Source organism: Thunnus thynnus, chromosome 9, assembly GCF_963924715.1.
Source record: "Thunnus thynnus chromosome 9, fThuThy2.1, whole genome shotgun sequence".
Classification (NCBI taxonomy): Eukaryota; Metazoa; Chordata; class Actinopteri; order Scombriformes; family Scombridae; genus Thunnus; species Thunnus thynnus.
The window spans coordinates 15008918-15081006 of NC_089525.1; the positions used below are offsets into that span (position 1 = coordinate 15008918).

At 39.7% G+C, this 72089-nt stretch overlaps 4 protein-coding genes across 4 annotated transcripts; 1 reads left to right on the forward strand and 3 right to left on the reverse strand.

The window, feature by feature from the left end:
- Nucleotides 1-7259: 7259 nt before the first annotated feature.
- cnot6a (CCR4-NOT transcription complex, subunit 6a) lies at nucleotides 7260-20404 on the reverse strand. The gene is made up of 12 exons (XM_067599086.1): nucleotides 20254-20404; nucleotides 19014-19135; nucleotides 17788-17974; nucleotides 17363-17448; nucleotides 17163-17267; nucleotides 16801-16869; nucleotides 16218-16375; nucleotides 15595-15749; nucleotides 13877-14031; nucleotides 13369-13602; nucleotides 12455-12657; nucleotides 7260-12256 (listed from the first exon to the last, which is right to left on the reverse strand). The coding sequence occupies exons 2-12, from the start codon at nucleotides 19123-19125 to the stop codon at nucleotides 12041-12043; spliced, it is 1680 nt and encodes a 559-aa protein (XP_067455187.1). The 5' UTR covers nucleotides 19126-19135; nucleotides 20254-20404; the 3' UTR covers nucleotides 7260-12040.
- Nucleotides 20405-20670: 266 nt separating this feature from the next.
- On the reverse strand, nucleotides 20671-33082 carry simc1 (SUMO interacting motifs containing 1). The gene is made up of 10 exons (XM_067599085.1): nucleotides 32454-33082; nucleotides 26974-28374; nucleotides 26629-26876; nucleotides 26208-26277; nucleotides 25912-26072; nucleotides 24648-24740; nucleotides 24380-24511; nucleotides 22504-22660; nucleotides 22149-22233; nucleotides 20671-21255 (listed from the first exon to the last, which is right to left on the reverse strand). Exons 1-10 carry the CDS (start codon nucleotides 32607-32609, stop codon nucleotides 21044-21046), a joined length of 2715 nt encoding a protein of 904 aa, XP_067455186.1. The 5' UTR covers nucleotides 32610-33082; the 3' UTR covers nucleotides 20671-21043.
- An 11988-nt stretch (nucleotides 33083-45070) lies between these two features.
- adra2db (adrenergic, alpha-2D-, receptor b) lies at nucleotides 45071-46978 on the forward strand. The gene has a single exon (XM_067599087.1). The coding sequence runs from the start codon at nucleotides 45516-45518 to the stop codon at nucleotides 46785-46787; it is 1272 nt and encodes a 423-aa protein (XP_067455188.1). The 5' UTR covers nucleotides 45071-45515; the 3' UTR covers nucleotides 46788-46978.
- Nucleotides 46979-56720: 9742 nt separating this feature from the next.
- Nucleotides 56721-58752, reverse strand: LOC137188896 (uncharacterized). Its single transcript, XM_067598484.1, has 5 exons — nucleotides 58700-58752; nucleotides 58391-58419; nucleotides 58049-58274; nucleotides 57027-57140; nucleotides 56721-56931 (listed from the first exon to the last, which is right to left on the reverse strand). Exons 1-5 carry the CDS (start codon nucleotides 58750-58752, stop codon nucleotides 56721-56723), a joined length of 633 nt encoding a protein of 210 aa, XP_067454585.1.
- Between the last annotated feature and the right edge of the window lie 13337 nt (nucleotides 58753-72089).

Below are 72089 nucleotides of genomic sequence, written 5' to 3' on the forward strand. Positions count from 1 at the left end.
GAAAACGTGTCAGCCGTAGTTCCAAACTATGCCGATAACATCCGCACTCCACATGTGTGTGTATTTGAGTGGATCTGGGATGAATTATTTTTCAGGCTTTACTGAATGAGCTCTCCGTATTCCTCTGTGTGGGATTGGATCAGAAATCTGTGTTTACATGCAAGTGCAGGCAGACGGGGACACAACACAGACAGCAGTCGGATCTGTAAATTCAGCATACCTGCCTGCCACTGTCTGCATTCTCCTGATGCAGCTGCAAACCAGCTACACCACAAAAACAGAACATAAAATACCAAGAATATGAAGCATTTTACTAGCTAAATTCTGACACTGAGACGTACACAAACACACAGAAAGGGCGCTTGAAAGTTCAGCACCATACATCATTAACAGCAGCCTGTTAGCAGGGCACTGATATGTGGGTGCACTCGTGATGAATGTAAGTTGCTTCTGTGTTTAAATTGGTTAGTATTTGGAGGGAGGTGTTCAGGGGCCCTCACTATCTGAGCGAAAAACACTGAACTTTTGAACCAGAAGCCTGGATTAACAACTGACCTGGGAGCAGCAGAGTCTGGGAAACTATAATTAAGGTTGATTAAAGAACATTCCTGGGGTCTGTTTCTGCATGTTGAGTGAGCTGCAGAGGTTTCAGGAGACCTGGGCCCCTATCAAATACGCAATTTCATAGCTGAGAATGAAATATGTTCCTTCATCAGGAAAAATGACACCCCAAGGCGCCTCCCCAAAGTGATCACACACGTATATTTGCAGGCAGTTAGGGAAACACACATGTGCATGCACGTAGGCACACAGAAACATACACACGCAAACAAAAAATTCCCTGATTGTGTCCCATAGCAGAATGAACAGAGAGGAAAACAGCACTGAGTGCTTTGGAAAGCCAACCAGTCATTACTGCAATCATCCCTATGGTGTCCACAGTATAATTAGCTGAAACAGGCAGCACTGTACCTATAAATACCAGAGACTAAACAACAGTAAACAACAGGACAACCGCAGCCAGCAACCTCTCACATTAGACTTCAGCTCTTTGCCACAAGCTCAGACAGCAGCAGCATCAACAATAACTGTAGTGGCAGCAGCGACAGCAGCAGCAGCTTAACTCAGCGATTGGATGCTCACAATGAAACTTTCCTCAAGTTATTTATCATTACAGACGCAGCTACAGAGGAACGGTCGCTTTGTCGAGGTCATCCTTACATCACCACCAAGAGCTTCTACTCCTCTTCTCTCTCTCTCCCTCTTCCTGTCTTCTCTTCTCATCCATCTCCTCCCCAGTGTCACATAAATCCATGTCAGTGTCATTCAGTTTGGTTTGACCAGAGTGTTAAAACGAGGCTGGAGTTAAAATCCATCGTTATACTTCTGAGGCCTCTGGTATGACTTTTGGGAGTCAGGCCCGGGTTCTGAGGAAGCAGGAGCATTGTGTCATGAGCAATATGGGACTTACCGGAGCTACAGCTATAAAGCACAGGTGTTTATGCAGCCTGTCTCCAGCCTATGAAGATACTAAAGCCATATTCACATGATAGTGGAATTACAAGACTCTGTTTCTCTGTTTTCCTCTGTTTCTCAGCTCAGAATTCTTGGGGGGAGATGGGGAGCCTGTGTACGGTAGTACATTGGCAAGCAGCAATTTGCTAACTTTGCTTTATTGCAAGTTTTATAACCTATTGTGGTATATCGTGATTATCAACTGAGTAATATCATTAAAGAAACTTAAACAGTGTTTTCTAACCAAGTAGCTTAATATGTAGACTGATATTTTTTGCCCAGCAGATGTTTCTTATTTTGGTCTCAATATGATACATTCAGCACACACAACCTATTAATTTATCCTCCATCTTTAATTACAACTCAAGCAGTAGACACTGGTTGCGCCCACAAAGGTCAGCACAGCTTGGGTCAAAGGTCAACTAATTTAAATGTTGGGCACATCGCACCACATACATCAATGCAGGACTGTCGCATGGGAAAAACAAAACACAATAATGTGTATATTAAGTTGTTTTCTGCAGAAATATGACCATGGCTTAGCAGACTGCAGTGCATCTCGACAGAGGGCTTTTCTCTGTCATTCACAGAACTGGACAAGTAAAAGACACCTTGACAGACAGAATGATGCTGCCTCTGACTAATACCGATTGTTTTGCCCTTTCTCAAATTTGCATTTTCTTTTCTTTCTTACAACACATCATCACGTCCACCTGAACCGACGCTTCAGCCATCAGAGTCTATCCTGCCACTGATTAAATTTAAGACACACACACAAACAGGAGTTGTCACACTCTGCTTCAGCCTTTGCTGGAGCCTGTGACCCACAGATCCGAGTGTACGGGCCCTGAGTGACAGACGAATGCTCCCCAGCTCTGAGAACAATTAGCACAGCTAGCGCTGGAGACAGAGAAAGAGAGACAGAGAGAGAGAGAGGGAGACTGTCATATGGAGGCAGCTCACTGGAGAGAAACGAGGGGTTGCGACCCTTCTCCAACACACTGTGTCCAGTTGCTAGATGCTCCACACTACAAGACTTATTGACAATGACCGCAAGAGGCAGAGACAGTGACAAAAACAGAGCTGGGTCCAATTCTCACTTCTAATTTCGTGGTATCCGTGGGGAAGACTCAGGCTTCCTCTCACGCTCGACAGCAGATAGGCTAATCCAATTGAGTGGGAAGGCCGAATCAGACCACACAACCATGTCACTCATACTGTAACTTCGGTCCATTAGACACAGACTGAGCCAGTCACCCGCCTCATTGTATATTTGCAAAAACACCCTTGAAGTAGTGCAACGTCATTACCAGTTACCAAACACAGACAGCAACAGATCATTGCAAGTTTGACCTCTCACACCTCAACCACAAATAAACTCAGGAAACACGGTACATTGCATTGTTTTGAGAAAAATCAGAGCGTGTGTGTTTTTTTTTCTCTCTCTCGCTCTCTCTTTGACCAAATACGTGCTGTGAATTCCTGGCATGACTTCACAGGCAAACGGCCTTGTTTTTCTGTGCTCTTTGTGGATAATATATGTTGGCAGTGGCAAGGGTGCTGGCGGTGAAGGGATTGTTCATGTGTGCATTTGCGAGCAGGTGTGCTCGTTAGCTGGCGTATCCTCCATCTAAACTAGGTTTATATGTCTGTTGTATCTCTTCTGTCATCAACATGTTGAGAGAGATTTTTTTTATTCAATATTTCTCCAACCAAGGCCATACAAAGTATGTTATGTAATTCAAGGTTGCATTACTTTCCTTTGCTCATATGAGCCTAGTAATTTAAAAATTTCTAGCTAACTTTCAGATAATAAATTTAATCAGGAGGAGACACAGCAGAGCTTAAATTAGTGCGTTCAGCAGGACAGTATAATTTATGTGAGAGTTGACAGCTGAAAACATTCATTTCACAAATACTGTGCACCAAAGCAAGTCTACAGGAAACGTACATAAGTTTGTCTTCCTTGTGCAGACATTTTATGGTGTTTTTATGGCCTTTGACATAAACAGCACATGACATCTTAAAATATGCTTAAGGTTGCTCGTCCCAAATCAGAACAATAAAACTCAGCAATGGGAAACAGCATTTGGATGACTCAAAATAAAGGAACTCAAAAAGGAAAATGGAACAGAACATTAAAAAAAGACTTCATAATATTTTCCTTATTATTCACATATGGACCCAACAGTGTGTTACTTTAGATATCCAAAGCAAACGTTAGATATCCAAAGCAAATAAGCAATAAGTGTATTTAAACTCTGTAGAAACAAGAGCTAGATGCCATCAAAACAAACAACTAAAAGTGTGTTCAGTGGTGCACCAGTGACTTTCACTTCTCTGGTTAGGTGTGATTAAAGGGGACATATCATACTTTTTGGGATTTTCATTTTTTTATATGATGTGGGATGTCTATGTTAAACATGGTCAAAGTTCCGAAACTTGAGGTAAACATATGTAGAAATGCTCCCTGCAAGTTAAAAGCCAGGGCAATCAGAACAGACTGGGCTCTTTGGGAGGGGGGCCTTAAAGAGACAGGAGCTAAACAGTCTGTTTCAGACAGAGGCTGAACTGAGGAGCTGCATAAAGGGTCAGTATAAGATAAATAAGGAGTTTTTTAAACTGTAAATCATGCAAAGATATTCCCGTAGAGCCCCAGACTAAAAATATAGACCTGAAAATGCACATTATATGTCCCCTTTAAGCTCACTGCATCCTGGCAACAGGTGACTCCAGTTAATACACTCAACATCTGGTCAGGATGCCACTTGACCACCCTGCTCTTACAGGAAAAAAACCCTAAAACACACACACGTCCTCCATCCAAAGCTGCTGCTGTCCATTACACATAACTCCAGGCTCTCACCTTCCTCTCTAATGGGACAAAACCACACCCCGTTGGTTTAACAAGAGTAATAAAACACACACACACACACACACATGCGCCAGCAGAAACGTGCTGTTATACAGACCACCAAATGCTGAGGTGTCATTCATCATCATTTTGGTTAAAAAGATTTGCTCCAAATTATATCACTGTCTTTTGTCACTGTTGAGCAAAGGCCAGGATCTGTTCTGAGATGATTTTCATTCAGTGAGTATTCTGGGGGCCCGGCCTGCTGTGTTGGCTCCGTGTGTCTGGTCTGGCAGGTCCAGCCTCAGTCAGACACACACACACACCCAACTATATTTCATGTGCTCATTTCTGGATCTTTACAACTTGAATCTACAACCTAAAAAAGTATTCAGATATCGTGTTAGGAGGAGTTGGCTGAACATCACACACAAGGCAACTGGCCTAGTAGTCATGCTCACGCACACACACACACACAGACAGACACAAGTGGGAATTTCAGAGGAAAAGGATTAAAAAAAAAAAGGATGGTCAAGTGGGGGGAGGAGGAATAAAGCAGGATATAGAGAAGGAAGAAAACAAGCAGGAACAAGAGAGGAGAGATAGAGAGTCTCTACATCTGCAAAGGACTTTACAGGCTTTGCAATCATGCTGCCACGTCAACACAAGACATAGTCGGCCAACATTGGGGTGAAGCAGAGAGGAATCTCTCTTTTCTCTCTTTCTCTCTATGCGAACGCATACAAAAAAAACTACCTTGTTCTCTCCAACATCCTCTCACACATTTGGCCAGCTGTTCCTGCGAGAAATTCCATTTAAAACAAGAAGCAGTTCATGACCTCGAGAGGGAAAATCGCTTCTTGGACCGCCTTTGATATTCTCTTCCAATTTCTTAACTCTTCTCATTTTAAGCAGATTAACTCCACTGAATTAAGGCAGCTATGTTGAAAAAGCTCCTGGTTTCCATCTAAGCACAGTCAGGTGAGAGGTGTGTTTACTGTCACAATTCATTTCAGTGTAATTATTATGACGCCTTTGGGCTCATTGTGTACAACTTCTCTTGCATGAATGTGATTTGTTCACTCTAAGTACAGAGGTTTGTTTGCGTGTGCTAAAAACTGAATGTGAATGAACTGATAATTATCATTTTGTGCTGCAGAACTTCACATCATTTTACTTTTATTTTGTGGTGCCGACTTTCCTGTGGGAAGCTTAGTTGCATTTGTCCACAAGTCTCTCAGGTTTCTCCTACAACCACTTCACCATGTGCCACTCATTTATGAAGGGGAGCTGGTGGTTTACATCCCTGCAGGTCTTTTAACTGGTACTAATTTCATGGACACAGCTGCAGTGATTTAGTGTGGAAGTCCACTATTATCTGAGAAAGGTCTCTTCCTAGTACCGGCATACAAGTGAGAAGAAATTGTTTAGAATTTTGCACAATCAACAAACACATCCGATAGACTTCAGTGAATACCACATTGATTAAAGGGCAGTTGCGCATCAGCAATGTGCGCTGGTTCATGGCCGGCCAAGCACAATGAAAAATGACAAGTGAACCAGGTGTTAGTTGAGAAAAACCTTCTTCTTCTAGTCAGATCACCAACCAACACCAAGTAATCTGTTGAACAGGAAAACTTTTTCCAGAACCCAAAGTAATGTCTTCAAATTGCTAGTTTGTTGACAATTGAGAATCCCCCAAAATATTCAACTACTCTATTACTATATATTCAACTAATCAATTAATCACCTAATCGTTCCTGGAAAAGTCTTAATACTGCTTAGTTAAGAATTAACTTTCTGATTTTTATTTGTTAGTTCTCACAAACAGGTTGTAAACATCATTCTGTATACATAAACATACTCCTGTCATCAGCAACTTTTAATTGGTATATCAACAATAAAAATACATTTTATTTATACCTCTCAGAACAGATGTTACAAACTGTTATGTCCTACACACTCTAGTGGCATTTGATAAATCCTTAGAATACAATTACACTGTGCATCACTATTCAGCTTCCTGTTCTCACTAAATTCACTCCAGCTGATGTTATGAGCCCTCTGTGACTCGTTCAAACCTGACATCATGCATCCTTCAGTGGGCGACCTGGATGGATCAGTTTTCAGCACTCGTTTGAAGGTGATTCTTTGGCTCCACCATGTGTCTACAACTGATAATACACAAACTGTCATCCCCAGGCTGTTTTAGGTATTAAATGTTAATGTTAAACTTTATTGATCCCCAAAGGGAAATTCTCTTTTCATTTGCCATCCTGGAGGAAAATCAAAGGTCAGGCTCAGCTCAGTGTCTCTTCAGGGGGTGAGTGTACTTGCTGACACAGAGATTCAACCAGGCCAACCTCCCTCTAACGCACTGGTCTGGAAAGCAGTGTCACGGAGCGCAGAGGGGTTTTAATTTTAACCAAATGCCCACTGATATTCACATCATTTGATGAAGCTGCTGTAGAATTTGGTTGAAACAAAGACATGCAAAGCCACATCCTCCTGGGCCTCATGATCCAGCCTCCGCTAGCTGTTTGACACACTTGCATGTTCAACATCAACCACCACACAATGCTCCTAACTGCGGTTTGAATAGCTACATGCTGCTGTTTACAATGGGAGGGAGGAGACATGTGAGCTTTGTGAACCAGTGATCCGTCTGCTTTCACAGCATGTTTGCTGCATTAAATGGCTGATAAGGTCACTGGAGTGAGGAAGAGAACCATCTATAGTCACTTTATATTGTGTCAGCTGTTAAATCAAGTCTGAAGAAGATTGGAAATAATTAAAAAAATGAAAACAGAAGCAAAAGGAGGCAAGACAAGGAGAACAGATATAGAATTTATTTTCAATATCCATTGCAAAGAATAAGAGGTGACACAGCTTGAAACAGATAATATAGAATTTATTTTCAACCAGAAGTAGGAAAATACATAGGTAGGTGTAAAGGAAACAAGCAGAACCTGTAGTCAACGGAAAAAAAAAAATAATTAAAAGAACAAAACTAGTCCAAAGAGAATCGAGAGGACGGCTAAGGGGTACAACAGAAAGCATTGTTTACCATTCAGTTTCTTTTTAAAACAGTATGTGTTGATTTGAAAACAGCTGCCTTGATTTCTCATCTGGGTTAATGGACATTCTACAACATTGTGCAAGTGTTTTGTCATTATTCTTTTTTTTTTTTTTTTTTTTTTTTGCTGGTATTTCATGAATGGTAAACAATAGTTGGTCCAGTGCATAAACACAGTGACACAGATCAATACATGTACTCAGCTGACTACAGATAAGACAATCCTGATCATTGAACAACTACCACTAGATCGGCAGGGAAAAGGAGATGGAGCAAATATACAAGATGGATGATAAATGGAAGAGGACAAAAAAAGCATAAAAAAAGGAGGTCAGGTAACGCAAAGGTCAGGAAGGTCGGGATGAAGATGGAAAGTTTAAAAGCAAAAAACGACCACAGTTTTTGAAAGATGAAATAGCTACATTTTTCCAGATAAAATATTAAAAAACCCCTTCTGACTGTGTCCAGGTATTATTGCCAAGTTGGTTTTTTTTTTTTTTTTTTGGAAAAAGGATGCATTTAAAAGGAGCCGATGGATTGAGAAACCAAACTCCCAACAACAGCGACGAGTATGAGCATGGATGCGAGGTGTTCATGTAATTCAAGGAAAAGGACCAAAGTACCTTGCTTTCCTTACAGCCCTACGTTTCATGAAGACTATGATTTGGATAAGAAAAAAAAAAATGTTGGTGAAAAGAACTCGCTCTACAACAAAGAACTGAACTACAAGCAGCTTTGGTGTGCACCGTTACAAAAAGAGATGCAGCCTGGGAAAAAAAAAAAAACAAAAAAAGAAAAAAATCACTTGACGCTTAACAAGCAAACTATGAAACACAATGCAACAGTGGAAAAGTACAAAGCCAACAATGTGATCACTCGCTGAAGCTTGCAGGGTGACATAACTCTGCTCTGTGATTAGCCAGATGCCATAGTCTGATTTAACAAGAGTGATGAAGGGAAGGGTTATGGGGGCATCAAAAAAATGAAAAGACTTAAGAGTCAAATCAGTGACTATTGATAGAAGCTAGCTAGTGTAATAGATTTAACCACTGTGATGCACAAAAACAGAGTGAGATGGACTAGAAGTACTCAAAAATCATCACAGGACCAGTCTAGCGACCAGCGGCACATCGTTAGCTTAGTCTTACAGACACGTTTTACACCAGTCAGAACAGTGTTTTCTAGCCACGAGTAAGACAGCTCTGCTGCCCTAACCTACAGACACTAGCACTCTCCAGCTAGTGCCACGCAACATCCAAAATAAAGCTGAAAAAAAACAAACAAAAAAAGGTTCAATATCCCTGTGCTGAAAGTTTTAACTGATACCAACGATGCAGGTATTTTTCCCGCCCCAATAAGCACGCAATCCTTCATTCTACGAGGCAACATTCAACTTCTCGAGTCGACTCATCAAGACAACATCTCATCATGATTTCTACAAAGGATTTGGTTTGTGATGGGAGAAGAGTATATGGGGGGAGAGAAAAAAAAAAGTAATGAGTAAAAGTAAAAACAATGTAGCAAACATAACACCATCATAGAATTCATGATTTATACATCAACAACACAATTCAATATCTTTTTAGAAAGGAAACATGAGATACATCTTTTATTCACACTTTACAAAAAAAGCTAGCCTTTAAATCTACTACAATACTAATGCCATTCAGGAAAAAAAAAAATTTGGAAAATCATTGGAAAACAAAAAAAAAAAGTTTAAAAAAAAACAAACATGGGGGTGGGGGGCAAACAAATGGGACAAGAAACCTTGATATGAGGACTAAATTCATACTTCCTATTTACTTGCTTCCCTCTTGCTTTAAAAATGTTATTTAAACATGTACATTAAAAATCTTTATTCACTAATGTGATGGGACAGGGAGTGAGGGGAGCTGCATCTGAATCTAGTAAGTGCTCATCATCGGTTGTATCTGTGTAAAAGCCTTGAAAGTAATCGTCCCGCTTGTTGGTCTGGGATGTGACAAATTTGATTCATAGCAACGTGTTTGCCTGGCCTTCAGAGAGAAACAGCTGAGCTCACTGCCCCTCATCCCTTGTTCATCCAAAAGTAGAGCAAAAGTGGGATTACCACCTTTTTCCGATACAGAGGTAGGGGGGACGGGGGGGAGGGTCCACAGATGGCACTATAGCTGCAGTGACGAGCGTAAGGAACTATACAAAGTGGTTGAGCAAAGGGATTTAAAAAGACACAGCTCAAGTAATATAGAGGGCAGGTTAAGTCTGAGGTCGGGCGGTTGAGGGTGGGAGGAGTATTAGGGTGATGGACAAGCTTGGGTGGAGATTTTAAAATCATATCTAGGGTTATATGGCCGGGGAAAGGAGCTGTTGGTGTGTTTTGGGGGGGCCTGGGCATGGAGCTGTGCTAAAGTACAAAGAGGGTGCAAAACAATCCAAGAGAGCAGATTTATAAAGACATCCTACTCATGTTCCTTAAAGAGAGGGGGAAAGGGTCAGTGGAGAAAACATACCTGATTACTAGAGAGCTCAATGAATAGGAAGGATATACACATCATCATAACATTGTCACAGCTCATAAAAAAGGAAATCAACATTAACAAAAACCAAAAAAAGGACATAAAATCTTCACAAATGTCTCAACAGTATTAAAAAATAAAAGGAGAAAAGGTTGTTCAGGCGTTCGTCAAATGTAAAATAGTGCAAGACAACGACAACTGCTACAGTGAGGCACGATGTTTTGTTGTACATGTGGGGTTCATATAGGTCGTATCAGTCACACGCCACAGGTGTGTGTGTGTGTGTATGTGTGTGAGATATATAGATGAACGGATGTGGTGTCACTGGTGGGCTGTGACTCATCTTTGCGTGTCCTTTTTAGTCTGAACTGATGGCAGCAGTGTGGATCAATGGCTTTGTTAATGGGCAAGAAGCAACAGGCAGAGTTTACTCAGTGTCTATTTACAATCGCAGCAATATGCCGGCAAATCAAATCAACAGCAGAGAGAGAGAATGGGGGCGGGGGGGGGGGAGGAGGGAAAGAAATAAAACAATACTGATACATTAATTACAGTTTATCTCGAGGGAGTGCAAAGTAGTGACTGCGAACGCCTTGAACAACCTCTTCTTAGTCTTTTGTACAAGCTGGTAATATCAATTCATCTTAACATTAACTGGATAAAAATTTAGCCATAGTTTACAATACAATCTTTTTTTTTCAAATCTGATCATAATTTACTCTTAGTACAAAAAACGCCAGAAAACAGGTCTTTTGTGGTTCATATACAATCATGTAAAGACTGAGTCTAGATTTTCTATTCTGTACAAACACTTGTGAAAAAAACCACTGCTTTTTGTGTATGGAATTTATGGCTGGGGAAAGTCACTACTGGCCTCGGAGACAGTGCTACAGATCTGCCTGCAAATTATGTGTGTGTATGTTTTGCATGTATGGAGCTGGATGGCAACTCCAGACAGTGAGAGGAATGCTGGTTTTACTCCTGTGTATCATCCATTACTCGCTCTCTCTGCCTAAAAGCAATCGAGACAAAGAAAAGATTTGTGAAAGCCCCCCCCCCAAATCATTTTGCCCATCAGCCTAAATCCCTTGCCCCTTTGCCCCAAAAAAGGTGGTACGTGGGCCATATGAGCTCCTAAGCACAAGACTAGCCTAACAACTATACAAGCTGGGGTGAAAACAGTCTGCAAAATAGGATGGTAGCTGCTCTCAGTTTCTCACAACATCCTTCCTTCACAGATTAACACTGCCAATGTAAAAATCAGGCGATGTCGTTCTCGGACGTCTGGTTCTCGAGGCATGTGTGGGTTTTGGTAGCTAATGCACCAGGGCCGGGGTCAAGAGGTGTAGACTATCTTGTAGCACCACGGGAGGCCGTGACCACACGAGAAGGCCTCAGCACCACAGAATGACAGCAGGAAATCTCACCTCATACGAGCTGCCCTACATCCACCTCCAGGGACGCATAACTACCAGCTAAAGCTGCTCTAACCCAACCACATCTGACTCAACACGTGTTCATCCTACAATGACTGAGGAAGTACGCTGGCTGCCCAGAGTACAGGGGAAAACGAGCACAAGCCAATGATGGGAGGTATGAGACTGACATGTCTGCTGTCTTTGCTGGTTTCAGATTTTTACAGGACAGACAGACAGACCATCAGCTATGAAGCTTTTCGTGTGAATGTCGTCCCCGCAGCCGCTTTCTCTTAAACCAAAACAGTGTCCCATGTGACAAATCTGAATGAGCTACCATCCCCTCTAGTTTGAAAGATAGAAGCAGAAGTGGGTGGGTGGGTGGATTTTGAGGAGGAAAGGGAGTCCAAAACACAAAATATGATACACGAACTGGACTGAATCGAGCAGTTAAAAAAAGAACAAAAAAGAAAAACGGAGAAAGAAAAAAAGAAAAATATAGAATATCTATAACATTATACGAAATCCCTGTCGGCCAGACCTCACTGTACGAATATTTTACAGGTTGTGTTTTTGTCTTCCTCCTCCGGTGTGGTGGAGGGAAGAGCTGGTAGTGGGAGGGAGGAGGGTTGAAAAGGGAGAGGCTGCGGTTTACAGCTCCCCCTGGTGGTGTGGCAGGGACTCACTACCTGCGTGCAGGCAGATGGAGCCCATTGACCTGGGGGGGCAAGTTGGGCAGGAGCAGCTCCAGCTGGCTGAAGAGAGAGAAGTGGTCGGAGGGGATGTGGGGATGTGGGCAGCCGCTGACATTGTTCTCTACGAGCCAGTGGGGGTCCAGTGGGCCCAAGATACCCAGCACGTTCAGGTGAGGCTTGGAGTAGAAAATATAGTCGATGACACCCTGGAGGGAGAAAAAAGGAAGGAGTCACCTCTACAGCAATGTTTCTAAGAGCAGATTAATACATCTTTGATACTATGATGCTTGTTTAAACTTATTCATCCCACTTTGTACATTTTCACTTTTGTCTAAACAGACTTGATGCTAAATGTTGCTGCCTATTTCAACAAAGACACATCTGTATGCTGCAAACCCAGTCACCTTGAAGTCAAAGGTGTAGTTGGTGTAAGGCATCAGGCCGTTCTCATAAGCGCTCTTCAGCTTGAAGCCGTGGGTAATCCTGCCGTTGGACGTGCTGTTCTTGCCATTGCAGTTGAATTTGGTCAGGCTGTCGCTATAGCGAAGCTCCTTGAAGTCCTTGTGGGTGCAGTCCACTCCGCCAGTACTCAGGTACTCCACTACGCCTGAACAGACAGACAGAGAGAGAGGGGAGAAGCTGCCTAATCAGAATCAAGAAAATGTCAGGAGGCACTTGTAGGTCCCAACTGGCCAAGCCAAGTGTGTTCCAACTCTAACAGTGGGCAATGTTAAAGGTACATTTAGGCAATTTTGGTAGCGTTTTGAACTAAAAAAGAAATAGATAGATAGAAGTTTGACACATTTACCGAATCAAAATGCTAAAACAAAATCAGTCTAATAGCAATCCAGTCCTGGTTTACGGCTGTCATCTTGTGGGCTAAAATGGATGGGATTTTAGAAGTCGCTTTATCCAATGCCAGTGACCTCCAAAAACGTAAAGGTCAGTCATTCATGCAAATTAGATCCCAGATAAACATACCTTGCAAATAGGGCTACACATGTATACATAACTTTTTTCAAGCTAAAATTGTAATCTGGGTCTATCATCTGGGTTATGTTTATTGTATTCCCATAATTAATTTGATGGAGGCGCCATACAAGACATCAACCTGCTCATCAGGAGATGCTTATAGCTAACAGTTTCGCTTAAAGACACCACAGCATATTATTAGATGACAGGAAACAAACCAACAATCGTACAATTACCCATTAATGTAATAATGCTATGGTTGTTTTATCTTCAATGAATGTATAGTTTTATATAAAAACTCTCTGTGGTCAGATACAGCACAGCTCTATCAGCCTTGCTTACTTACCAGAGTCAGGCAAGGAGTTGAGGTCAGCGCACAGCACCAGTGGAATGGCATTGGTCTCACCGGAGACAGAGGACAACTTGAGGCTGCGTGTGGCCTTGTCCACTATGTTCTTCACCTCTGACAGGAACATCATGGTCTGGACCAGCTTAACATCAGAGTACTCTGGGTCCCAGTGCATGTGGGCATTGGCTACCAGGAGGAGCTGCTTCTCCATGCCGTGCAGCGACTTTCCAGCTGAAAGGGGGAAAGAAAGAATGTGAGCAGCAAGAAAAGAGGAATTAAGACAAATTAAATACACTACCCAAATGGAAAATGTATCTGAACAGATAAGATAGCCACCGAGGACATGTGTAACACCACCCACAATCCTCTGTATTGTACATCCAGCTTCTTAGTAAGTTTCAGATAAAAGTCAATTCAGGATTAGCAGAACAGAAACATGTACAGTAAATCTGTAATGTCAGACAAGTAAAAAATGCCAAAGATCAGAAAAGGGGTGTCTACTCACAGGAGGCCTCCATCATCTCTTTGCGGACCTCAAGCAGTACAGCTACCCCGATGTTGTCCTTGGTCATCACCCTGTTCAGCATAGCCTCTGAGCCCTCGGAGTTAGCCATAGCCAGCTGGTTGAACTCCACAGTATGCTTCTGCACTGCACTGAACCTGAAGGAAAACAGAAAGAGATGAAGGAAGAGACACATTTCAGAGGCAGTGGTTGGAACACATGTATGAAGAGAAGCACAGAAATGTCTCACTCCAGATTAGCCTTCAGGACCTCTGGCATGGCAAACCTCAGTGTTTGAGTTTAACTCAGAGGTACAACCCTTAGGCTCAAAATGCTTGTAGCTGTGTTGCACAATGGCTCATGCATGGTACATTTCAATTGTATAATCTATCTTATGTTTTATTACTTTGAGGCCTATAGAACTGACCTATACTGGCTGCTTGTCACAGCTAAGAATAGAAGTACGACAAATTATTATTTTATCAAAGCACCAACTTTGCTCCCCAGACTTGGCCTCATTTTGTTAAAATCATCTAAATAAAAACTGTATGCCTCACAATACCAGAGACGACGGGACACTGTGAAAGATTATGATTTAAATGCTTCTACAGGGTACAAATAAGACATTTTACCACTTGTCCCTACAATTTTGCATCTCAGTCATCACTATAACATTAATGATATTACTGTTCATTAAAATGGCAGCAAAGATTTAGAATTTCAAATCATTTAATTTCTTGCACTAACGACCAATTGATGTACAGATGCAGCTTCAGCTTTCTATGTTTTTTAACAGGCTCCTTCCTCTAATTTAATAAAAGCTTATAATAGTCATAGAAATGCTATCATTTTTAGTGAAAAGCTAATGCTAACACACACCAACAGTGTCAGCAACAGATCAACGCTACATTATGTTCGCCACTTTAAAAAAAAACATTAATTACACTACAATTGGGAAAGCAAAAATATTAATATAAAAAGAAGCTCTAATATTTCTTCTTGTCTTTTTATGTAACATAATGTAACATGTTATTAGAGTATGTAGCTCTAAAATGTCTTGGATGGGATGAGTTGTTTTATCCCATACAACAAACAGTCATACTTAAAAGAATACTTCACCAGAAAATTGTATTTTTTATATTGTGTAACACCTATCAATATTTTTGCATAAAATGGTATGTTGAAAAGTGGATAAAGGATTATTAGTGATGGTGATCTTATAAGAATACTTACCATGAAAGAAGCTGAACATTTGTAATTTTCACCAAATGCATGTGCTATGGTACCAATCCCCACTTCAGATTGCTATGAACATCAACTTAAATACAGTTCTCCGCCTACATTACACCATTGGCTTTAGCAATACTAAGATGAGCACATAAAATGTTGTCACCATTTGTACGCTACAGTTAATTATTGTTTGTTGATCCTTGAAGAGCTTTTCATTTGCAGAAAAATCAAACTAGTTAGTTAAGAAAAGCTGTGAAAGCTCTACTCAGCTGAACTACTCCTTTTGATGAACAGAGTGGAGGGACTGAAACCACTCATTTCAAAGATTTTTTTTGTGGTTTCAGCTGTCTTAAAACAGTTACAAGTTGCTGATTTTGGCATTTACACAAAAAAAAGAAATGAAAATTAAGAAAAATATTTCTTCAGTCCTATTAATGCCAGTCAACAAAAGATGTGTAAAGGACAAGAAATGCAAAACTGCAGTTACATACTTTTCTGTCTTGAAGAAAATTGCACATCCGTCCACATGTTTGCGGTCCGACTCCGACATGGTCCTAGCTCGTGACTTTGGACTGAAGAACCCGTCATAGCCCTGCTCCTTCAGCTCAGGCAAAAAGAAATTGTAGTACTGCTCTGTCTCAACTTCCTGTAATTAACAAAAAGCATGTGTCAGAAAGAACAGGACAGGCTGACAGACATGTAAGCATAACAAACCTCCCTTTAAAAATAAAAAAAGAACAAAACATAATGCTATATTGTATATTTTAATACAAGACTAAGGCAGCAAGAGGTGGTGTGAGATACTAACATTTAAAGAAAAAAAACTATTTGAGTAAGAAAAATGTCAACAACTGAAAACGAATGCAGGAGGAGTATTTGCATTTATAAATACAAAGCAGCATTTGTGTGCAAGAAATCATTTATAGATTTGTTTTCTTCCTCAAGCTACACATTAACCCTGCTTCATGTGATATGGGCACGTGTGAAACAAAGTATTATTAGAGACACTCCCTATTTTAGTTGGAATACTTTGGTTATTAAATATACGTTTTTAGGAACTTTCATGTTAATTCATGCGAAAACCTAAACATGTGCTTTGATGTCCATCTCTCACCTGCAAACTGATGATGTCTGCATTGCAGCCCATGATCTCCTGCATGATGGACTTCTTCCTGTACTCCCAGTTTAGAGCCCAAGAGGGGCAGTAGCCATACAGCTGTCGTGTAGCGTACTTATCACACAGCACGTTGTAGCACATCACAGAGAACAGTGCTGACAAAAGGAAAACAGAAGGCATATCTCAGACACACTAAGGAAACTGCTCTTTTCATTAAAATGTTACACAGGCTAGTTGCTCAGGTTGAACCACTGAAACTGTGCATGGTCTGTTACACTACAAGTGTCAAAAGTGTTGTCTTTGGGTTGAGCTCAGTAGTACTTCCCACACAAAATGAAAGGTTTGAACCTAATAAAAGAACCACATTTTTACACATGCTGCTCACCTGTGAATAAAAAATAAGTCTATATGTGGGAATCTCTACAACAACAGAGGTGGACATTTATGTAAGGAGCATTTTTAGTGTTGGGATGAGACTTAAAGTCTTCATTTTCACAAATAAACAGCAGTGTACAACAAAGAAGGTTATAGAGGCCGTGCGTATCTATTCAAAGTCATGTTTCATGTATGTGGTTCTTACCCGAAGCCCGTGTTCTGTCTGGTTCCTGAAGAGAGATCCATGACCGGGCTGGAGGCTGCTCTGTTGGTACTGAACAGAGATAGAAAACGGTTCAATATTGGTGACAACAGGAACACAGATAACAGCTACTAGACTTGAGCTACACTTCTAACAAGGTGATTTGATATTCCTGCCTAAGAGAGCTTACAAAGCATATGGCACACAACTTCATCTAATGAATTCCACCAAATTAGAGGGACAGTTGTTAAAACTGTTGGGCAGATAATTGTGTTTTGATTCACAATGGCCCCATCTATATATTCTGATGAGCCTTATCTTTTCCTGTTCCAGTCTCAAAACGGCCAGAGAGAGGGGAGACTCACTGCGCTTGATAGCCCCTGCCAGATTGTCTAACAAGTAGCTGAGCAGTCTCCGCGTGCCATCAGGTTCCTGGTAGAGGCTCATAATTTCTTGTGCAAGTGGGTTTCCTGGTGAAGGAAAGGCAAAGTGGGCTGAATCATCTAAGAGAACAATGGGATTTCAAGGCTAGAATGGCTACAAAAAACATTGATAAGCCACTCACCTTTCAACCCCAGTGTTTGTAACTGAAACAGTTTCCCCAATTCAAATGGCAGAACCCGCAACTGGTTGTTATTTAAAAGCAGTTCCCTGTGGAGGACATAGAGGAATTTGATCGTCAGAAACCAGCCCTCCTGAGAAACAACCTTTCAAAAACATTATCAATCACCCTGCTGACATCATAAAAATGTCTATGTAAGACCTGTCACCTTTAGATTCACTGGTTAATGTGGACTTCTTTCTTTTTTCCAATAGACAGACTTCATATAATTAACTGAAGAACTGACCGTGCCAATTTTATAGGCACAAATACATGTATTCAGCATGAGTGCCAAAATCAAATTCAGGATCAACCATCTAACAGCTACTGCTTTCCACTGAACAATATGCCTGAATTAAGAGATAAACATACAGCCTGAAATCACTCACCTGAGAGACACCATGTTGCCGAGCTCTGCCGGCAGGCTCCTGATCTTATTGGATGAGAGATCCAGGTACACCAAGTTGTGTAGTTTGGCAATGTCTGGCGGGATGCGTGACAATGAGTTGTCACTGAGGTGCAGGGCAGTGAGGTGGGTGAGAGACCACAGGGCCGTGCTGAGACTCCTTACTCGGCCTGCAGGGACACACACACACACACACGAGAATTACATTCCAGTGCCAAACTAGTATGCCTTTCGCAACGAAAGAAAAACCAGAGAACTTGTTTCCCATTGGTGTGAATGAGCCAATATGACTTCACTGATTTGATCTGAAACCCAGCTCACCAACAAGGTTTCCTGCTGGTCCAAACATGTCTCGCTTATATATGAAATGGTGAACAGTAGTTTATCATAGTGAGTCACTATGTTTAGTAAAGGGTTACTAAGTTACATCCCCAGTGTAAAACAACATAATAGTGACCTCTTTTAAAACCAGAGAAACCCTGTTTGGAACTAAAACTGGAACAATAGTCAATTAATCAATTAGTCAATCAAATTAACTGGCCACAATTTAGATAAAGAAGTTAATCATTATTCATTTTTGAAAGAAAAATGCCCCAAATTCACTGCTTTCAGCTTCTGTACTGGTTTAAATGTGAAAAGTTGCTTGTTGTCTTAGTGATCTATGATATTAAATTGAGTATCTTTGGGTTTTGGACTGTTGGCCCACAAAACAAACAATTTAAAGATGTCAATATGGGCTCTGAAACGAATGGAGATTTTACACAATTGTCTGACATTTTATAAAACATATGGTTAATCAAGGAAATAATTGGCAGATTAATTGATAATGAAAATAATCATTTGTTTCAACCACACATGAGATTGACATGTGCAGAGCCACCATGGTGGACCCAGGTCTTATCTGAACAGTGGAGATCCAGAAATTACCTGTGCTTGATGCTGTGATTTAAATAGTTGATATACAAATAATGATTACTTTTAATATAATATGAGACAACAGTGTGACGCAATTAAATTCTATGCCATCGTTGAAAGATGTGTGTGATTTCTGAATATGTTGTGGTTAACATTTTTATACAACCAGTACTTTCAAGCAAGACCTTCAACAGAAGAAATAGCATATCCATGGGGGAAAAAATAGCAAAGAGACCTTTTTCACAGTAAAACCAATAAATTTCCTACACAACCAGGAACTCTGACAATACTCACCGCTGATTTCCAGCTCAGCCCAGTATGACTTCTTCCCGTTGGCTGCTTCCTCGCTGGACATAATTGTGTACATCCGCCTGGGATCTGGCGGGTCATATTTTTCCTTGGGCATTCCTATAACACTACAGAGATAAAAATTGATTTTAAGTGTAAAATGTCATTCCTAATACAAAGTGAAAGTTCCCCATATATGCCATCAATTGTAAATTTAGCCCTTAAACTAAAGCTGAAATACTCTAAATAAGGTTAGCAGTGATGCATCTGACTAATCGAGTAACCCCATCTTCTTTGACATTTAAGCTCCCACATGAGCACATGTTGACAAAAATATATCAGGTGTGACCTTTAATTAAAGTTTTTTTTTTTTTTTTTTTTTTTTTTTTAAATCAAGCTATGGTTGAAGAAATAGTTTGCTATCGATCTTCTACAATGCAGTGTAACGTTAATTGAAATTTTAACAGGTTCCTTTGAAGGCTGTGATTTCACTGGAGTTACATAAGTTAATAATCAACATTAAAATTAACGTACTACATTATTTTTTAATGCAAAACTTGGCACACCAGGCTGTTGACAACTAGGTAAAGCTTATATTATCAAAAGACCTGAAAATTAAACTGCATTTTAAAATCAAGTACATTGCTACTTATGGTTATACGGTGTGCTTCTCGTTGTCGCTAACTGATTAGCCTAGCTTAACCTAAATAGGTAGCCATTAAACTATACATAACAAACGCTAAATAGCTAACGCTAGCTCAATTGCTAACTAGCAACATGGAAAACGGACACTCGAAGTTACTGAAATTGAACAATTAGCGTAAGCGGACTTTAACACTCCGCCCCGTTGAGTTAATAACAGAGACACAAATTTATATTAAAAGATACTGTACAATTGTTGTTTACATAACAGCAAAGCACTGACTTGCGCATTAACACTAGGCCACGAAACAGCGCATTAGTTAGCTACCGCTAGCTAGCCTCTAACAGCAAGAATCACTATCACTGAGATAAACAGTGAGCAAAAGAGCTCACAAAGCTGGATTTACAAGTAATTGTGAGCTATTTAGCTTAGCTTCTGTTAGCCAGCTAGCTAGAAGCTAACAAACCCCAATTATTCGAAGCTGACCGACTTCCTATTCAAATAAGTCCGACTTCAGAAAATCATCACGGTGGTTTCAGCATCTGATTGAGATTGTGGTGAAATCAGTGAAAATAGTTCAGTATAATCAGAATTCATTTTTACCTGCAAGAGCATACCAAATCGCGAGGACGACTGCGTGTTCTCTTTTGTTTTCTAGCTACTTCTCACCCGTTTCCGCTGCTGTATCATGGCGACTGTAAGGTTTTTTTTTTCTCTGCCGATAACAGCGCTTCATCCTATTGGTCAGCGTGAAGACGGTCCAACCAGCTGTTGAACCAGAGTAAATAAAATCCTGGACTGATGAATGATGGACCATGAGATGGATGGATAGGATACCACAGATCAATTTAATGTGGCTTATTTAGAAAGGTTGCATATTTAGCACACTGATCAATTTATCAATAGCTGTATAGTCAGAACAATGGTCTATTGGTTGCATCTGCAAGAAGAGTATGCTTAATGACAATAAATGTCTTGTTGGCATAAAGACATGATAATTATAAAAAGAGAAGACAGACATAAACACAAGGCTTTTATTTAAAATACAAAAATGTTACCAAATTGGGAAAAACAGAAAAAGTGGTTAAATCTTTTGACAGGTAACACAGGCACAAAACAAAACTCAACTCTACAAGAGAAAACAAACAAACAAACAAAAAAACATTCATGTACGTTCACATACACACACAGACTCCTGCAAACATATCTTCCTTTAGAGGCACACATACAAGTGGAAACACACTAACACAAACACAAAACATTGTAACTCTTTTTTCCTCTTGCATAGTAAAATTTTTTTTAAAAACAAACAAAAAATATATAAATATTAAATAAATACACATTTCTTTATGATTTCTCGGGGAAAATGAGCATAATTAAGTTTTTTTTCCATTCAACACTGAGAGACATCTAGCAGGTGGTCCTGTAGATAAGTGAGAGACTCCTCCATGTGGAAAGGTAAGGCTTGGCCGATGTCAGCCTGGGATCTCGACAAGAAGGCCTCCACAGCTTCACGAATGGCTGGCTTTGTTACTATATCATCCGGCTTGTAAACCAAGGTGCCAACGCTGCCTCTCTGTTCAGTGACTGAGCTGCACAGGTAGCCTGTGGATAGCAGATGCCAAGACGTTAGGAGTAAACCAAAGTCAGCTCTGGAGATAGAAGCAATTTTACTTACTGTTGAAATCCTTTAATATTTAAGGACATGGTGCATCGGATATCAGAAAGTTAATATAACCTATGCCTTCGAGGCATTCTGCAGCAGAGATATCTTTTGAAATGTTTAAATGCCACCCTATCAAGAATGTACTTTCCATTTTATGACATTACAAAAATCTTAAGACAAAATCAACACTTAAAACAAAGCACCAAGAACAGGAACATAAAAATATGTAAAAAAAAAAAAAAAAAACTTCAATACTGTCATATTTTTGTAACTCAAATACATCCACAATAGTTAACAAGTCAGAGATACACAAGTTGGAAAATGAATGACAGATGATTAATGGTTTGTAGAGAGGAAAGTAAAAGACATCCAGCTCTTATTTGATCTTTTTAGCCAAAGTAAAGACTTTAGCTTCACCCTCTTTTCTTTCTCTGTTGTACAAACAAGATTAAGATAAAACACTTCAGGAAAATCCCATTTGGTATCACACCACATATCACACATTTACTGGAGTCTGAGGTTCCCAACAGGCTCCAAAGACTGTCTGGGCTTCCTGGCAGCAGGACACTGGCAAGCTGGTGCAGTCAGTAAAGATGCTGGTTTTGATTCTGATAAGACCATCCAACTCCCTGTAGTTTTTTTTAAATTAGCTGAATAGCATGAGGCCGATCATTGTGTAAATAACAGACATTTATTTAATGTTTCTCAGACTTCCATTGTCACTACCAAAAATGATATTCTCTTAAAGGTTACAGAATTTAAAGGGAGACATTTTTCTCATCATATCTACACACACTGTTGAGCAGTGTGTTGGTATTTACCAACATCTCACCTTTCATTGCTTTGTTGTAACTGAGTAACAACATCCAGAGAAGATGGACCAACTCCTCCCACTTCTGCCACTTTTCAGTACCGTCCTAAAGAACACAGTCATGGATCAGTTGCACTGAACAGTCACTTGCTGTGGCTTACTGTTAATTGTTAGATTTACCAAAAATAAGCATCCTAAATTCTTCTTCCATATTACCCAAATCTTTTTCTGATATATTTATTCATACATAATACATCAAATATCTTACCGCTACATCTGTGAAGGGAAAATGCAGTCTTATAAGATAAAGATAAAAAACAAGATATGAGAAATATTTAGAAGTATATTTATACTTTATGCCATTTATAATATTCACCGTCGGGTCTGGTGTCAGAGTGCAGTTCTTCAGAAAGTGAAGCAGCAGACTGAGCGACATGGGCACAGAGATTTTCAGCGGGCATGCATAGTCCAACAGATGTTCCAACAGCTTACATCTCAGCAGCTTGCTCTGCAGGCTCTCCAGCAACAGCATCCTGGGTGTCAGAAACAGATTAGTCAAAGATAAAAACTGGGGAAAAGTGGAAGATTGTGCAATTGGAATAATCATGCAATTTCTTTGTGTGGTGAATTATGAGTTACCTAATTGATGCATTTAAAACAATGTGTTAAATTATTAAATGTGTTTCCATTTAAACAATACAATTAAAAACTGTTACGGCCGATTTAGAGCAAAGATTTGTGACGAGGTGAGATGAAAAATGCAACTACTTGAAATGCGCAGGTCTGCAACGATCTGAAACCTGCCAGTTTACACCAATGGGACTAGACAAGGCGGTGTATCATTTCCATAGCAACAGCTCTCTGTACTTCTTCCTGGCTTTTCAGGCTTTTTTGTAGCTGGATACTTTGTAGTGTAATATGAATAAACATAGTGATAGTGAGTTACTTGCTGCGGTTGCAGTTCTAGTATTGATGAAACAGTGAAAACATAAACAGGAAGGTTGAGAATTTGGATTGCACTTTCATTGCAAATTTGCAAAATGCAAATTTTAAGGCCTGTGTCATACAGACACGACTGTTTGTCAAACAAATTGATGAGGTCATCCTCTCTTTCCTCTGTTCAAAATTCTGCCATTTTGACCAGCTGAAAGTTTGTAACTGACTTGACCAGCTGACTTCACTACGAGCTGATTGGCTGTGAAACAGGTGATGTGCCTTATGTTCTAAAACCAGCCACTGTCATCTGAGTCGCAGGCAACACCACCAGCTGGCTTAAGTCTAGCTGAGACGGGCCGGTTTACACTGCTGCAACTTTTCCCTGCAATGTTCTCAAACGGTATCGTCTTGTCTTGAATCTTTGGTTTAAACTGGCCATTACACATATCAAAAATATTGTTTAATGAATGAAAATGAATCCTGTGTTTAAATGATGAATACAATCCTAAAATTTTATATAGGTTCATAAAGTTACTTTTGAAAGGGCTTTTAAAGTTTAATTTATGTTAATGCCTCTTGCTATAATATACACTCTCATAATTTATTTGTCTCCTGCTTTACTGTTCAGTTTCTGTTTCATCCCCACTTGTGTTTAAAAAAACTGTCTTTAATTTAAAGACAGTAGCACATTTAAAGACTTCAAATCAGAGGCCGTCCAGCCCACAGTTCTCACTCACAAGTCATCACTTTCAGTACTGAGCCACAGCAAGAAAATGCTTTCTGTTTAGCTGACTAATGAGAGCTTCTGTTACTAATCTGTAAACTGAACCCAATTTAAATTTTACTGCGGCTCATTGGCTGCATGCCTTTACATTAAACAGAGACTGTACATGTTTAAATAGGAGACAAATAAATGGTTAAGTGGATATGATAAAATGACTATTAGTAGATGGAATTTTAAAAAGTAAATTTAAAAGCCATTATTACAATCATTTTGTGAATCCACTCATTATTGATCCATAATTTAAAGGACGGAAACTGAATGATTAATTTACACATATGATACTTTGAAAAACCTATTTATACAAATATGCTTATATCGTATAATTTAAATGTAAATTTAATTGCCTCATAACTTGTCAACTAAAAGTACCAATTAAATAATTGACTATAATTAACACTTGAGCTTCAATGGGAAAAGATAAGCCTATCAAGTAATCAAATCAGTATATCAACGAAAATCATTTCTCCCTCTCACAGTGATGAGTACGAAACCTACTCCACTTGCTTTCTTAACTTTCACCTTTCCTCCTCACCTTTGTGCTCGTAAAGGCGCATTGCTGATGAGCATATGGAAGAGCTCATTGGACAACTTGACAGAGCTGAGAGCTGGAGAGCGGTCCACGTCCAGAGCCAGAGACAGCATCCTCTGGAGGACGGACACTATTCTGCAGGGGAGAAAGGGCCAAAAAACAGGCTTTATCAACTTGAATGTGGTAAGGACAGTCGTGATGACATAAAATGCATATAAGTAAGGTCTGAGTAAGGTTACATTTATTTCTAAAAAGTTTCTTTGTAATTCACCTGATATGTTCATCTTTCTCTCTGGCTGCTTCTCTACTCTCTCCATGTTCTGTTGATTTCATAATGGCAGAAAACAGCCACTTAATGACGTCTCTGGAAAGCAAACAAGAAAGAAAGAAAACACATGATCAGTATTACTTTAACAAGTGAAAAAATATAAATAAAATAAACTAATCATTAGTCATGTACTATAATGCAATCATCCTTGTGATTTGTTATATTTTATTGCATATGTCATGCTTTGGCCTGTATCATAAAGCAAGTTTAACTTATCTGGGCTCTGTTCTGAAGTTATCAAACCTCAGGAACTCTAGTACTGGCAACCTGAAATATTTAGTCACAAACCTGGTGATTGCCTGGCTCTGTTAACTCTTGATTTCTCAATGCAGCTATGAGTTTCATTTACACAAAAGAGGTAGGGTTTTTGAGAGCAGTGTATTTAATATAAGGTGAGATAATTAAGGCTCAGAAAAAAGGAGGGGAGCCGTGAAATGCAAAAAAGTGAGAGAATTTAATATGCTCAGTAAGTGCACAAAGACAGGCACTAAATGGCATGAAGAACACAGAAACTGCTTGGATCAGCTGCTACTCTAGATTGCAACACGTTTCCAGCTTGGCACTCCTCTTTAGGCAGCAATAGGAAGAGCGCCAAGCTTAAATTCTCTGACTTTTTTGCATTTCACGGCTCCCCTCCTTTTTTCTAAATATTTTCATTGACCCGTTTTGGAAGCGGTTTCCCACTGCCCCCATTAAATGGAAACTATGTCCTTACAGTGACAAAGAGCATAGTAAAAGTTACACAATATAAGCCTATGGCTACATTATAACACTAAGAGAGTGCAGCCACATCAGCAACTCTGTGAGGCTTTACTGCACAGCGATGCTAAATGCTAACAACACCAGCATACTAATTTTAACAATTTTAATATGTTGATGTTTAGTGGTGATACTGTTTACCATGGTCACCATCCCTTAGCATATAAATATGCTAACATTCTCTAATTAGCACTAAAAAAAAGCACAGCTGAGGCTAATGGGAATGTTATTAGTTCTGACACTTCCAGTGAATGAAGTGGTTTATAGACGGGCAGTTTATATGTTTTGATCTGATCCTCTGACCTAAACCTGCTCTGAAGGTTAGCTGTGCAAGACATCTTACTATGGTGATTTGCCGTGGAACTGAAAAGTCTGGGTTACATCAACAGTTAGCTGGCTAACCCTCAGCTTTTGCTTAATGATAGAGGCCCCTGATTACCAAAATCACCTGACTCGTGGGAACTGCTGATCACATGACAATGTTGCCTTGGCGATTGAGTCATGAAGAGCAGAGATAGAACGTTTGGCATGGAAGTCATCCTCCAAAGTTTGCACGATGTACTCCAAGAACATGCGCACAACTTCCCATCGAAGTCTGTTTGTACGGTCCTAATGAAGCGAGAGGGGCCCAGATAAGCACATGTCAGTTTAATGAAATCACAAAAAGCTGTCCACTTTATAAACATTTCTGCCTATTAGGGCTAGATGATACTGACAAGCACAAATGTCTAGTAGTAGTAGTACCTGATTGGCCATGACTGAGGTCAGCAACTCCCAGTCCCATGGAACTGTGTTTTTATCAGCCATGTGGTGTCTGCAATCAGAAAGAAGCTGTAATCTCAGAATTCAAAGATGCAAAAGGGAGATGAAAGATGTAAGAGAGGATGTAAAGGACAGATGAAGGGTTTAAATAAGACAGACTACGTAGTGTAGTACAACGGATAATTTCAGGGCAGATATTTTGACTTGTCAAAACAGGAGAAGCACATATGGATTTAATGACATTAATGATGGCTGAATTACATTTAGGTGAACTAGTTTCATGTCTTTGTTACTGTGAATCCTCATTAATGTTATTACTTACACTTGTGCTTTTCCTGCTTTGACAAGTCAAAATGTCTGCAGTGAAAAAGGGTCTATTAGCTTATTCTTATGGTTCTCTCACCTCTGTGTCCTCATTAGCAGATTGAAGGCATGCAGACAGACATGATGGGGACACTGCGGGTCCAGCAGAATGCCATGCAGCAGGTGGGAGGTGATATCCCTGGGAGGATAATAACCAGGCTCTAGTAGGTCAGACAAGAGCTGCAAAGTACTCTCTGGATAGTTCTCATCAATTGTAATGTAAACTAGGCTCAGGCTCTGCCGGCATAGCACCTCTGGAGTTTCAAATCTTTCCTCTTCCTCGTCAATCTAAAAAGAAAACATTTAAAAGAAAAAAAAACTGTCATGTGTAATGAGTTACTGAACACAGCAGAGAAATTCAAGTATCAAGAGAAATGTTTCTAACCAGGGTTTGAGCTGCTCCTGCCATTATTTTCTTGAGTGTAATTGGGCACACAAAATGCCTGTCCTCTCGACTGGCCCCTCTGAAGTCCATGTCATATCTGCTCTCCTCATTCACTTCTCCATCACTCCCCTCTTGCCAAAGGAGAGACACTGGACTGTCAATTCCCAGATCCCCTCTGTATGTCCCGGTCCCAGAGCCTCCCTCCACGTCCTCAGTTTTAGTCACTGACAGCGGAGGGTCACCAGGGATGCTACAGCACAAAAAGTCAAGGCTGTTTGAGGCCTCATCAGTGTTACCCTCCTGAAATTGCCATTCAGAAGTATTTTCAGCTCGTGTATCTTCAGAGGTGGGCATTGGGTCAGCTTGGCTCTTGAGGTTATGAGATATGGGACTTGTGTGGGACAGAGATACAAGATCAAAAGGCTGAGAGGGGTCCAGTTCAGTGGGAGGAAAGTGAGAGGACGAGTGATCAGAGAAGTAGCCTTGTCTAGATTCTGCTCTGCTCAGTTCCAGCTGGTCAGTCCTTGATTCAAAGGCTGGCGGGGAAACATTGGAGCACTGGAGCTCTCTCTGTAAGGAACCTTGTGCTTCATCTTGAGATGAGGCAGAGGGTGTTGGAGATGGGATGAGCGTAGATGAGCAAAAGTCATCCTCTTGAGTGCTTTGCTCCTTTGAGGTTGTGACAGAGCTTCCTTGATCCATGCAGGGAGAGTCAGCTGAGCTTTGTAGAGGTGGAGATATTTTATCGTTAAGCTGTGTGCTTGTTAATTCATTACTGTTCTCTTGTTGTCCCAGTTCTATAAGAGGTTCAACCACCTTAGGAGGAGACTCATCCACTGAAGGCTCCATGTTAGGACCATTTGATGTGGTAGTCCCCAAATTACTAATGCATGCTGGTGCTGCACTGTTTTTGTCCAGTTGTCTGAGGTTCAATGACATTTGCGTACAATCTTTGGTTAAACTGACAGAACACATTGATGTTTTCAATTCTGTGACATGAGTTTCAAGAAAAGGCAATCGCACTAATTTTACAGTTGGTGTGCACAGCAACATTTCCTGTTGATGTGTTTCATTGGCCTCCGTTTGGTGTTCTGCTTGAGAATCCAAACGCCTGTGCTTTGGTACTAGGTTACCACAATCGTGTGCTGGTTGAGAAACAGTTGAGTCTCCTGAAAAGCATTTCTGTAAATTAAAATCTTGTTTGTTTGAAGGTGAATTTAAATTTGGACTTTTTTCTTCTATTTGACAATCATCTGTTGGCAAATTCTCAGTCTCCCGTTGTGTCCCATTTGTTAAATCGCTCTCAGTCAAGTCTACTACTGCCAACGCAGCAGGATTTTGTCTTTTGCGCAGTTTCAGTTCTGGAAGAGTCCATCTTGGGTCTGTGAGTTCAATATAATGCTAAAGAAAGGAAATATAAATCAAAACAATATGTCAATAAATGCTGTGGTTGCTTACATCAGAGAAGATTAATATGGCTTCTGATTCTCCTTTGTCCAAAAAATGTTAGTATAAACACGTTTCTCCTCACCTATTCAGAGGAATATAATTATTTTGTCTTCCCCCATGATACTTTTATAGGTAGCTATAAAACAAAAAACTATTTACCCTTTTTTCTTTGCCAATGTTGTAAACAGATATTAAGTTCTTTTTTTGGCCAATGCCTGTATTGTTAGTAGTTAGTATTGTTAGGTCTGATATGTTTTATGATATGTCTCACAAGTTGACAATAGGGTAGGGCAATAGGACAACATATACTGCACTAAGAGATGTTATAAATTTGTCAGCTGTCAACAGATTTTGTCATAGCTTTTACACAGAGGCAGCTTTCCCATATCTACTGTATATCTCTATTAGGCCATTGCAGACAGATCTTGCAAATCAATGAGCAGGATAGTTTTACAGCCATATTGATACATGATTTTTTGCATCAACGTGATTCCTTGGTACCTTGTCAGGAATTTGATTTGCTGATTTAGCAAAAAACAGACACTCCAATCTGATTGTTTTATCTATAAACAGTTCCTCAACTGATTGGCCAGAGAAATATTACTAACTACTAATATTACTAAATAACCAATTATTGGATTACAAAAGAACAAATACAGTAATAGAAAAATGCATCCATATTACCAATTCGGCACCAATGTTAGCTAATGTTAAGAATGAATCATTTGCCAGAATAATATAAAATTAATTTATGAGATATGTAATTTTATTCTAATTTTAAGTTGCCTTTTTTATGTCTGACCGGGAACAACAGATAAAAATGAACCTCTTTAAGTTACGTTGGCTCATTAAACCTATACTTCCTAATGAATGAGCATTGTCCTTGTCAGATAAGTAATTAAATGAAACGCTTCTTGTAGCCAGCTTAAAGTCTTTCATTTCTTGTATTTGAGATTTTCTCCCAGTCTTCTTTGCGTCTAGTTCTGCAATATTCTCTTTTAAGACACCTTGGACCAGACTTCACGGATTCCATCTGTGGGTACTGTCAAGGAGATCCGCTCAGCAAAACGCTGCATTCAGCAAACCAGAAACATTTCATCAGCAGCTAATCAATGCAGCATTTCCCGTGTCAACCACATGATCTGGTCCGACATAGGTTCAGAGGATGTGTTCACTCTCGGTGACCATATTACTGAAACTCAGGACAGCATTGACAATCATCACTTTTGCATCCTGTCATTAGTTGTCAGCAGTTGAGGCAGTACCACATTGCCAACCCTCTCACTGATATTGCAAAGTGGTAGCTTGAGAAAGAAGCTCTGTAAAAATAAACTGTTTCAAGGAAATTAATCCTTGGAATAAAAGGTGTTTAAATGTTTCCTGAAAAGTGAGATGGAGAAGAACTGAGTTTGTCCAAGACAGGGAACTACTTTTGACTTACCTAGTTGCTCTAGAGCCCAATTATTTTATGTTTATATATGACTGCATTGTATATCTGAACATTGGTCTCAAACACTTGACACAATACATTGTATGTAGTATTGTAGTACTCTGAGACGGGACTTAAGACCTCCAGTGTTTCCATGTAGATAAATTAAAATTCCTGACCCTGTAACTCATTTCAAAATGTTTTTTGGAACGGTTCTGATATGTGCAGCTCTGCTGCTTTACTCTCTACAAATCTGGTCAGAATGCTTGATGAGTTTTTACCCTTTCCATGAACTGCTGAACAATATTATATTCACATTATCTGAAATTTTAGCAGCGGCGCTCATAATTTTGCAGAGGCGGTGAATATAGGGGAAACACTGGATTTGGACAGCACACGCACACTTCCAAGGAACACGCCCGTAAAGTCAGCGAGTCTGCAAGAGCGGTGAAGTCCAGACATCTGGATTCAGCCTATATCTAAACTCACGAGCAGGCCAGGCCTGCAAGTTGAGAGCCAAAAAGTCAATCAGTTAGTCAGTGGGCAGGGTTTTTGATTGACACTTTGGGTGGAAGTAACAAAAGTTGCTCGCTGTAAACCATAAATGTCAGTTGGGTATCGTGTATGATGAATGGTAGACAATAGACAGTAACACAGCCCAGTTTATTATGAGAACCACCGTTTCAAATAAAATGTCAATCAAGGTTATCCAATTAATCAACAATTTATCACTCTATTTTTCAATTCACATTCATTTAATCACTTCCATTATTAATTTGTGAACATTTTCATCTCTTCCATTTTTTTCAGTTATTTTTTGCTACTCCCACCCTTGAGACCACTTGCCTTAAATGATAAATTTTGTGTTGTGAATGATGAATGATGAATCTAAGACGGGGAAAATGATGAAACACCTCTCTGTTTTCATCATATCGGCTTTAAATGAATCAAATCAACTGATAATTTATCACTTTATTTATTCACTTCCATTTTTACTCAAGTGGGTGGCTCCCGTTCTGAAAAGTGAAGCCAATGCACAAAGTCTGAGAAAATTACCCTACTTCTCACTTGACTTATTAACCCAGTAAACACTTTCTTAATTTCTTAAGTTTATGGTCTCAATCGCCATTTTCGAGTCTCTTCAATTTGTAAATTATGGTCCAATTTAGAGTAAAATAGATGATAAAGCAGAGTATGCTTTAGGGCGTGGCTATGTTGTGATTGATAAATCGCTACCACAGTGACAACATTGATGATGTAACGTAACCATGGTGTAACCCCAGATTCACAGAGTATAGGCGTAGCTATTTCACAGTGTTTTCAGCCCATGGAAGTTAAATGTACCATTTTGGTCGCCTAAAAAAAAGTCTTGTTCATTGATTGGTTGTACTAAAAGACACTGTTAGGAGTTGACTGTACAGTTTTTCTGGTGTTAAAATGGTTTTAAAGGCCCCATAAAACGGAAGTTAGAATGTCTTTAGCCTCTGTTCTGTGACATATTTCCCAGTGAAATAGAGTATTTCGCTAGTGAAAATTAGCATTAATATTATCACAGTGAACTATAGACTCTAAATGAACCGCACTAACCAAGCTAGCAGCTAGCGCCCGTGTCAGCTCCACTCTCTCATCCAAATATGGTCACTTCTGGCTCCAAAAATCTAAGATGGCGACGGTCAAATCACAAAACTTGAGGCTTCAACACGGCAGTCCACAAACCACTGGGTAATGTCCATGGATGTATAATAAGAGCTGGATAGGGCACCGCCGCTCAGCCTTGCAGCCAGTTTTTCCCAGTGGCCACTTGCAGTATTGCAGTGAAAAATCCCCCTGCAGTCCAAAAGGCATTTTCCCCATAGACCAACATTGTAAAAGAGACTGTAAAACTGTTGACAGGACCCCTTGAACTGCAAAGAACGTCAATTATGACTCATTCTATTATGAACTTTTGATCCATAGAGGTTATGTGTTTGTAAAACTTTCCTCGAGTCGAGAAAAGCGATTTAAAAATCTGTGACGTCATCACAATGTAAAGTCTATGGGCCGAGCGGGAGCTCGCGGGCGGGGCCAGCGGGGGAAACACTACTGCACATATTCAGTGGGCTGCACAACACGGAAGCAAACCCGGAGGCTAGAAACTTTTTTTAGCGTATGCGCCAGGTGAGCAATTCCTATAGGACTGAATGGGCGCCATTTTTAGTCCAGGATCCAGCTCTTATAATACATCCATGGTGACGTCATGGTGACTGTGTCTATATTTTTTTTTTACAGTCTATGTTTTATACCCCTCTATTTTTCAATTGACATGTATTTTCATCACCTCCATTTTTATCACTTAATTTTTGTTACTTCCACCCTTAATACATTTCAGTCAAAATAATAACAACTCACCTTGACGAGCTAGCAACACTCAAACAGAAACTGGTTCGCGTAAATAACCCAAGTGGAGTTTTCTTGACAGAGGACGGCGCTAGTGAGTAACTTAACCAAGGTTAGCCTTTACAATGTAGTTAAGCTCGGTTTTGTTTGTATTGGATTTAAGTTACAGCTGCAGTGACATCTTGAGGACGTTTCTATGGTAACTAGCTTTTTTCATTTCACTTACCGTTGGGAGTTTTATGCCTGCGTAGCCAACGTCAACCCGCACCGCCGCGAGGGGTGGAGGTTCAGTCCTCATCATGACATTATTGTAGGAGCCGACAATCTCCACATCTGAGTCGTCTTTGTCACTGTCGGAGCTGAGAGTGATCACATCATCCATGTCTGCTCCTCATGCATTCATTCATTCATTCACTCTCAGAAACTTCAGCAGCTTATGTAAGGTAATGGCACGACATCCCCGTGATAACCGGCCACAGTCTTAAAGACAGCAGGAAGCAGATCTGACGTTACTGTGAACTTCCTCATCATGTTTCGTAGTAAAAGACGAAAACAACAAAGAGAGGCGTGTAACCTTTAGATGTTTGGCATTTCCTTGTTGAGATCGTTAGCTTAACTTCATGATACACTTGACGCTGCCGGTGGTTTTGAATTCTGTTGTGTCTTCATAATTTATAAGTAACAACTAGCTTAAACTACGCTACAGCCGTAAAATGCGGATAAAGTCACGGATGTATTATAATAACATGCCATGGCGTCCATATGGCTAGATCAACCAAGGAAGTTACTCTTTAGATCAACTGTGCACCTGGCACGTGATCTAATACTGAACGCTTCCTGTTTTGTTTCCTCTTCAATCTTCTTCTGTGTCAAAACCAGCTACAGTTGAACATATCTCCACCTACTGGACTGTGATGTCTCAACCTGCCATCATTTCCTACTGTTAAAACCTGATATATATCCTGTAAATAAAGTGAGAATGCTACCCAAACTTTTACAACAAAATCAAAACGTCAAACAAAACATCACACGAGCCTGTCCAGTGTCAATTAAAACTCTGATTAAGCTTATTTAAATGCGCCTCATATCACTCATTTACAGATTTGTTAACCCTGAAATCTGACAAAAATATTACATATATATATATATATATATATATATATATATATATATATATATATATATATATATATATATATATATATATATGTATGTGTGTGTGTGTGTGTGTGTGTATATACATACATAAATACATACAAAAATGTATTTAAATTCACTGCAACACTTGAATAGAGCAGAGCCATCATTAATGTTATTAGGAATACCTGTGTGTTTCCTACTGTGACAAGCTGTGAAAAAGGCCTATTGAAAGCCCTTTACTGACAACAGTGCAACATATCAGGAGGATAAAAGAGAGTTAAAAAATGGCTGAGGCAGTAAAAAATATTCAGACAAATTGATATATTGGGTCAAAATTCTTGGAGAATATAGATATTTTTTTAATTATTAAAAAAGAGGAAACAAATGAGATAATTTTTCAGTAAGTCTGGTTTTAAACCAGTCACTGGGGTTATTGGATAAGTGGTTTGCATGCAGAACAAGAGCTTTAATACTTAATGTCAAGTCAACCAATTTAAGCTATGAAAATGCCAGATGCCTTTTGATAAGCTATAGGCCTAACTGACTACCATAAATGCACAAACCTCCCTAACAATCGACACTGAGGTTTTGTGACCATGTGTAATCTCAGACACCACCACTGGAGAGCACTCATGTTGTGCAAAAGATTCTGAAATTTGTCAAATATGTCCATATATACTCTTAATAGGAATTTCCCTAAAAGTGAACTGTGAACAAAACTACATGCAGCTCAGAGCGAGACCTAACCTAAGACCAATAGTGTTTTTTATCCAACCTTATTAGCTTCTCAAACATACAGAAAAAGAGCTGTCTGGTAAATTTCTGATGGCAATGTGATACATTCAAACCTACACCTCATACTGATGCCTGCCTGTTTTATTAGTTTTCTGATCCCTGGAGCTGCATTCCTGATATTCTGTGAGCCCACTAGACATGAAAAATAGAAAAAAAAAATTATCAGTGTCATACAAATCCTTGTGTTATAATGATATCAACATGCTGTGTCAGGGTCGAGTAGACAGCAGGAAACAGATGTAATGCACTTCTGCATTTGTAAGCTATTCACAGATGACATGTTGAACCCCATGTTAGATGGTGTTTTACAACTTACTTTCCTGTTACAATGATACACAAATGCTGTGGGTGTTTTTGTGGCGCATGCCATCACTATAGGCTGCTTCCTATTGATGGGAAGCTGTGACACATAGACATACTGGTGTGTTCAGCTGATAAGAATAAACATGAAGCTGTGGAAAATGTTGTGCACACTGAACTGTTTGTCAGCCTTGTTTATGTCATGTTGCAAATAATAATATCTCTGCAAAAACAATTTTAAAAAACATTTGAATTCTGTTTGTTTTTTTTCAAAAGTGTGTTCTGCGGACGAGAAATATTCCAGGAGAAGACAAAGTATTTTTTTGTAACTTGTGCTTGTTTTTCAAAGAAAGGCAAAATTTTGAAACTGCGTTCACATGTAATTGGATGAAAGGAGCTATTAACCTCAGATGCCTGCAACCATTACTCCCTGTGAGGAATAACAGGAAGGATGAGTCATCATAGTCAGACATACACAACCTCCTGACACGTTTTCAGCATTGTGAAGACTTTTTTAGGATGATGATGATGTAGAGACAGAAATAATGCTTCGGTATATAGGTGGTAATGGCTGTGTGTCTAAGTGCGCATATCAGGGTCTTTTGTGTTTTAGAAATCATCCTTGCCTTCTGTACTCATGATATCATAATGCTATGATTTCCGAAGCACACATGTTGCAGTTTGAAAACAGACAATGCTATCTTTTTTTTTTCGTTGATAAAAGTAGCAGCATGTCATAATGACAAACACACAGCAGTGGTTTGATGCCAAATCATTATTGTCAGCCAGTCCATATTATTGTGCTCAGTTCATTAGTTCTGAGAACACAAATATTGCCACAACGTCAAACCTAATTCAGCAGGAAAAGGTGATCCAAGTTCAATTAGACCGAGAGGGAGAGCTGTGGAGACGTTTGAAATCCCAGATGAACCTCCAAACACTGTGATGCCCATACATGGACACAGATTAAGGATGAAATACTTTATCAGCACCAGAGCATACATTTTCCCTGTTTTTAAAAGGTGAACAAAAGCATGTCTGCACTCATTAGTAGTTACTTGGATTGGGGAGCAGTGATGTCTGATATGAGGCCAGCTGGCTTCAGAGAGAAATGTTTTAGGAGATCTGTGAGCAGTATTGGACCAACAATAGAAAACTTTGCTTTTCAAGGTAGGCTGTGAAATCAAAATGCAAAATCTGGAATTCAATTGACTATCTAACTATTGTAATATGCATTATAAATGTACCTTTTCTGAACAACCTTGATGGGAAATAAGCATCTAAAAGTATTTGTATTGTACTTTCTCATACAGCATTTTTAAAAAGAAATTTTCAGGTGATCTATGGAGTTTTCTGCATATCAACATTTGATTTGCTGTACTTTTTCTTGCGAAGTCAGTAGTGAAGGACAGACCTATGAGATGTCTGAGTATGGTTAATGCAGCTTGCTGTCTGTTTGTTGAGTGCACTGAACTTATATTTCCATCAACAACATCAACAGGCAGGCAGAGTTTCAGTCTTCATCAGCTGTCCGACTGAAATTAATTTCAACTCATGTTTCTCAATTTAAATCCTCTCTATCTGAAAATATCAGTATTCATTATTGAACACTAATAACACAAAATGAAGTGTATGATATTTTCCTTTGCTTTGGGCTCTATCAGAAGATATTCTCATGGTACAGAGTGGTCCATAAGGACACTCACCTGAGACAGGCAGCAAAGCATGCTGGGAGCAAATATTATCCATCATCAATATTGCAATAAAAACATCATCAACTCCACAAAGTTTATTTTCAGGAGTTTTGAAAAAATGTCTTATCTAAAAGTTCCGGGAAGCAAGAAATGAACTTCAGTTCATGCCTCAAGGCATAAAACTTACTTCGCACATAGAAGTAGTACTTTATTTCACAGAAGTATGTAAAAAAAAAAAAAAAGAAAAAGTGATAAACAATTGAAAATGAAGGTTTTCCTGGGCCACAGGGTACAAAATTATCATTGCTTGCCAGAAAAGATAGATAACAACAATAGAATCATCAGTCAGTATGAAGACAAATAGTTTTAGTCTCAGATCGGGGATAAAGCAAGCAGAGAGAAGGACCTGGTCTGACATGCGTTAGAGACAACTGTGTTTATCCCTTCCTATCCCAGCCAGACAGTCTCTGTGACACTGATAAAGGAGTTAGCCAACACTCTCTGCTGCAGTAGGTCAGAGGTCACATCTGCTGTATTATCACATTTAGCAAAGAATGAATAATAAGTAAATAAAGAATAAAAAAACAAGTACCATCAGGGGGAATATCCACAGGCTCCAGAAGACACTGTCCTAACTTTTAGCATGTACTCAATGTCATAATACCTTGAGACAGACTGCTTGACAAATCTAATATTTGCATAACTCTTTGGAGCTATAAATAAATACTAAAAATTGTAGGAACTGCACCCTCTTGGCACAGAGTGACTATAGTTTATGAGGAAGGAATAATGTTTCAAAGTATCTGTCTGAGTGAGTGCTAAGTCATGATACATGAAGGGTGCGCCAGTATTCAAAAATAACAGACAAGACAGAAGGAAAGAACAGCACGATGCAAAGACAAGTTGTTCTTCCTCTGCTGAGTACATTATTTTCTATATTAGGACTGAGTTTATTGTCATGTTTATGTCATCACTACTTATAAAATGAAAACAAGTATGCTGTGTTCAACGGTAGTAGAAGTACTAAGATTTTTACTTACCAATACAAATAGTACCAATACCAATACCAACAGTACCAATACAACAACGTACAAATACAACAATGTAAAAACACATTATCAGCTATTATATTGTAATACTATCAGCTAAGTACACTTAAAGTATGAAAGTAAAAGTGCTCGGTCTGCAGAAAAATGGCCCCTGTGATGGATATATTATGATATATTACATTGTTAGATTGTTGATACTGGTGTATCAGTTCTTAAGCAGTCTTTTACCAGTGGTTCCCATTTTAGGGGTCAGATTTATCTTGTGACCCTTTGGAGGGTCACAAGATAAATCTAAGAGGCTGCGAGATGATTAATGGGAGAGGAAATAAGAAAAAACAAAGTGCTACTGCACATATTTATATTCTTTTTTTCTTTTTTTTAAACTTTTCTCTAATCTTTGTTTTTTGTGAAATATTGGATACATTTGACATTTTGCACCTTGAATTTTTAGTTAGTATTTTATAATATATCTATATCTATATCTATATATATATATATATATATATATATATATATATATATATATATATATATATATATATATATAAAATCTTTATCTGAAAAGTAGTAACTACAGCTGTGTATACAGTATTACTCAAGTAAAGTACAAGTACCTTACAATTGTACACTGAAAAGAATAGAGTACAACTTGCACACCACACAACAACATTTATAGTATGAATAGTCAAAATAATAAAATGCAATGCACAAAATTTAAGAAAAGCATGATTAAAATTGAACCTCTAAAAATTGCCTGTAGGATAAATGTATACATTGTTTGCAGCCAGAGGAGTTCTGTAGAACTTACCAGAGTCTAGCTCCTCGAATTAGAGAACATAGGATGTGAAGGTTTCTCTGTTCCTAAAGAGCCCCTAACTGTAAAATTTTCTGGCTCACACCAAAACTATTAAGTCATTTAAGCATGCATGCACACATTTCTTGGAAACCCAAACCACATTCTGCTCATTAATACTGATTTAAGATGTTGATTTGAAGTGGATCTTTGTTTCATGTGTCCTGTTATATAATTTTAATGGACACCTGTGAACCAATCAAGAGCAAAATGGGGCAAAATTATTCTTGGAATAAACATCATAATGACTCTGACACCAAAAAATCTTTGCCATAACGTGTTTTTGTCATCTACCAACACCATAACTCAAAAAAATATAATTTCTCTCGACAAGCACAAACCCATTAAAGTTTCAAAATCATAATTTACATGGATTATGATGATCAGACTTCCTCTCAGTGGATTTGTTTTGCCAGGATCACAGTAGTTTTTGGGTTCATTGCCACCAAGCAGCATGTAAAGCGAGAGGGCTGAGCATCCCCAAAGCCCCACCAGATGGTCAGGGCTTAGAGTCCTGTCTCGTGGAAATGGGGCGTGACAACAGGAGCGAGAAAGACCGGCAGGTGGAGGAAGATAGAGGGGCGAACTGAAACAACACCTTACACAACCGACAGGTGTCAGCTGTTACCACAAGAACATGAAAGAGATAGCAGGTCTGACAAAGTTAGACAGGGATGAGCGTGTGTTCGACATCCACCTCCTCACTTTTCTATTGTGCTGTCTACATCTATGTCATGCTCTCAAGCTGTTTAGACCATGCCTGCCACACACCCTGCTTCACATTGCCATCAAATTCAGCAGCGTTTCAGACACCACAGCACCCTTAACATTCATTTGAGTGACAGAGCGTGCCAGGTCCAGAGAAGGAGGATGCTGATGGTGGATCAGAGCCCAGTGACTCACTTGTGCAGTCTGTGAACCCAGGGGCTGATTGGTGTCACAACAGGATCCTTCACCGGACAGATACGGTAGCTATAAACTATTAAATGCACCATCAGACAACTGAAAAGATATTTACAGTGTTTAAGTATCTGCTATTTTGCAAAAACCCAAAGAAAGTATTGTCATGTTAGATTTTTAAGATTCTGCTACAATACAGCCTCTCTCTAAGGTAAAGCTCCCTCGTCTTCCCTTGTAGATGCTCTAATAAAGCGCAGTCAAGCTACACTAAGTAAAAGAACCACAAAGCATAGATTGTTTTTATAGCACAGGATTTAATTTCATGGATGTTTGAAGCTTGTGAGTTACAATTTCAGATCAAGTGAAAGCTTTGGTTATACCACAGATCTGATAGTAATCCGATGGAACAGATGAAAAGTGGTCAAAGACTCTATTAAGATAAAGTTATAATAAAACCCTGGATCTTATTGTTTGAAATAAAGAGCCAGTTATGCCTATTATGTACTGGTATGTGTTCTGTATACAATAACAGTTTATCTTGTGGCTTTAATCTGTTTGTCTAAGGTCTGTATAGAAACCGACTTCCAACTCATTATAAAAAACATGGTGAATCAATCATGATGAAAAGTGAAGATTAAAATACCAGAAATGGTCCTGTTTTCTTTTCTCTCAGTTTTTTTATTCCCTTGAATAATGTGCAGTATTGGATGGACTAGAATTGTGTGCCAAAACAAATATACATGGTTAATAAACGGAGATATTTTCTGTGATAATAAAAAGGCACAATTGCAGGCTGATGCAAAAAAGAACAGGGCAACAGGCCAAAGTCAAATTTAAAATGAATGCTCTAATAAGCACTTGCCTGGTGGCAGGATGCAGAGGGATACCTTGAATACTAATAGTTCACTTTCAAATTCTAGCAGAGTTAGAGAAGTGGTAAATTGTGGAGATTAAGAGTTAACAAGAATTGTTTCAAGGTAGATTCAGGGTAAATTACTTCTTTTTCTCAACCGACAAGAAGAACGTAGCCTAATTGGATGTACTAATGTGGAGAGATTAGACAACCTCTGTAGAGTCACAGAGACTCTGGCATTTTATAGCAAGTCTTAGTCTGCTGTCACGCAAGCAGTGAGGTATTTGGTCATAAACCAAAATATCCGAAACATTTTACAGTTTGACCTGATGATGGCACTAGTAAAAATGTTAAGGGAGCACTAAAGTCAGTAGGATTCATCCTTTCAGCCCCTTGCATATCTGTACTAAATTTCAAGCCAATCTATCCAGTTATTGAGATATTTCAGTCTGGACCAAAGTGGTGGACAGACTGACATTGCCTATACCTTAAAGCTACGTTGCTGGTGAAGCTAACAAAATTGTATCTTTCAGCGGTCCTTCTGCTGTCAACTTTTCAATTTTTGAATCAATGATTCAAAATGCAGCCCCTGAAATGAATCCACTGGTGTGACAGCATGACTTGTCACTGATTTTTTGTTCTAGTGCTGACCAGCCACGATGATCAGTCAGTCATGTATCCTAATAACGTTGGTGATCTTCTGCTTGACATGTAGTAGAGCAAAATTGACACTTTAAAAGACTTAATTTTGACTGACAAAGCACAGATTTTTTTTTTCATTTATCCACCTTCAGGCCAAATTACACATTTTATGCTCACATTATGTGGATAAGAATAGCAACAGAATAAAATAGCAACATTTTTTAATACATTTTTCATACATCCAATAGTGCTTGCTTGTTTAATGAGCATTACAGCCTCACGTAGCTATATAGCCTTTTGATTTTATTTTCACTGTAAACATACCCATATATAAAAAATGAATGAATGAATGAATGACATCACATTAGTAGAGCATTCAGGACACACGTTCACCCTTATCTGCATCATCTGCTAACTCATGTTTAATAGTTTATTACAATGACCATAATATCTTGTGAGTCATCACAGAGTTCTGAGTCATTGCTTCACTCGGTCTGGACTCGGTGTCCAAAATGAAGCCAGTAAGTGGATTTTGAAGTTTGGTGGGCAAAAGATATTAGAAGCAAATACTTTTCCATGCCTTACAGTGTTGTGAGTTGATCCCACAAGTGAACACAAAATGGCTTGATTTGCCTAAGGCCCTAATACTCAATTGTTGACTCTTATTCCTCACCCATTGTTCTTAATTTTAAGCCAGAGCCAACAGCTCACAAGGGAGTTAACCAAATCACACCAAACAGCCTGAAAATGGGACACTATTAACAAGCTGCAAATGTGTCCTTTCCCTTAAAATGAGATGGAGTATGTAATTCACTGAAGTGTTTTTTTATAGGAAGCCTTTTCTCTAGGGTCTTGGAAGTGAATTATAAAAGTGCTGTCCTTTGCTGAATGTGTCATTACAGCTCGTTTGTTTCTAGTTTGAACATGTTTAAAGCAATATTTTAAATGATGAACAGTTATGGTGTCATGCTTGCTTACAAATTTTTAATGATTTAACATTTTATCACATTTCCTATTCATGTAATTGCCTTTATGTGTATTGCCCTTTGAGCCTCTCCTGATAAGAAAACATCCCGAACTTCTGCTTAGATCGCATAATTCTTTCAGGGAATGTGCTGACATGTGTGACCTTCAAGGCTTCATTAACCTGGTCACAGTTTCAAATTCCTGTGTGGTTTTGTCCAAAGCTGTGGAAAAATATGAGGGAAATCTTGTTTGTTTGGGACACAACAAAGGTCAGACATCATGTATTTATCCTGACCTGCCAAGCCTACCGACAGCAATAGCAACACTAGAAGAAGGTGGGAGATGAGGAAAGATGTGTGATCTCTGAAAAAAAAAGAATGTGAATCACAGTGTGGCTGTGACACTCTCTCTCTCTCTCACACACACACACACACACTCAGAGTCCTCCCCCACTCCCTTGTACGCTATCCCCTACATGTATACACAACAACAAGAGCCAGGGATCCTGTAACACATATACGCAAATAATTATGCATATACAGTATTCAGGTAATCAAAGGGGGGTCATGGCTGAGTTTCTGCAGGCTGAATTCCCTGAGGAAAATGTTTATGATAAAAACAAATCACCTGCAACCTGAGATGAGGTTTTCACACACCACCTCAGGCCATTTATTCCTGGAACGTTACATAATGCAGCAGTGGGTTCTGCTCACAGCCAGCCTAAACAGCCTCCTTAGAAGAAAACAGGAAGGTAAGAGGATTGAGCGAGGGAAACGCAGCCATCAGCCTCTTCTGTGTATGGCATCGTCAGTTATCAGCATCACTGTATGTCATACCATATTTTCCATCACCTCTATTTATCAGGAAGTGACCATCTTTCTCATTAATCTCCTGTGAGTCTTTCTGAATATTCCTGGACACCCATCCACAAGTGTCTCAGCCATCACCTTATCTATGACAGGAATTGAGAGAAAGGCACATGTCTGAGCTTATAATAAGCGCTGTGATTTGGCAGTGAAATGGTGCTCAGTATTAGTAATCAATGCTAAGCTAATGAATAATTGCTGGGGGCAGTAATTATCACTAAAACCACATAAATCAAAACATTATCTGCTGGCAATGGGACAAGTTGTCAAATCACAGTGCATATCTAATGATTGATGAGCCATTTAGCTGACTTGGTAAATATTTGTGCTGCTCCTGTGGCTTCAGAGAGCTGCTAACATTTTAAAATGAGGCTGTAATTGAATCTGGTGCCCACAGAGAGGTCATGTGTGTCACAATAGTGGCAAACATATAACGCCCTAATATCAGATTTACCTTTTCAAACACTGTTTTTAATGTCATTCGGAAACTGTAATTGTTGGAATATTGAGAGATTTGATCTGTCATTTGTTCATTTGTGGGACGACCTTTAGCCACACAGCAGCGGGGACCTCAAGACGGGCATGTGGTATATATCCACCCCTCATTAGGTGTGATGACTGCATCATAACAGGAAGCTGGATTCAAAGTGACAGGATGCTGGGTATTGTTGTATTACTCAGAAAAGAAAATACGGAAAGCCGGAAGGAGATAGTTTTCCTAAATATAGTTATTCTATGTATAGTTATTCTGTGTATCTGACAGCTTGCTATGTCTAAATATAAATAATAAAATAATGTATGTGTATATATATTATGATTATTTGTATGTGTGTGTGTGTCTGTGCAAGCATGTGTTTCTTTTTTTCTTTCTTTTTGGGATACACAGTATATTTGCAGCCCATACCATATATATACAGTATATTTTTGTGATACATATGAAATGCAGAGGAAGGCGTGTGTGTGTGTTTGTGTGTGTGTGTGTGTATTTGTGTGTGTGTGTGTGTGTGTGTGCCAGGGAGCTAGAAAGTATATTGAAAAGTTTGTGCAGTGACTTTCGGCTTCAAGAGATATTCAGAGAAATGCGTTATGTAACCGTAAATTCTGTTCTCATGAAATTCTGGATTAGAGAAAATAAAAACATGGTTGAGACAGTTTTGTTCTTTCATTCTAAGCAATTGTCTGCACTTGTTCTGTGTGGAAAATAAAGCCGGTGCACTAACAAGACAGATCATTTTGTTGCTGTTTTGACTGTATTTTGTCAAGACCTGCAAGCAGAACAATTCTGAAATGTTGCATAATTTGTGGAGATAGGTCTGGCTGTGTGAGACTAGACACAACACAACTCCGTGTCTCTGTTTGTAAAGAGCTTGTTTGTGTTGTGGGCTGCTGGTTACTGAGGCCAGTGTTTTTTCTGTTTTTATGCAGCAGGTAGACCCTTACGGGAATGTCTAGAGACCACTGATATATGGTGACAGTCACCTTTAGATGTTCTTCACTGTTTTTTATGTTCATCCTGGGGAGTGAGATCAGAGCGAGAGAGAAGAAGGGAGAGAGAGAGCGAGAAGGGAGATAGCCTTATGAATCCTCCTCCACTTCCTCCTCCGAACCTACTCTGTGTTTCGGCTCATCGCAGCCTCTAAGAGATGTTCTTACCAGGCCTCCAGACAACTCACTTTCAAGGACACAGATGCACACACATACACAAACATTAATGTTGGCATCCATCAACAGCTTCAGCTGGACTGCAAATCCCATACTGATAACCTTCCAGCAGATGATATTTATTTTCAAAACAGATTTTTTTCTAAATCCAAAATTAATAAAGTGCTTCTGGTGAGCAAAGCTACAGTCTGTTCACTGGCTCAACAGCATTTTTATTTTTTTTTTCTTATTTCACAATGACCCCTGAGTGGCTGTGTGTGTGTGTGTGTCTGTGTGTGTCTTTTTGTATCACTCCTGACTGGTAAATATCCCCTGGCTACACAACTGCCTGCCTAACACCACTGCATACATGTTATATAACTGAATCTCCAGAGGAAACAGATGCATGCTTCTCAGCAACAGGTACCATGGTCACCTCCATCTGTGCCTGCAAAGAACAATTCCAGAATATAATGGAAAAGTATGAATAATGGAAAAGGGTGAGGGTGCATACAAACAGGTCTTAGATGTACGGTCTAAGGTGGATAATGAGAAATGTACCTCTAAATGCAATATTCAAGTGTAAATCAGTCAGTCACTGTTGCATGAAAGCCTTTTTACTTTGACAACCGTAGCCTCTTAATTGGTGGCCCTGCCGGGCTGATTAAGTTCAGAGAAGCCTCCTGCAGTGCTGTTTTACCTCCATATCCATCACTGACTCTTGATGGGCATTTCATCCTACGCATGCCTGTCATAGTGCTGCCACTGGCATGAAAATGTTTTTTTTTTTTGTTTGTTTTTTTAAGAAATAATTATTAAAAAATAATAATGGAAGGCTACAGTGGTACATTTTGTTCTGTAATACAAGAGTTAATGTTTCTATACATGCTATACCTAATACTGAGAAAAGATAAATATGAAAAGAAGAAAACATCCAAGTGTGAATGTATGAAATCAAACACAACAAGCCCAAGGGCTCGCCTGAAGAGAAAAACTTCGAGTTTCCAAGAAATCTCAAAACCAACTGTCTAAACAATGCTCCCCCCCCCCCCCTCTCTCTCTGTCTCTCTCTCTCTCTCTCTCTCTCTCCCTCTCTCTCTCACTCTTTCTCTCTCTCTCCTTTTTAAGTTTAGAGATGGGTTGGTCCTCGGAGTGATGTCACCTCACTCCTGTATGGGCATTCAATCCACCAACAGTGTGTATCTCCGGTGCGTCTCCAAAGCGATGCTCTACACCAAAACGCAAAAGCAGCATTACGCACGGCGATTTGACAGCAGATAAGCTACTTCACCAGTGGAGCTTTGGATTGTGAATTCTTTTTCTCATATTTGTGATGTATTCGGAACTTGGTGCGCGCAACGGGACTATTTGGAGGACTTGGGGTGAAGGTTTTACTATTTGCGGAGGAAACATTTGTGCGGTACCGCATCTTATGTGGGTTACATTCTTTTTGAATTGACCAGGAGCGTTACGCGCAACATATCTCCATGCCTTAGTGGAGGGCAGGTCAGGGCACCTCGTCTCAGCTGTTTGGGAGAAGAAGAGGACGCACAAATAAACATGGTACGCTGGGACAAACTGGAGCCAGAATGGATTTAACCCAGTTAAATCTGTTGATCGAAAATGTTTCCAACGATGAGAACACCACGGACGCACCGCTTGCCCTGCCACACACGGAGGCAGCCGCTGCGCTCATCATCCTGGTGGTTACTGTGATCATTTCAGTAACCATTGTCGGTAATGTGTTGGTTATTGTGGCAGTGCTGACCAGCCGGGCTCTCCGTGCGCCCCAGAACCTTTTCTTAGTCTCACTTGCCTCAGCAGACATCCTGGTGGCCACACTAGTCATCCCCTTCTCCCTCGCCAATGAGGTCATGGGCTACTGGTACTTTGGCAGTACTTGGTGCGCCTTCTACCTGGCGCTGGACGTGTTGTTCTGTACCTCATCCATCGTGCACCTGTGCGCCATCAGCCTGGACCGCTACTGGTCAGTGACAAAGGCGGTCAGCTACAACCTGAAGCGGACACCTAAGCGCATCAAGTCCATGATCGCCGTGGTGTGGGTAATATCTGCTGTCATCTCCTTCCCTCCTCTTCTCATGACCAAACATGACGAACGGGAGTGCTTACTGAACGACGAGACCTGGTACATCCTCTCCTCCTGCCTGGTGTCCTTCTTCGCTCCGGGTCTCATCATGATTCTAGTTTATTGTAAGATTTATAAGGTCGCCAAGCAGCGCTCCTCCACTGTGTTTGTGGCCAAAAACGGCCTGGAGAGGCAGCCGTCCCAGTCAGAGACCTGTTTCGTCAGGAAGGACCGGTTCGAGATGGAGAGCCCTAGCAGCCAGAGCTCCGGCAGCCACCAGCAGAGACAGGGGGAGTTGGATGACATTGACCTGGAGGAGAGCTGCTGTCCGTCGGATACTAAACCCCGCAATCATCGCTTTACCAAGCGAAGGAAGGTGGAGGGGTCAGACTGCTGCCCTCCTCAGAACTGCCGTCTCTCCTGGGCTTCGGCTCGGGCGTTACAGTTCTACCCGGAACAGAAGAACCCAGCTGCGCGACAGCAGCTGGCCGCGGCCAACAAGACCAAAGTGGCCCAGATGCGGGAGAAACGCTTCACCTTTGTTCTGGCGGTAGTGATGGGCGTGTTTGTGCTTTGTTGGTTCCCCTTCTTCTTCACTTACAGCCTGCATGCTATCTGCAGAGACAGCTGCTACATCCCTGGCGCACTTTTCAACCTCTTCTTTTGGATTGGCTACTGCAACAGTTCAGTCAACCCCATAATCTACACTATTTTCAACAGGGATTTCAGAAAAGCCTTCAAGAAAATAATTTGTACAACTTCTAAACGTACCTAAAACACACAGACACAGAGAGGGTTCCTGGGACAAATCTATTTTGCCAGCTTGTCACTCAACAGTGAAGAAGGAATTACAGAACTCAATCTTCTTGGTTGACTATTTTAATGTAACTACTATCATATTGAAACTGAATGTTGTGTCTTAATGTCTATGAATAAAATGTAAAGTTGAGCAAAACAAAGGAGAAATATTCTTAGTTCATCAATGTTACTCACCTAGATATATTTACTTCAGATATGCAGTTATAATATATAGGTCACTGTATAATAAGTCCTGCAAACGTGCACCTTTGAACAAGAAATCCCTGTATTGGATCAATCTTTTATGCCGCAGCAAGCAGGAGGGGAGAGCTACTTCAGAGTGATATTGAAGTCATGTAGCCGGATTCCAAAGCAGGCGGTGAGATTCACAGTGGGTGTTTTGTGATAAGATAAATAGATGATTAATCTCCACCATCTATAAAATGTGAGCATGAGGATAAGCAGGCAAGCAAGTAATGCCTGTAAGCGCGTGTCCTGAAAAAAAAAGAAGAAATGAAATACTGTTATCACCAAGTGTAGAATCTTGCATGGTTAAATGTTTGGCATTATTGCAGTTAATTTGGATACGTTCATCTTTCTTTGCTTGTTTCATGAAGCTTAAGCCAAATGTGTGCAGTTAAAGCTGGCCAAACAGGGCTCTCAGCCATTTCTTATCAGTGAACCCCCAAACTTACGTAAGAGCCTAATCTCACACCCCCACTACACCATTGCACCACTTCACACTAGAACAATGGCCAAGCTGAGGCCTGCGTGTGCAAAGTCTATTGGATAAATCTACGTATTTCATGTCAACATCCCTCACAATACCACAGTATTTTGTGAGTTAATATTTAAATTGTGTGACACAATTCTCCTACACAACCTGATTTGAGTGTCGTAGGACATAAGATCAGATCTGGTTCATGTTGTCTGGAAATAATTGCTCTCATAGTGGTGTCAAATTCTTGATTTTTTTATTCTCTAAAAAATGAAAAGATCCTAGCAAGGTGGGGAAAAGGATTCTAGTGGATTCAACTTTGATATTCCTGAACATGTAACAAACTAAAATACAAACAGCCCTCCTCACTCTATCTTGAAAATAACATCTCTGGACACAGTTATTGCAGTTATAGATCTGGACCACCATCCGGCTTCAAATCTCTGTGGTTCAATAAGAAAGCTTAATATCTACAAGCCAAGCCTCAGGCTGTAATCCTCTGCTTTATAAAGCTGTCTTATCATCGGAAAAGTCCTACGAATTATGACTTCAACTATCCTCTAACTTCCCACTACTTAAAATTATTCACAGCGGGAACAAGTCTTCAACTTACAGTGTATGGGAAAAAATATACAGTTTCCACACAGATAAAAAGGGAATGTTATGGTTGAATTCAGGGTTTTTGAACTGCAGCACTGTTTCCCTTAAAGCCTCAGGCCGTGGTTGGCTCATGATGCATCTGGGATATAAAGAGTGTGTGAAATGTTGGAATACGTGATGAGGCTTGCAGGACAAGGCTTCTCTGGGAAAAGCCTGGTTAAGTGAGAGGAGAACTGACCAGCTCCATATCAGACTATTGTCTGCATGGGGGTGCTGGGGATAAAAACACTATTTATATCGTCCCAGGAAAGTCTTCAAAGCTCTCCTACTGCTCACTGGCGACCTGCCAAAGATAATCACTCTGTTTGAGGGGTGTCATGCTTAAAAAGGAATTTAAAAACATGTTTAATGAAGTGTTGTTTTTTTTTTGTGAAGTGTACCAATATTCGAGAGGGTGGTGTTAAAATATCATCAAAGGAAACCACCATTTTATTCATGAACAGAATTAGTCTGAGATAAGTGGGGTCAGTGTGAGGCGGGAAACTTTATCTCAAAGGGATTCACAAACTCTTGAAACAAATGAAATGTCTGGGTCAAGTCGTACCCACAAGAGGCGGTAAAATTAGATCTCCATCTTCAAGAATTAGCAGGATGGGAGTGATGTTAATTGTGATGTGTGTAACTTAATGTGATGTTATTGTGCACATTGCATGTAACTTAATTTCTCCCGAGAGCATGGCCATCACTCTTAATGCATGTTGCATTACCCATGGAGGAAATGTTTACATGAACACTGACATGTAATTTTCTTCCTGATAGTATACTGATTACTATCCGACAAGACATACAAGTCCCATGTTAAATCTCACTTCCCAATTCAATTATCTTTCTAATCAACAGCAAACATGGAGCACAATGTTTTTAATTAGCTGTAGTGTTTCCTGTTACTTTCAGTCATGTGTAATCTCTTTAGTCATGTCGGCTCACACATTTATCTCCATTACATATTTTATTTCACTGTCCAAAGTGGAAGATCTAGAAAACTTCAAACAAAAACAAAAGCGTCATGAAGAAGGAGAAACACAGATCCCTCACGGTCCTTCACTATTCTAAGCTCTGCTAATTGCATTCTCACTCCAGACAAAATTAGTGTTGTTTGTATTCTGTTGATTTGCAGGCCTCTCCAGTCTGCACTTCCATCTACCAAGCCTTTTATTTATCCCAGACTGTAAACAAAGTTGGCGACGAGTCCAGGAAGAGAAACTGAGCTACAGCGACCCTCAACCTCTCAAATCCTCTTCCAAAAGCTTAATGAGAGCAACAGACCAACTGGACTGGGCCCAAACATTTCCCGGTGTGGGATGCTGAAGGGAAAGCTTTATTCGGGCCTTTTAAAGGAGAGGAAGAGGGTCAGAGCCGGAGTGGCTGGGGCTGTCTAGGGTCAGCAGTGTGGGCAAGGCTATTTACAGTCACAATAGGCGGAGGAGATGTTGTTATAAATGTTTCGAGATGTGTGCCGTGTAGGAAAAAAAGGAGCCTCTTAGGATGAGGGAGAGAGAGAGAGCAATGAAGGGAGCAGTTGCTTGTTGTCCTTTGCCACATTACCTTGTTTGTCAGAGACTATACAGCATCTGCAGGTAATTGCTTTTTTCAATTGTCTCTAACAAGATAAGGGTTGGAGGCGAGCAAGGCCAAAACTCGTGTCAATCCCAGGAAGCTGCATATCTGGAGAAGAAGAGCCAGTGTAAATCAGCTGATGTCACTCTAAAGCACATGCGGGACTGAACTCACTATCTCCAGGCTATTGTAATAAATTGTCCTGTTTAACACAAACAACCGGTGTATGACTTGAGGTGTCATAGGCAATCAGATGACTGTACTGGTAACCTAAAGTTGACAGTCTTATCACCAGTCTTCATGTTTGTGTGTGAAGATAGAGGGGTTTATCTTTGCATGCAAACATATGCAGAAATGTATCTTCCATGCTTCTTGAAAGACATAAGAAATTTCAAGCTCTATTTCTAAAACAATATTTCCTATCAAACAAGGTGTGGATGCTGTGTTACAGATGTTGTCATAGAGTTATAATGCAAACAATTTTGTAGCTTTAAACAACAAATCTGGTGATATTCTATATTTGTTTTGTGATGTCAACAAATCCAAAGAAAGACCAAAACCAACAATGAATTGATTCTACTGAAAAGTACTGTCTGTGTAGCCAGAGCCTGATTATTCTCTGTGCCATATCACCTCCAAAAACTATTAAAAATACATTAATGAGCCACACTGTGTGACTTACCATGAACATGCTGTATACAGTGCATGGTAGTTTATTTTGAGTCAATCCCACATAAACCGTCCTCATGCTACAAACACTACACCACTACACCAAATCCGCTGCTGAAAACAGTCCCCAACAATTACACTATTTACTCCTGTTTGAGTGACATTTGTTAAAAACTACAGTGCCCAGCTATCTTAGGAATTTCATTAGCCTTTTAAAAAAATGAAAGTGTGTTTTTTTTAAAAGATTTATGTCTAGTAGCCACAGACAGGCTGGAGAAATCTAAAAAACATTGAGAATTCAATATTCCTCTGGTCTTACTTGTTTCGTGAGATTTGTTGAACATAACCAATATATAGACTATGACCAGACTTAACATTTGAAACTCTAAGAAATAAAGAAATCCATATTAAATTAGTCTGACAAGGTGATATTTGGGTTGGAAATTTATATAATGCTAATTGGCTATAAAACACTTTAAAACAAAAAGGATGCTCTCTCCTCATCAGTTCTTGTGACTAAAGGGACAACTCTGAGGTGTGATTAATGACTTGCAGTGTGGTCATAAAAAAACTTCCACCCCCTAAAGGTGCAACTGGGACACCTAATCTATGGATTTTTTTTGTGTTCTGTTGCCTGCCTTGTTGTTTATTGTACTGCATTAGCTACAAAAAAGTTAAGAAAGTAAAGGGTAGTTATCTATTATTTCTTTCTATTCCTTAATTAAATTATCATCAAGTATGCAAAAAAAAGGTATGCAATTATGGTTCCTTCCAACATCTTTCCACTTCATATTCTGATTGTTGCAGTTTAATGTAATAATCTAATAACAGATTATTTAATTATGCACCATTCTTTAACTACACACATAACTGAACAATCAAGGATATTTTGCAGCTGTCAGTATGGAAGTTACCTTGATGAAAAAATATGGTACAGATGGATTTATGTGAGTTTGACAATCAGACATATTTAATTCCTAAACATTGCACTGCTGTTGTTTGTCTTTAAAAATCAGTGGGAGATATTGCATTTACCCCCCCCCCCCCACCCTCTGCTTCATAAAGTGAACACGCTTCCTCAGCAGTCTGCGTGAGATTAAATCTTCTTTTGTTTCTAGCAGGCATTCACACGCAATATTTAAATCCAAACAAAACATCCGTGCAGCTGATTGTTTTCTAGGAAAAATGTGTGGACCATATATCTTTCATAGACTCTGTTGGAAGGTGCTATTCTTTGTGTTTTCTAGTGTTTTTATATGTTCCTGGGTTGAGGAACATTACTGGGGTGATACTACGCCCTGCTGGAACATAGTGCATCACTCCTATTTGTTTTCCCTTCCTGACATCGTCTGTACAAACACACCCTCTGGACTCTGCCATGTTTTTGTCCATTTCACACTTAGTGTTATATTAGCTACTCAATCAAAAAGACACCTATGACCTGACATATTATGGGAACTCTGATATCTAGACACAGGAAATGGACCAGTCTAATTTATAAAAGTATAGGTCACTGCTGCACAAAACAGGCACACAAAATACAACATCATGAAATAACATATTTCTATCCGGCTGCATTGACATGTTTAACTTATTTCTCTGAAAAGTAGAAAAGAAAAATAAATGTGCATACAAGCATAGAGAAGAAACAGAAACTAAAAGCTTTCTTTAAAAAAAATCCATCAAAGATTCAACTACTGGTTTGTTGTTTACAACTTGTAATACTTTCTCAGCCAAAAGAGCTCTGGTTCTGGCACCAACAGCAGCAATAATTGCAGTAGGACTTGGGAATATTTTTTGACTTGTGGTACGGGCACAGTAGATGGCACTGTTTTCTGCCCTTCCAGTGACTCATGAGTCACAAAAACTGACCCCCAAGTCACAAAAACTGACCCACATGTGTGTTTTCTGCTCTGTAGGGAATCTGGCATGCAGGGGGTGGAGTCAAGAGAATTAAAAAAAGGGCTGAAACATCTACAGTACTTAGTCCAGAAGGCAGTGTACAGCAAAAATAAATGATCTGATACCATATCCCATTGAACCTTGTTCCACTACCCTTTTTTTTTTTTTTTTTTTGAAAAAATACAATACACATATGTCTAAATTGACAGATATGGTAACCTTATCCTTTTTTCCATGCAACATAAATGTTGGTACAGGCTTATAGTTATTATTTTCATATTTATTTTGCTGTACACTGCCTTTTGGATAAAATACTGTACTTTTTCTTTACTTGCTCAACTCCAGCCATGACTCCACCCCCTGCATGCCAGATTCCCTACAGACCAAAAAACACACGTTAGTCAGTTTTTGTGACTCATGAGTCACTGGAAGGGCAGAAAACAGCACCATCTACTGCAGCTCTGACCTGCCACAGGTCAAAAAATATTCCCAAGTCCCTCTTAATAATTGTAAGAGTGCAGCCTTGCCAGCTGCTCAGAGTAAAGGGACAATAGACATTAGACATAATGATGATGAGGGTACCTATAAGGAGTTTCAGCAACATAAACACACTGTGTGTATTTTTCTCCTCTGCAATGTTGCTCACAACCAACAGCAATTCGTCAATACATACTCTGCTCTGCCCTGGTTTCAGTGAGGAGGGTGGGTGGGTGTATATGCAGAGGGATATAATTAAAGGGTCCCGGTGCTTGTCTTTGCCTTGGGCCTCCAAGTTACTGAGAGCACCCCTGAGTGGGACGCAAGCAGAGACTGTAACTCTTCACAGCAGGAGGTATTTTAATCATGCAGACTTGAAGTTGTGCTCATCATGCATCCTGGATTCAGTCGAATGAATAGCCTTGAATAAAACCTGTAGGGTGCTGGATATGAAAGGTAACAAAGCTTTCAACCTACATGCATCCATAGAAATCTTCTTTGAAAGAGTCTGACATGGTTTTACAACACTGCATACTGAAACTGAGATGATCATTACAGTATATAGTATATGAAGTGTGATGTTCAATAAGGAATAAAATGTAGACCATTTCAAGTAATAATAAATTAGCTAAAGTATACAGAATACTTAAAAAATGCACTGCTGAAGAACACCTACTCTGTTCTTCAGCAGTGCATTTAAAAAAAATCATGTTGTGGATGCAGAGATTTGCCTTGACAAGACTGATATAATCTGTCACAACTGCCTTCATTTAAAAGTCTTCTTTTGTTGTTGAGTATTTAAGAACATGAATCCTCTCCCAAATAGTGTGTGTATGTCACTGCCTTGTTGCCGTCAGCTGGGAATATTAATACACTGGTAGAGCTCTCTAGCTTTCCTAATCCTACGAGTGATAGAACGTTTTTTTTCTCCTTTTTTAAGCTAAGAAGGGGAAATAACATGCTTTTCCTTCTGTCCCAAAAAGAAGGATCAAACTCACATTACTCTGAGAATTTGTGGGGAGTTTTTTTTTCCTTTATTTTATTTGAAAGGGACCATGTACAGTTTTAAACATAAATGTTACCATTTGATGCAATATACCAGAGTTAGCTTATAGCCAGTTTTCATCTGCAGTCCCTTGTTACAATTAACATATTACAGCACAGTACTAGACAAAAATCATAATACAAAGGATAAAGAATAATACAGAATAAACATAATACATAGGGTACAAAATAATACTGAATAGATATTACAAGGTTATACACAATAGCACATCACACATAGACACGATGTCAACTAGAATGACTAATGAATGCTTGTCCAATTAAAATCAAGAATATTTGTGTTCATAGGAAGAACATAGGATAAAATGTAAATTCAGTGGTTACAGAGCTGAGTAGATTTTAGTAAATGTTTTAAATTGGTTTTAAAATTACTGAAGGACATGTAGCTCTTCATGTCATCAGGTAGGGCATTCCACTGAGTTGTGGCTTTTACAGAAAATGCTGACTGTCCAAATGCAGTGCGACGATATGGTATAATACATTCTATAGAGTCTATATAGAGTCCACAGAACTAAAATGCACAAAGTCACATTATGGAGGAGGGGCCAAACCATTTAAAAATTTATAAACAAGGCACAAATTAGAATATAGTCTAAAATTCTCAAAGCTCAATAAGTTGTATTTCTTAAGTATCCTATAGTAATGGTAATGCATCAGCTTTTTGTTTTTAGAGTTTGTTTATATGATGACTCAAGAAGTCATATGGCTGTCTCACCAGCCTGCCCCCAATATGTAATACAATCAGACATATGGAAAAGGATCATAGAATGCCAAAATTTCTGATATGTCAAAAGTTTGCCAGACTGTACTTCAAGGTTTTTACCATTTTTTAAACATATTGTTTATGTTTCTTAAAATTAAAATTTGGATTCAGTACCATGCAGAGATATTTAAAATCAGTGACATCAGTGCTTTCGCCATTGATGAAAATATATGCATTCTGAGGTTGTACCATGTTTTTTAGTGAAAAACATACCTTTTTTCTTATCAACATTCAGACTGAGACATGATTGATCAAGCCACTGTGTGATCCTTTCCATTGCAGTTGTTAGCTTAGCAGCTGCTAACTCAGCTGTTTTTGCATGTGTGTATACAACAGTGTCATCAGCATACATTTGCAGTTCTGTCATAACACTGTTGAGGGAGATCATTAATAAACAGGCTAAATAATAGGGGATCTAACACTGACCTTTGTAGAACACCCATTGTACACCTCATGTTACTGGACAGTGCATCACAAACTTTAACTCATTGTATCCTATTAGATAAATATGAAGACATCCATGCCAGTGCCCTAGATGAAAAATTAAATTTAGAGAGTTTGGAGATTGAAACGGCATGATTGACTGTGTAAAATGCTATAAATAGATCTAAAAACACAGCACCAACCACTGCTTTTCCATCAAGCCTTGATTTAATTTGCTCTATTAAGTGCAAGGTAGCAGTTTCGGTGGAATGATTTGCTCTAAAGCTGAACTGCATGTGATGTAGACCAAAATTGCTTGTGCTAAGAAAAGTTGTTAATCGTTCAGCAGCAATTTTCTCTGCAACCTTTGAGTGCTGGCAGTATGCTTATTGGTCTATAATTGCTGGCTTCAAGGTGGTTTAAATATAGGTTTACAATGGCACATTTCCAGTTATCAGGGTGTTATCAGCTGTGTTTAAAAGCCAAGTTAATTAAGTGAGCAATGGGAGGAGTTAGAGTATCTTTGTCTGATTTAACAAGCATGGTGTCAAATTGGAAAGCATCTCTTCTTTTGGAACTTTTTAAGGAGCTGATGATCTTGTTTAATTGTATCTCAGTGGTCTCTGCCAGCTCAAAAACCTGGCCTGTAGTATTTATAAGAACAATATCCAATTCCCTTTTTGTTATTTTTTTTACTTAACTCATATGCAGACTCAAGGAAAGATATTAAAGACATAAGCAATAAAAAGATTATCTTCGATTAACTCTATATATGCTTTGAGCTGAAAATCTCCCAAAAACTTTGGGTCCCCCCAGTAAGATTATCAATATTGTTCCAGATCAGTTTAATGTTTCCTTTTGCCTCATTAATTATGTTTGAGATAAAAACAATATTTGGCTAATCTCACCTCTTGGATAACGTTGTTCCTCAGACATTTATAAATCTGCATATCAGTGTCTCATCCAGATTTCATTGCTTTCCTCAGTGCTGCATCTCTTGACTTCATCAGTTTCCACAGGCTTTCATTAAACCAGGGTAGGTTTTTCTGGACCCTTACAGTAAATCTTTCCCTAACAGAATTAATTCTGTGTTACAGCCACCATCCAGATCATCAGAAGATATACATCATCCCATTTCAAACTAGCAATTTCATTGTCAAATTCATCTTGCTTAGTTTTAAGAATGCCATGAAAGATGTTGATCTTAGTGGTCGCAGTACTCTTAAATCTATTTTTTTGTCATTTTTCCCACAAATAGAGTTAGATTGTGATCAGATAAGCCAGTAATCAAATTATAACTTTTGGTTATTCTTGACAGTTTGTTACTGAATAACTATTTGTGTACTAGAGAGTTTTGCAATCCTTGTTGAGCCTTTGACTAATTGTTCTAGGTAGAATTTCTCTGTAGTCTTTTCATCTTTTTTCAAGATTTTAATCAAGTTGATCATAGAATGTGTCATTTGCTGAAGGGGGCCTGTATACACCTATGATATTAAATGACATTTGTTTAGACAAAAGTATTTTCAACCTGGCATATTCTAGAGTGTCAGCCACAACAGAACATGTTCACATTTTCTGCCATTTTTACATATATAAGCACACCCCACCTCTTCCTTCAGTTCTCTCCTATCTGAAACTGTTGTGGTTTGCAGTTTGGACCCAAATGCAGACACAGACTAGAGTGACGTTAAACGAAGTAAGGCTTTATTGCCAGGGAAGTTGGGGGGGGAGTTGAGGTGGATGGAGTGGGGATGAAGCAGGCTGAGGCCGAGGACTGGAGGGCTGAGAGGGGTGAGGGAGAATGGCAAGGGCAGGCAGGAGGGAGTAGGTGGTAGGGGGCCCCAGAGCAGGCAAGCTGGCAGGCAGGCAGGTAATGGTCCAGGAGCACTGGATAGAGAAAAAGCAGTTAGTAACAAGTCCAAACTTTGAGAAATCACTAAATATGCCTTAACGAATAACTTAACGAAGAGTCTTTGGAGCACCTGTCTGACATGCTGGGTGTGTTCCTCCAAGTCCCGGGAGAAGATGAGAATGTCATCCAGGTGAACAAACACAGAACGATTGAGAAAGTCCCGAAGGACATCATTGACCAGTGCCTGGAAGACAGCGGGGGTATTGGTGAGACTGAAGTGCATGACGAGATATTCAAAGTGGCCAAGGGGAGTGTTAAAGGCAGTTTTCCATTCATCTCCTTCTTTAATCCTGACAAGGTGATAGGCATTTCTGAGGTCCAGTTTCGAAAAGATGGTGGCTCCCTGAAGGGGCTCAAAAGTGGAACTGATAAGGGGCAGAGGGTACTTGTTCTTGATGGTGATTTTATTGAGTCCACGATAATCAATACAAGGGTGAAGGGTCTTATCTTTCTTAGAAACAAAGGAAAAACCTGCACCAACGGGCACGACCTAGCTGCATAGGTTCCTCTTCCGCTGGGGGTAGGGCTAGAGGTCAAGGCACTGCACGGGAAGCAGGCACAGGCCCAGGACTCGCTCTCGTGAGAGGTGGAGGGGTAGGGCGAGAAGAAAACAAAGATGGACGGCTGTCTCTCTCCCTACGGCGCTCCCGCAATCGATTGTCTAGTCTAATGGCCAATGGGATTAATTCATCTAGGCTAGTGGACTCATCCCTAGCTGCTAGCTCATCTTTAACTGTGTCACTGAGCCCGCTTAAAAAAAACCCCTGAAGAGCCTTGTCATTCCACCCTGACTCAGTCGCTAAAGTCCTAAACTCAACTGAAAACTCTGCTACACTGTGGGAACCCTGATGAAGTGACAAAAGACGCTTACTGGTGTCTCTACCCCTGACAGGATGATCAAAAACTTTCTTCATTTCTGCCACGAAGTTATCATAGGAAGAAGTAATGGACAGTGAGCTATCCCAAACTGCCGCTCCCCAAGCTTTAGCCCTCCCCGTAAGCAACCCTACAACGTAAGCTACTTTGGACTTATCTGTGGAGTAAGTCTGAGGCTGCTGCTCAAACACGAGGGAGCACTGAAGCAAAAAGGACCTGCATGTCCCCAGATCTCCATCGTAGCGCTCAGGCGCAGGAACATGAGGTTCTCTTGGCACGTAAACAGGCATATCAGAAGGTGGAGTGGGAGCTGGGGGTCCAGAGGCAGACGGGGAGTGATGTGTGGGGGCAGGGTTGAGCTGGCTCTCAATCTGGGCCACATTGGCTGTGAGGCCCCTTAAAGTCTCCACAATACCTCTAAGAACCTGGTCATGCTGATGAGCTGATTGCAGCCAGGAGTGTGGAGCTGGGAGCCAGGAGAGCCACGTCCAGGCCAACACACACACACACACACACATACACACAAACACACACACACACACACACACACACACACACCCACAGCCACAACATGGGACAGGGGAGCACTGGAAACACAGGGAAGAGGAAAAAACAGGGAAACACTAGAGAATCTTCAGGTACCATAACGGAAACATTCATATCCTGGTACCATAAATACACTAATGGGAGCTGATTCTTTCAGCCATGTCTCAGAAATACACAGGAAGTCCAGATTTGAGTTATACAATAATTTTATTACCTGATTGCTCTTTGAAACAATACTTATGACGTCAGAAAACAGGGTGGCTCTGGGCAGAGAGGAGGTGATCATATCAGAGTTAATCCTGACAGTGATGTTGGAGCTACATGGTCTGAGCCCAGTAGATGTGTTGGTGTGTTGGTGTGCGAGGTGGAACCATTGTGGTAGGGACTAGGACCAGGGGAACAGAAGTGATGCACAGCACTGGACCGATGAATAGTAACATTGTGGTGACATGATGTGCAGGTGGACATGGGTGCACGTGGATGGCAAATGTTGTATGCCAGGTTGGCAGAAAGCACCCTTGCACCAGCTCTGTTCAAGTGGAGACCATCTGCACTGAAAAGATGTCCCCATTCTCAGAGGAGATTGAAGTTATCAACAAAGCACATGCCGTAGAAGTTGCATACAGACGACAGCCAGCTGCTGAGCCTGAGAAGGCAACTTAAACACCCCACTCTGGGTGAAAGAGGGGGTCAGCCCAGAGACATAGGCTCTGCTGTGGGACTGTGTAAGGATGTTGAAAAGATTTATGAAGTAACGTTTTAACAGTTCGGGCTGTTGTTTTTTAATGTCATTCGTACCCACATGTATGACTCTCATATTTCTGACTATCGAGTCACCAATGATGAGTGTTGATGGTGGAAGAGTTGGCATCAGCTGATGGTGGTGGTGGGAGCACACAGCAGCTCTGCAGGTCACTGAACTGGTATGGCGGTGGTGAGATGGAGCCCAACACTGTGTCCTACGTTGTTGGACTAGGGGTGTTCCTGGATGGGCAGGTAAATGAGAGAGACCAGACTGGAATCTTGATGTTTATCCGGCTTGTCTAAGACCTCCAGTCCAGCAGAAGCACATCAGGGTGGAGACGGGTCTGGAACTTTATATATGTTGCGCGGCGGACCTGCAGTGAGTTAGCTGGAGACCAAAACCGAGGTTTTCCCATGGGAGGTGGAAGAGACCGCGGGTTCCCAGCCAGTGCAAGGAACTCATATGAATTGAGGATGTCAAATCAATTCACGGAGATTCAAGGGGAGTCTTCCCCTCTTTTTGTGGTTGCCCACCACAACCCAGGGCTGGTAATGATGTGGCTCTGGCTGTTATGGAGTGGAGTTGATCAGGGCTATAGGTTTAGCCCCGAACTGAAGCCAGGGGTCCTCGGGGATGGTGACCGGAGTAGGAGAAGAAGCAGCGGCCAGAGCAGCAGCAGCAGTGGCTGGAGTAGAGGCAGAGGCCAGAGAAGCATCAAGTGTTTCTTTCCTGCCTGCCTGTTAGCTTGGAAGATGCACTCATAAAGCCAACTAGCTAGGCGCTTCTTGGATAGGGCTTTACCGGCCACTCCCTCTCCATAGTGCACGAACAGCTGTTCAGTGCGCCAAAAGGGGGCCGTGCATTCAACATAACATGTCAACTCATATACTGGCCACAAGGGATGCAGTGAGCTGATTTTGCCATCACCAAAGAGAAAAGGATGTGAGCTGCAGCAAGACGCCAACTTTTATACTGTGTGGGACACACATAGTTGGTAGGTTTGTCCTGATTGGCCAGCTATGTGAGCCTGTGAGCCTGTGTGAGATAGAACACGCACATTTCCAGGTATATATTTATATTCTGGAGCTCTACTGGAATAACTTATTCATCTTATACTGGCTCTTTTTGCAGCCACTCAGTTCAGCCTCTGTTTGAAACAGGCCGTTTTAGCTCCTGTCTCTTTAAAGCCCCCCTCCCGATGAGCCCACTCTGTCCTGATTGGTTGGTTGGCTGCGTAAACAAACAGTAGTAGACAGATTTCACTTCACTTTCACCCTTCTTTTTCCCTTCCTTTACTCAAAATATAAACTTCTCAAGTACCATACATGTTTGAGCCCAAATCTGAACCAAAATATGTGAGTGGACAACACGAACAGCAATCTGATGACAGTTTGAAGGAGAAGTAGAGATAACATTGCAAACAAAGCTTTCACAGCAGGCTGAAGCCTGAGCTTTTGATTTTTAGCATTTTTACATAATTTTCACCTCAAGTTTTGGAACTTTGATTATGTTTCACATAGACAGCCGAGACTGACATATCCTGATTTTTAGTCCCTATGAGTCAAGCTCCAAGAACACTGCATCCTACATTTCCAATAATCCCATTTAAAGCATCTTTTAGTTATAGCCTCCCTCCCTGGTAATGCCCACTTCTTTCAAACTCCACGCTTCCAGTTTGTGATTCAGACTTTTGGGTAAAGCCCAAAATGAGATAAGGACATCACTATGATGTCATCAGGGTTGTTTTCTCACACAAAGCTCCCCTAGAGCCTAGAGAAGACATTATACACAGGCTGAGTAAACTTCATGTGTAAAATCATTTCATTAAAAGCAATATAAGCTGGCATCTAGTTTTCTTGAGATAAACAGGTTCTGTGATGTTGATCAATGGATACATAAAATCTAAATAGGAAAAAAGATTGATGGAAACAATGTGGTTGGGATTTTTATTTTGTTTTGGTTTAAAATGAATGTTCACTATCTGCTCTCAATAAATATTTTCTTAATCGAAATTCTCCATCTGCATTGAAGTCTGTGAAATGATGAATTAAAGCTTTTCAGCAGTAGAACAGAGTAAACTTTGATGTCCCCATGGGGAAATTTGTCTTGGGCACAGTGTTACGGTCCGTTGCCTCACATTAAAAAACAAAAACATGACAAAAATATGTGATGTCAAATGTTTGACATGATGCTAGACAGTTGCTTCACATAAAAACATCTTAAAAACATAAAAGAAACATTTGACTCCATTTGACATTGACAACATGACGGCTTAAAGGAACTGTAAGAATTAAGATTTAGCATTAGAGTTCAGCAGCTTGATGGAGGCTGGAACAAATGATAGCTTCAAGCAGTTTGATTTGCACTTTGGTACATGGAGTCTCCTTCCTGATGACAGAAGTTTGTATTCAGAGAAGAGGGGATGTTAAGAGTCTGCAGTGATTTTTGTTGCTTGACTACCTGACCCTGCAGGCTCTGTCTTTCTTCCCTATTACCTTCAGTGCTGTTTTATGCATGCTGGTAAGCCTGCTTTCCAGCTAGAGAATGAGGAAGAGCCAGCTGTTGGGACAGGAAGTGGAGGAAGATGTGGGAAGGGTGGAGGAGGGTTCCCCCGGCCCTGACCTTGCAGTCTCAGTGACCCCGAGCTGAACACGTCCCTAATAAGGCCTGACACTCACTCCACAAGACAATCCTCAACAGAGATTTCATACACTCGATTATCATCATGTGTGGACAAACAAGGCTGATACGGAGGTATTTTAATCTTGCTAATCCAAATAAGAGATAATGGAACAATGACCCAAGTGGTGCCTCCACCCACCACTCCCTGAGGGGCCAGAAGTCACTCGGGTCACCCACACACGACCAGCAAGTTCTCACAAGCCTGCAACCTGCCCATAACCAGCCGAGCTTAGGAAGGAGAGTAATTTTGTTTTCCATTCCCTTTATCTCATTCCCTGACTCCAAACTATTTTAGATCCTACAGCTAGGCCTTGCGGTCAGCACTCCCAAGCAATGGAGGAGCTGGCGTTTTGAATTGCAGCTACACAGACGGTGTAGTGAAATTCAACAACCCCAAGGATAGCAGGAAGTAATAAATCAAAGTGAGGCCTGATTGAGGGCGATCGCTGAGGAGGGAGCAGCTGTGCGAGATAGCGGCCCCTCATACGTAATGGAGATTGTCACAATTCCACTGTGGCATCAAAAGAAAGCAAGTAAAATACAGGAGTAATGAAACATTAGCTGATGACACCCTAAGGAAATAGGCGGACGTCCCGCAGAGAGAACAACACAAACCAGTCCAAACAAGTGCAATGTTTATTTTCATGAACTTTGACCCCTGTCTACTGCATCTATTTGCCTCCATCTCTCTTTGCTCATCCCTCTGTGTAGTCAACCTCTTGACAAAACAGTTTGTGTTTGGTATTATGCCAGATTTGAATCCCAGGACCATTTTCCTGTACTGTCATTTCTGGGTCGCACGTGGATTTTGTTCAGTTCAAACATGTGAGATCAGAGGAAAATACGGTTAATCATTTCTTCACTTTATATTCCATTTGATCTCATAAAAGTATCTTCTCAGGCTCCACCTCACAATTAATATTCCTTGAAGGAAAATATTTCACATAACAACAGCATTTTAAGAGGCAGCCAGCTTTCATCATCAAACAGAGACTCTATTATTAATCATGGTATTTCAGTCAAAAGCCCCAAGTTAAAACAATATGTGGATGTAATAAAAGTATTTCTTCCCTGCTGAATAGAACGCCATTAATAGAATTTAAACTCTGACCCAGACTTCACATTTATCAGGGTGTAGATTATAAGATTTATCACCTTGCACTTGGCAAGCTCTCTGAGAGGAAATTCATCTTAAGCTGAAACAACCACCACACCAGTTCAAGTAGTATAATGAGTAAACTTTTAGCTTATAGACATCTGGTTCATAAGAGTTATGGGGAATTCCCAGATGACTTACAGCGGCTCATTAATATATTTCTTTGAAATCTCTGAGGGTATATAGACTAGGTGTTGCTTGAGAGAGACTCTGGGTGGCCAAGTATCATATAGTTTTATGGTTATCTCTTTTGAAAGTTGGTTTGACAGCACATTAGTCTTTCTGATCCAAAGAAGATGCAGAGGTATCTGGTGAAGGAAGAGGCTGATGGTGGCTGCTATTGTTGGTACTTTGTATCAATCATTGTGCCTCCTTGTCCAAGTGCTGCATGAATGCAAAAGAAGACAAAAAAAGAAAAGAAAAACTTTTCATCTCAGCACAAATAATTTCTTTTCATTACATGGTGAGCCTCTGGTGAGCTCTTTTTCAGTCAAAATTGACTCATCCACACAGGCTTTCAAAAACACTGCCTCTTTTGAGTCATTTCTCTAAAAAGGCTTTAAGGTTACACACTTAAAAAGCACAAAGTTTGCCTTCAGTATCTCAACACATTTTAGCTTCTCCCATCCAAACACAGATCACAGCCTTTTGACAGTGACAGCCATGCTCGGTTTATCATAATAATAATAATATCAATAGTGATAGGATTCATTCAGGATTTAATAGTTTCAGCATGGATATATCTGTGACAGTATGTTCAAAAAAGATCCCGTGGGAAGGCAAGTGGAAGGACCACAATTGTAATCAACATCGACTTTCCTGGTTGATTTACACCCTACAGTGGATTTATGGTATGTGATAAATTTGCCAGCAACAATGACCTTCCTGAACGCAAATACCTGGTAAAAATGATATGGTCATGTGATATTTCCTGACAGTATATCTGTGTCCAAAATCTGTATACTAATTTTTGTGCACCTAGTTTGTTAAAAAAATATACATACAAAAATATACAATGCATTAAAAAAACATTCAATTCTTGAGTGTGCTATTGATACATTATCATCCCACCATGCAATGCATCATATAGTAATCATATAGTATATACAGTATACTATTAATATGTAGTATGGTATTGGGACATAGCTAAGTGTTGAAAATGAGCATATAACATTCTGACCACTACTTGTGTCCTCCAATTTCGGGCAAAATAAAGCTGAATTTCTAAGCCAGTGAAATGGGACAGGCCTTGTGGGCTTCAGAGGATCCAGCCCCAGAACAGTGACAGCTAGTGATGTGTATGTACTCACCATCTGTTAACATTTTCAGACTCTGCCATGTTTCACCTGCCCACTAGATGTCATCATCACGTTTTCTTTCTCCCGCAGATCACCTGTCCATACAGCCTACTTTAACTTCATTAACTCAATCTGTTAATGTATACATTGGAAAGTTTGTCTTTATGATTTATCAGAAACTCAAAGATGGGTCAGTGAGCACACTAAATGTGCTTAATCTTTATGTCTTTTTCTGGCATTTATGTTTGTATTCAACAGGGAGATAAGAGAGATGAGGGTAGAGAGAGGATCTTTAACCCCTAAACCACCAGGATGCACCATATGCTTGATTTTTGGTGTGGTGTGTGGTGACTCCATTCTCCCACAATACACCACATTGGGGTAACTAGTTAGACCTGAAAACAAGCTTAGCAATACCCTTGGTAAGTACAGGTTAATGTTTTACATCAACCAATGTAGCTATTACACATATTGATGTGAGACTCTTCAACTCACTCTCACATCAAAATGTGTAATAGCTACGTTGGTCCACAGCACAAAATGTATTAGATTCACAAAACAGTTCTAAAACTGTGAGATGTGAATGTGTTTTTTTTGGTCTATTCTTTTCTATTGGCCTGCGTCCACATCACTGTCAAGTTTCTGTCTGTGAAAACAAAAAAACGAAACAAAAAACAGCTGACATTCCTTTATTCTTAGTGGAAAATGCAATATTTTAAAATATTAAAATGCATTAAAATGTATTTTGATAACATTTCTAGCGAGAAATGTGCATTCTGTTTTGAGGTCTTTCTATCGTTGCTATGGTGGTTGCTATGGACACTGCTATCACTGAAACCACGTAGTTGCATGTTTGAATCATTGTCTTTGCATTGTGTAGCTATCTCAGCTGTTATGTTATTTCTGTTATTTTATGTAACTGTTTGATGATGTTCTTTCAATAAAAATGAAGATTTTAGAGTGCTTAGGAATTAATTGAATTTGTGATCCAGAGTTTGAAGCTTTGCAACTGGACGACCGGAGGACCCACCCGGAAGTGTTTTCCTCACTGTCACCATGTTATGGTTTTCTTTTGATGATATCATTAACATTTCTCAACACAAAAACATGAAAGTGTCCTTGATAACTCAACAATACAATACGTTAATGTTAAGGTCATCAGTTTTAATTATTTCTCCTTTGATTCTGCAGTGTAATTACTTGTTTGTCTGTACTAGATGTGTGATATATTCAGTAGATATATCTTTTTATGAGCCTATTTACAACCCTACTTTGCACCAGAAGAACTACAACTGTGGTGCTGATTTGTATCGAGTTGCATGGTGTGGCTCTAGGGAAATTTGGTTTTAAAAAATACTAGTGTTTTTCCTAGAATTGGAAGTTGTAAATACTGAATTGATAGTACACTGAGGATTTTAATGAGATGGTAAACACATTTGTGTGATCAGATTTTAAATATCTAATTGTTAAATGGGTGAAAATGAATTTTAACCATATTTTGCCCATATTTGACAGTGCCCCCATTGTGGACTATACTCACAAGATAACTGAGGTCAAGAGCTCTATATAACAGCTGGCCCTATGTCTGTAGCCCCTTTTGTTGCTGAATTATAAGCCTTCAAACATGCACTGAGGTCAAGGTTCAAAGGACAGTATTTCAAAGCAGGACCCATGTAAGATCTTCATGCTGACATATGAAGGGGAAAGTCCCCTCATGTTCAAATGCAGACAGTATAAACCCTCAAACAACAGGACCAGCTCTATCTTCAGCGCCCCAGGAATACTGGCTAACAAGACATCAGTGATATTTACAAAACCCTGCAAACAGCAAGCATTGAGATAACACTCTGCAAACAGCAAGGATTGAGTTAAGAGGATCCCTTTTCTGCTACATGCACACTAAACAAGACCACTGACCCAAACAACTTTTGACCCTTCAAGATCTCCAAGAGCCAGCAAGATGGAAAGACCAATTCACACCCGAGTGTGAGCTGTTAGCGAAACTTGGACTACATCCCCCACCGTTGACTATCATTACTCACCTTTAAGTGCCAGTAACCTACAGAGACTATTTGCTGCAAACTTTAATCCCACTGTGAACTTTGATTTTCAGGACTTGAATAACCGTCCAAAGAACCAATCAGTGGGCAAACCAGCATAAGAGCATGGAATCTAAAATGTAGTTCAGATTTTGTCTAAGCACAATTAATATAATCTATTAGTATATGTATGTATATAACAATGGGTGTTTGCTTTAGATAGACTTTTATTCCACTGCCTTTAAACTAGGAAATGTACCACTTGCATAATTCCATCGTCCACTCTGCTTGTTTTAAATTTCAAAATGCTAGAGCTACTATCAAAAATAAAAAATTGGAAATCAGGGATTTGTTATACGACAATGTTGATTAAAAGAACATCATTCAGGAGTTGAACCCGCCTGTCCATGGACAGGAGGGAACTGACTTTGCCTCCCACCCACAATTCTGCAATCCCAGTGACTGGCCAGGATGCATCTGGCCAGTCACATCAAGGGCAGACCGAAACTTTAAAATAATCTCTTATCTGAAAAAACATGCTTTTTGCCTTTTTTCTTGCTTTTATTTTTGTCTTCTTGTCTTTTGCTATGCCGGTGGAATGCTTGCTCTTTGCTAGTCTGAAGATTTGATTCGGAACAATAGGAAGTGAAACCTCAAAATCTAAAGCCATGAGTTAAGAATCCAAACTAGAAGAGCGGAAACCAGGAGCTCTCTTCCAATGAGAACTTTTCAAATATGGACCAGCCAACTTACTCATCATTAAAAGATCCAGACTCCAGCTTCTCACCCCAGCACATCAAACTCCATTCTCTGTGAGAAGCCACCCCAGGGAGCAAGTATATATTTCTACGAAACCTTCATCAACTTGCTTAAACCCTCGTGCTTTCATAATTTGTAACTTCAATTGGCAATTCAGAACTAGCCTGTGGTACTGTTGATTTGACTCGCTGCTCCTCAGGTAACAGTCATCTAACAACACACATCTAACCACACAATAGATAACTCTGCATCATTCATTCAAATCATTCACTAGCCATAGCCTTATGTACCAGCTTCCCCTTTATCTCATGCATCTTGTTTGTAAAATGTTGTAGTTGTAGTGTTTAGTACTTGTAGCTGTAGTATTAGTAATAAATGTGTATGTAACTAAAAGTGAACTTGTTGGTGTTTTCTTTTGCTTGCATCTCAATCACTTAACCTTAAAAGATCTATACCCTCCCAAAATCATAATTAGGCTAACAATAATTATAATTATAATTGACCCCTCTTGAGTGGCCAACAAGGAGGACTATTTCCCTATTGTTATACATACTCTAATATGAGTTATGTCGCAGGATGAATAATTTCATATTTGAGTCTTGCACAATAATAATTTATAATTCCCCTGTTAAAATCATAAAGATATTTGAGTTCACAAATTCCTACACACATGTTACTCTCCAGGTCAAGACCTTTCGAATAATGTATTTGGTTTAGCTCTACAACAAATTTTTAATTTTCTCATTTCATGGACACAAGCCATCCCAGGCCTAGTTTCAGAGAGCACTTTGAATGCACAGTATATAAAATGAGGTTGAATGCAATACGCAATTTAAAGTCCAGTTTGATGGAATATATGAAAGTGGCAAGTGCAAGGATTAAATGATGGATGTGAAATGTAAAGTCCAGTTTGATAACTACATCTTCATCCCATTTATGTGGCCATTGTGCAACATTTGATGCACACACACTCACGCACGCAGACACAAAACGTTGGAGTGCTTTATTGGCTCTATACTAATTGAGGAAGAGCGTATGTTTTAAGAAAGAAGGTTTTATATTGTGGGCATTGTGGGAAGAGTGGACCTTAAGGTTAGAGAAGCAAGCTTGTGACTAGAAGGTCACAATCCCCCGGACCGGCAGGATAAATCAGGGTGGGAAAGTGAAAAGCAGTGCTTGCCCCTTCTTTATTACCACCACTGAGGTGCCCTTGAGCAAGGCCCTTAACCCCAACTGCCCCAGTGGAGCTGCTCAGTGGCCAGTAGATCAGATTGTGGTTGTATTGAATGTGATCAGGGCATTCCTGAAAAAGAGAGCATTGCTCTCAGTTAAACTCCCCCCTGACAAAATAAAGGAAAAAAAAAAAAAAAACCCTCAGCCACATATTCCTGGAAAATATAAAATGGATGACCAGTGGCAATTTGAAATGGAATGAAGCCCACTGATGGCAGCCAACCCAAAAGAGTGGTCAAACAAGTCCGCCCACAGTACAATGCCCTTCCGTAGCCTTCTGTCATCAAAAATGGAAGGCTACAGAAGGGCTAAAATGGTGACAGTGAGGAAAATACTTCCAGGCAGCAGGTCCTCAGGTCAGCCAATAGCAAAGGTTCAAATTCTGGATTTCAAATTCAATTAATCCCTAGGGTGCTTTTTATTGAACACACATCATCAAACAGATACATGAAATAACACAAATAAGATATCAGCTCAGATAACTACACAACACAAAGACAATGATTCAAACATGCAACTAAGTGGTTTCAGCAATATCAGAGTCCATAGCAACCGCCATAGCAACAATAAAAAGCCTGAAAAAGTCTTCCTAATAACTGACAAACTAAACATCATATGCATTCACTGAACAAAGATTGTGAAAATAAAATGCACATTTCATATTAGAAATGTTATCAAAATGCATTTTAATGCCAAAACTATCTTAAAATATTGCTTTTTCCACTGAGAATAAAAAGAATGGCATCCTTTTTTTTAATTACAAACTCGAAAGTCACATGAAAAGAATAGGCAAAAAAACACATGGGCATCTCACAATTTTTGAGCCCTTGTTGTGAAACTAATACGTTTTGCACTGTCGACCAATGAAGTTATTACACATTTTGATGTGAGACTAGGTTGAACTGTAACAGGAACATCTTGGGAAAAAACAAATGAAGTATCACATCTTAAGAAAACACATGTTGCTCTCTCTTTTTAAGTTTAATTGGCAGTACCTTTCAGAAGCATGCTGATGTCTGTAAGTGCACGTATACCATTTCCTATACAAGAGGGTACATTAATTTATATATACTGATAGCCAAAATATACAAAAACTGAAAAAAAAACAGAGAACATTACTGTACAGTAAATGCTGGTTTTGTTATGTAGTATTGTATAGAACTGGGATTTATCTTTAATTTAACATTATTTAAACGTATTCTTGATCAACCTTTTTGTTCCTGATTTTGCTTACCTACTTTATTCTCCTGTTGGTTTGCAGTGACTAACTATTTTTGTCTAAGTCAAATGTTGCCTTTTAACCATACTTGTGTGTCTGAGGAGTCCTGACCTAACCTGCAACAAATTCAATATTCCACTGGGGTAGCAGTCTTTGTTAAACTTCAAAGATTTTTATTTCACCTCACAATATTTCATCTGCTGTGATGCCAAAACTTTAATTCTCACTATAATATCATGGGATTGCACTCTACACAGACTGTTTTAACACCAAGTTCACAGTATCCTTTCTCCATTACTTCTTCAATGTGATATCAATCCTCAGTTTTTTAGGCAAGATTAATGTGTTGCCAGTGGTGCTCAGCACACAACAAAAGCCCACCGGGACTTAAGCTGCTGATCGTTGGGCTGCTAATGGGCTTAAGAGTGGTATTGTAGATGAACCATATTGAATATACTGGTGCACTGCTGCTAGGCAATTATGGTTGAGACTTATGTCAGAGGTCACAAGGCTCCACGGGCCAATTAAAAAACCTCTTAACCCCACATGCCCCCAAATACCTATATAACACACGCATGACTCTACAATACAGCACTCATCACTATTTGAAACAAAGGAAAACCTGGAGGAAGATGTGGCTCATCTATCAGCATGTACATGCCTGAACTCATGCAGTTATGCATGTTATGTGTGTTCATATGTGTCACATGTGTGTACATAAGACGGTGAGCCTTTTAAACTCCATGAAAACTGTTTGGGTCCCCAATATTTAAAGGGAAAAACGAAGCAGTATAAAACTGCCAATATTGTTTTCAATGGCTGAAGACACTACTTTGAGTGTTCTTATTAGCATGAAGTAAAATAAAATAAATAATAAAATGACGATTTTGATATTTTTAGCTGTTTTCTGTTAAACTATAGTCGTTTTCCCATGTCCATTCTGACCATTTCTCACATTCATGTGAGGTAACACTCAATAAATATTGCATAAATCTCTGACTTTTTTGTTGTTAGGAGCATAAATGCTTCCCTCTTCACAGGAAATGTGTTAATAAAGAAAAAACAAAGACGAAAAATACATATTTTGGTTAAAATAGCATGTGTGCCCATAAGTTTCATGTTCCACCACATAACAGCAATGTATTTCTGCACCAAAATACTGTACTACTTCTTTAAGTGACATCACAAAGAGGAAATTGTATCATTTAAGAGTCTGACAAAGACAAATTCAAATGCTGGTGAGTTTTGATTTTCTTTTATCATATTATATATTTTCGATTTTCTTTAATCAGAAGCTGAGCAAGTGATAAACTAATAAATGGTAAATGGAAAACGGTAAATGGACTGACCTTAAATTTGACAATAATCTTTATTCAGGGATCAAAAATACATGTCTAAGTGTATGCACTATGCTTTGTCATGTCCTGAGGTACCTGTTGTTTTTTGTTTTTATTTGTTTATACTGCAATACAAGTGACCAACATGAAGACACATATGACACAGTATAAGACAAGATGAGAGGGAGAACTAGACTCAAACAAACCAATACAAAAGAAAAAAAAAAGCAAAATAGCAGCAACAGCAGTAATAACAACAACAATATGACAAGCAAGCAAAAAGAAAAAAAGCATGTTTAGCTTAGATTTTCTTATTGTAGTAAGCATGCATGTAAGTAGGTGTGTGTGTGTGTGTGTGTGTGTGTGTGTGAGTGTGTGTGTGTGTGTGTGTATGTGTATGTTTGTGTGTGTGGGGCTGGTTGGGTGGGAGAAAAAACAAAATAACATAGCTAAAATGCTCTGAGAGGGCATCTCTGGTTGGGTTCCAAGGACAAAGAGGCGCCAGGGTGGATCTGGGGCGGGTCAGGTCAGGACAGCTGGGTCAGGGCAGAATTTTGGCAGAATTTTCTTTTTCTTTGTTTGTTTGTTTGCTTATTTTATCCTTTTTTTAATTCTTAATTTTTGGTTATTTCCCCCTTCTCCTCTTTTAGGCCACCACCAGGCCCGTAGGAGGTGGCTGGCCTGTTGGAGGTCAGATCTCATTTAGAACAGCCCCCATCCTTACAGGATGGGACTGTTCAACTGGGCCTGAGAAGCAGCTTTCTATTTGGAGAGAGGCTTAGCGGGGATCAGGTCCTCCGACTCCAAGCTGTCCCAAACCAGTCCAGTCCCCCAAGCCCCCCAAGTCCCCCAAGCCCCCCCAGTCCCCAGGGCTCAGTCTGAGGTGGTCACCCCAAGCAGATGTGGTTGGGATGAAGGGATGAATAAAACATAACAGAATAAAACATAACAAGAGTATGCAAACAAGTTAATAAAAATAAATTAATAAATAATAATGACAAATAAAAAAATAATTAAAAAAGAAAGTAAGAGTAGAAAGAAAAGAGAACATGTCAGTGAATAGAGTGTGTTGTTGAGTGAGGAGATCCAGTGTAATTGTGAATTGTATGTCTGTGTATGGTCTGAATGTGAAGATGCCTATGTATTGTTGTGCTTGTAAAATGGTAGACATGAAAAAAGTATGTTCAGTAATCAAAGTACCTTAGAAGAGACTGAAATTCATCTTGTTACCAAATACTATTTA

Bases quoted from the DNA above. Each gene is read 5' to 3' on its own strand.
- cnot6a (XM_067599086.1), bottom strand. From the start codon at position 19,125: ATGCCCAAGGAAAAATATGACCCGCCAGATCCCAGGCGGATGTACACA. The intron at 17,975-19,013 runs GTGAGTATTGTC...GTGTCCCTGCAG, and splicing joins GGCTGAGCTGGAAATCAGCG to GCCGAGTAAGGAGTCTCAGC. The intron at 12,257-12,454 runs GTGACTGGGTTT...TTCTCCCTCCAG, and splicing joins ACTACACCTTTGACTTCAAG to GGTGTCATCGACTATATTTT.
- simc1 (XM_067599085.1), bottom strand. From the start codon at position 32,609: ATGGATGATGTGATCACTCTCAGCTCCGACAGTGACAAAGACGACTCA. The intron at 24,512-24,647 runs GTGAATTACAAA...TCTCCCCTGCAG, and splicing joins GAGAAAGATGAACATATCAG to AATAGTGTCCGTCCTCCAGA. The intron at 21,256-22,148 runs GTGAGATGTTGG...TGCTATCCACAG, and splicing joins TTACAACAAAGCAATGAAAG to GCTACCTGTGCAGCTCAGTC.
- adra2db (XM_067599087.1), top strand. From the start codon at position 45,516: ATGGATTTAACCCAGTTAAATCTGTTGATCGAAAATGTTTCCAACGAT.
- LOC137188896 (XM_067598484.1), bottom strand. From the start codon at position 58,752: ATGGTTCCACCTCGCACACCAACACACCAACACATCTACTGGGCTCAG. The intron at 58,420-58,699 runs GTAGCTCCAACA...CTGTGTTTCCAG, and splicing joins ATCTACTGGGCTCAGACCAT to TGCTCCCCTGTCCCATGTTG. The intron at 58,275-58,390 runs GTGTGTGTGTGT...GGCTGCAATCAG, and splicing joins GTCCCATGTTGTGGCTGTGG to CTCATCAGCATGACCAGGTT.